The sequence below is a fragment of the Amblyomma mixtum genome, chromosome 5 (assembly GCF_055824585.1).
Source record: "Amblyomma mixtum isolate Tamu chromosome 5, ASM5582458v1, whole genome shotgun sequence".
Lineage (NCBI taxonomy): Eukaryota > Metazoa > Arthropoda > Arachnida > Ixodida > Ixodidae > Amblyomma > Amblyomma mixtum.
The window spans coordinates 23,518,320-23,590,408 of record NC_143016.1 but is presented as its reverse complement, the minus strand read 5'-3'; the positions used below and the strand labels follow the sequence as shown (position 1 = coordinate 23,590,408).

Genomic DNA, 72,089 nt, shown 5'->3' with positions numbered 1-72,089 from the left:
GGGCACTATCATAAACATGGACAATCACGAATCTATTGAACGGCTAAAAAACATATCGTGTGAACAAACGCTTTGCCACCGCATTAAGACCACACAGCGGTAAGTGACACTTTAGTCGAAGGAAACAAAGGGAAACGATATCAACGCCATGCCCGTGTAATCGACAACCAAACAGTTCAGCATGGTGAAGTGCTCAAACGTACATCAGCTCTGACTAAGAAGCTGGGTCTCACTGACATGTGCTGACGCAGACCGAATGGGCTTAAAGAGACATGAAAGGGAAATATGGAATTAGCACGACAGATGGATTATTTTTCAGGAACGCTACCAACGTTTTTTCTGCGCTTTAAGGCGGCTCAATTTCTCAGAAAACCGAAAATGAAAGTCCCGAAGCCCTTCCACATTCAAAGCGCCTGCTAAAAATTGACTGCCATGACGCCATACCTATGACGTCTTTGCAATCCGAGCAATCGGAGGCGCCACTTCCAAAGACAGGAAACGTGGCCGGAAACCGAAAACCGAGAGTCGACAGCACCGTGGTCAATAGATCAGTTGTCAATGGCGGTAAGGGGCAAGTGCAGGCCGCCTCAGCCCCCCTCTCTCCCCCCATGATTTCGATGTGAGCTCTCCACTGCATCGCGTGCATCTTCCTCTCATTGTAAAGCACGTGTACAGCATAAATAGTCTACTGGATGCTAATGAAACTATGGGAAGTTATAGTGGGCAGCCGCAGACTGCAGAACAACCTGCTGATCGCGCTCACGCATGTAGGTATCGCCGGTGATAACGCGAGCGCGGAGCTTTCAGTGTTTTGTGTGCTGCCTAAAAGTGTACACGTAAGCTTCGAGGGATCCTCAAAAGCATGGGAGCAGCAGTCGTCCTCTAACTTATTTAATTCAACACCACATTCGAGTTAAAAACTGCACGCGCGTCTCTCATCAAGCGGAGCACTGTGCAATTGATTACCGCGTGTTTGTTGATTAACTACGCAGAAACTATGGTCGAACACAACTCTTGTGCTGTTTGCTCTGCTGTGGTTGTTGCGATTTCTACGGTCCTTAATTCACTCCTGTGTAAGCAGAAACGAATCAGGGTACGCTTTGCCGAACTGTAGACTGCCGCCTATCAGCTATAGCTGTCAGCAGGGGATGCACGCATAATCTTGACGAACACGCATCAGCTGGTTTAACATTTTTCACGTCGAAAACCCGGCCTTACGTGACGGCGCCGTAAGTACTGCGTGTATGATGACTCGCGATGGGAAACTTAGGAGAAAAATAAGATGAGCTGGTTGATGCATGTTGTACTTAGATTTGTTTGCACATCTAAAAGAATATTCGCTTTTGCAGTGAGCAGAAAAGATGGGAGGCCACTCGCTCGCACTGTGCTTCACACGTCGGCGATGTACTACATGTGTGCGCGTGTTCGCATAGGCACGTTCAAAAAATAAGCGAGCACTGCAATTTCTTAACGCCCGCAGCCTGTCTAAAGTGAGAACTAAACCGCTCACCGTCCGCATAGAAAACACAAACAACGTAAATGCAGTTGAGAGCTTGCGGTTCTGAACTTGCAGCTTACAGCTGCTACACGTAGACTGAGCGACCAATTGACCTTCCTCTTCGTGGACTGTTTTGCGCGGTATTAAATAAGAAACTCTTCTCATTGTCGACTACGCTCACGGCGCTACTTACATGTATTTCGACGGTAATAGCGAATTAACGTTCCTCCAGAAAGCTCGCGAATACGTCACTCGTCGCCGCTGCACGAATCTTCAAATGGCGGCGTGATGTTCAGATCGAGTTTAGGAAATTTTCGTGCTTATAAAAGCGTTGCTTTCGGTAAAGTGACATATTTGCTATCAGGTTGTCCTAACCTATCAGGCTAGCCTGATTTAGTATTCCCCTTTAGAGACTTGTTAAAGGGACACTGAGGAGAAATTTAAGTTGGCTTTTATCGATAAATTACCCGCTCCTGATTACAAAAACGCCACTCATAGTGAGAACAAAGCTCTTGTAACGTAGAAAAGAGCAAGAACCAAAGCAATATCGCTGTGGCTTAGCTTGGTTAAACCCGGTAATTTCGAAAGCAATATCCGTACCTACGCCATGGTTCAGCTTGTAGTGTAGCTGGTGGTGGTGCTTCTGGTTAGACTTGTGGCGATGCATCTGTTATACAATCAAATCCAATCCAATCCAATGCAATCCAATCCAATGCAATCCAATCCAATGTAATCTAATGTAATCTAATCTATTCTAATCCAATCCAATCCAGTCCAGTACAATCCAGTCCAGTCAGGCCGCCGTTCATGTGCACCGCCGTCGCACACGGACGGCGCGAGATCGCGAAGCAATGTTGAGCCGCCGGTGTATAGTGAACTAGAATACTATCCTAGTGGCGCGAACGGAACGGCGCGGGCATGCTCTTTGGCGTAGAAGCCACCAGGTGGCGCCACTGCAACTTTTTCCAGCGGCGTCGTCGCGGCTATCGCGGCTCGGTTTGGGGCTTGTGTATGTTTCTCCACGTCGTTGTGTCGGTGTGGTGCTCTAATACGCCTGTAGTTAATAAACATGCATGCCATTTGCTTCAACTAGCTTCAAAGTAACCTGATAGGCGCTCTTTTTTCCCCGCCGTGCACCTTTGAGCAGTTCGGCGATGATGAAAAACCGCGTCGTTGCATGCCGTATGCTACCGAGAACGGGCAATGAGAGAGGCTCACGGTTTTGCCGGTGGGTGTTAGTTGTCTAGATGCACCTCTTACCAGGCTCATTTTATTTACCTGTGATTATAGTTTGGTACTATGGGGTTTAATGTCCCAAAGCAACTCAGGCTATTAGGGACGCCGTAGTCGAGGGCTCCGGGTAATTTCGACCACCTGGAGTTCTTTAAAGTGCGCTGACATCGCACAGCACACGGGCCTCTAGCATATCGCCTCCGAAGAAATTCGATCAGCGCGGCCGGGGTCGAACCGGTGTCTTTCGGGTCAGCAGCCGAGCACCATAACCACTGAGCCACCGCGGCGGCTTACAGTTATAGAAAACTACATTCCTCATTCATCTGTCCGCGCGCCGACGTGTCATCTAGTTTACGGAAATCAGTTTTTTTCTGAGGCGGTTAAGCGGCCTCAGAAACATATTTTGTTCACTGAATGTTACTCACGATTGAAAATATTTCCACCCCAATTTTCGGCAAGTCTTGCAATGTATGCACGGTATATGCCAAGTTGAGAAGACACGGGAGGCGAGCATTATACCTTTATTGGCAAGTGGAGACATGTGACAGAAAAATTGAAGCGAATATTGGTTTGATGGGAGGCACATTATTGGCGTAATCAGCTGAAATTAGGTTACATAGCAATGTCATCCGCGGAATCAAGGCTGGGCTTGTAGCTTTCCTAACAAGGTGCTTCGGAGATCTAAGTGCAACGACTCATTTTCAGGTACTTAAAAGCTTGGCGCTTCCGGTTGTTGCTGCTATTGACGCTTTCCATAAAAAAGTTGGTTGGTTTGTGGGGTTTAACGTCCCAAAGCGACTAAGGCTATGAGAGACGCCGTAGTGGAGGGCTCCGGAAATTGAAGGCGGATTGTTATATAAAAAGCAGTGAGCTCTGCTGCCACATTCTCACAGTGGTCAGGACAACCAAGCCGAAGCTCTGTTTTTGCCTTAACCACCTATACAATATCAACGATACTGTCTGCATGTAGCTCTAGGAGGCTAAAACATGTCGTGAAGGCATTTTCTAGGTCAGCTACAAATTTGTAGATGGGAGCAGCGGGATACAGAAGACCATCGTTGTCATTCGTGCGAGTGAACGGGGCTAGGTTTTAGTTCCCAGCCGCCTCTTTGGTCAGCAAAAGCAAATTCAGGCAGCTTTCACAGCCCGTCTTCAGCACACATTTTCTGGCAACATAACCAGCTATATAAAATATTAGCCGGCTGTCACTTGATGCCACAGTGCAAGTGACACCCTCTAAAACTCAAAACTGTTTGGGTTGGTGTGGCTAGATGTGATCCCGTACAGGGCTTGTAATGCAACATTTTTGCCATATAGAGCAATGGCTCTGCGGACAATTTTCAGTTACACCTGAAATACAGAAAATATATTACACAGATGTTCTCTTCCTGGTAAAAATACTGTGCGGCGAACAAAGACGCCTTAGGAGCTCTCCTGATAACCGCTCCGACAGCCCGGAGCAAAGCAATGGGAGTCTGTCTTCCCTTTCGGCATCGTGCCTCTCTGTAGGATATAGCACCAACTTCACACACGCAATACGATTTTCTTCGGATCACTCAGATCTCGAGGAGTCACGCCGAAACGTAGAACGCACACAAAACACTTCGGTTCAGCGCCCGGAGAGCGGTTGTGAACGTGAGAAGCAGCACGGCAGCGGCCGCGCAGGCTGGCGCAGGGCTAGTTAAAGGCGCAGTGGCGCCCTTTGCGGCGAGGAGCGGCGTTTTGCCTCAGCCGCTACGCTGCCTCGCGCCTCCGTTCGCGCCACTAGATGAGTATTCTAGTTCACTATACGCCGGTGGTTGGCACAGCTCAGTGATGCCAACTCAGGTCAACGTTTTCTCCCTAGATTGAACCCCCAAAAATCCCTAGATTGAACAAAAATCCCTAGCCTATAATGGTTTAATTTTTAATGCGACCATTTGAGCTTCAACAAAGTCTCACCGCAGTTCACTGTTTCGTCCATTAGTTATACATTTTGTCAGACATAAATAAAAGCGTGTTAGCCACAATTGTACCTTTTTTTGTTCTTTTGTAGATTTACCTTACATAGAGGGCCCACAGATGGCGCCAGCTTTTACAGAGACGTGTGGTCACTGGAGAGAAAGGCAGTGAGTAACGACGCTCACGAGCAGACGACTCCCGTTTCACCGAATCGGCTTTTGGTTTGTTTGGTTTGTTGGGGTGTAACGTCGCAAAGCAACTCAGGCTATGAGAGACGCCGTAGTGAAGGGCTCCGGAAATTTCGACCACCTGGGGTTCTTTAACGTGCACTGACATCGCACAGCACACGGGCCTCTAGAATTTCACCTTCATCGAAATTCAGCCGCCGCGGCCGGGATCGAACCCACGTCTTTCGTGTCAGCAGCCGAGCGCCGTAACCACTGAGCCACCGCGGCGGGGAATCGGCTTTTGAGCTGCTCCTTCAGCCGGCTTTACGCGCAAAGAACCTACGCAGCCCTTTGAAAAATAAATGCAGTTGATACCAAGTTGAAAGAGCTGACATTTTCTGCTAAGCCCCGTCAACACATGAAAGTATTTTATTCAGACACCATTAAGGGTTGTTTTTAGGATTGTTTTAAGAGGCACACAGAAAGACGAAAATGTTTGAATTAATGAAAGACCTCTTCTCGCCTCATAGAGAGCATTCAGAAGCGGTGAAATGACGTACCTCACCGCACAGTTATTTATTAATCATAGTCGCAATCAAAGACCGTCAAATAGTTTTGGAGCTACTAAGGATTGACGTCCCGAGAAACTGACATAACCAACAATGTAATCTTGTTATAGTTACACAGCAATGATACAGACGTAAGATTGGTAATTACAAAATCAGAAAGTGATTCCTTACAACTTTGAATGTGTTTTTTGGTTGAACAGCACGTTTAAATCAAGTGGTCTAGCATACGTGGAGAATGCGAACAATTGTGGCACTTTTTGGTAAAGGTAAGCGGTGAGCGTAAACGTATCGCGTTGATCCAGGCACAAGTCAAAATTCAACTTCGTCTTTTGTAGAGGAGCAGTCACTCGAAGCGCCAGAGATGGCACGCACGTTAAACAGTTTGAAATTCACATGGTTTCGTTGTCCTCCTTGTGCAGCAGTTGATAATTTCGCGTCGCAGAACTGCTTCCACCCTCTCTCGGCTGGGCAGAATACTAAAAATAAAGGAGTAGTAATTAGCATTTTTCATAGTTTTTTCTCTTCCAAGCGCAAAATAATCAGCTACACCTGCCATTAAGCCACTTAGAGTAGCAATTCTACGGCTTCTCAAAATCCCTAGATTTCACAAAAAGACGCTAGATCCCTGAAGAAAAGAAAAAACCCCTAGATCTAGGGATAAATCCCTAGGGTTGGCATCACTGGCACAGCTACTGCTTTCTAGCGACGTGAGTCGAGCCTAATCTCTTCAGCGTAACTAAAGTCACTGGAACTCTGAAAGTACCGCAGCTGTTTTCTCTTCGCCGCCGCGCCGCCTATTGGCCAGTTGCGATCACGTGATCAAACGCCTCCGTAGATGGTCCACTCGCTCTAGGAGCCGACTGGGCGCAGTGCTTCCGAGGTGGCTGGACGGCGTGTTTTATGAAGTAGCACGTTCAGTATAGCGTCTGTGTGCATCTGCACGCGTGTGTGTGCCTCTATATGAGCGTATGTCTGTGTGCGTGTCTCTGTGCGCGCGCCTGTCTGTGTGCGCGCATGTGTGCTGCGCGCGCGCGCGTGTCTGTGTGCGTGCGTGTGTCTGTGCATGCGTGTCTGTCAGTGTTTGCGTCTTTGTGCACCGCGTGTGTCTGTGTATGCGTGTGTCTGCGGGCGTATCTGTGTGCGCCCGTGTCTTTGTGCACCGCGTCTCTGTCAGTGCGCGTGTCTGCGTGCGTATCGGTGTGAGCGCGAGTCTTTGTGCACCGCGTGTGTCTGTGTATGTGTGTCTCTGTCGGTGCGTGTGTCTGCGTGCGTATCTGTGTGCGCGTGTGTCTTTGTGCACCGCGTGCGTCTGTGTGCGTGCGTGTGCGTCGTGTATCTGTGTTTGTGTGAATGTGACAGCAATAAATGTCTTCGAAGACGTTGCCTTACGAGATTTTTTTTCCATGCTGGTCATCGATTTTGGCTAATGAGGCTTAAATAAAAAATAATAAATTGCACAGTTTAACGTCTCGAAGTGACACGATAGCTATGAAGGGTGCCGAAGTGGCGCGCAGTGGGAGAATTTATGCCACCTGGAGTTATTTAACGCGTACTTACATCGCACTGCGCACGAGAGTGTTTGTATTTCGCCTCCATCGAAATACAGCCACAGCGCGCTCGCATGCTACTGGCTATCTGGCCGCACAGTTAGAGCGTTGGCCCCGTCGTCGACCTTGGGGTCGCCCGACTACCTCCCACAAGCCTCCGACCGGCGACTGACCACACGGAGGGAAGAATAGGCAGCAGGAAACAGCAAGCACACAGGGAACGTTTTATACGTATTAAACTTCTAAGTGAACCGATTTACTAAACGTTTTGCTATATCCCGCTCGTATGTACGCAGCCTCCGGCTTTAAAGTTTTCCGGGCCCCGAAAACAAGCATTTGCGAGCCTCTCACAGAAGCAAAATAGGACATGCCTGCTTCTTGCGTTGTTAGCTCACGCCCGTCGGCTAAAGAATACGAGAGGCTGCGCAGCTGTCGTGCGACGCTTTCAAGGTTTTCGAAACCCTCACATCATCTAAGGTCTCAATCATGAATACTTTCATTGATTAATTTTTGTGCAAAACCGATGAGCAAGGCGGCCGCAAGGGAGACTTTCTTCCCCTAGCAGACGACGCGCTCGCCGCGCTGGACCACCTCTGGCAACAACACCCCAATGTTGCCCGCGCGCCGCCCACTGGTTGCGGTACTTTCAGAGTTCCAGTGACTTTAAGCGTAACGCCACAATCGCGCTCCTAGCGGAGAGCGCAGGAGTTAGGCGCCGGTGGTGGCACCGCCGCGGCTTGCGACGGCGCGAGTCGGTCGCCCTTCTCTTCGGCGTGATGTCACACATGACGTCACACAGAGGTCAACTAAAGGTCAATGGTGGCACCGCCGCGCGGCAAAGGCTGAAAGTGCAAGTAGTAAAGCTTTCGCTTTAATACAGGTATCGCCGCCACAGGCCAAACTCGCAAGTACAAGCGTGATGACGTCATAGGACAAGACAGTGTTGTTAGAACCAATGGTTCTAGCAACACTGGGACACGAGGAGCTACGAATCACTGAGGCTGACAAACGAAGGTTGCGCGGTTCGGTTGAATACTGAAGTAAGTTTTGTTTTGAAACCAATAGTGCACTTTTATCGCACAAGGAAGACCGACTAAAGACAACCTGAATGTTTTAAGCGAAGAAAATCAATACTTAGCGGCGCCACAGGCGGCCAGATGAGTTTCGGTATATCATGCATGGAGCTTCGTGTCTATGCGCTCTGCATGTCCACGTGGTTTTGACGCGCCTCGATTTACAAGCGCGGAACAGCAGAGGAACTCCAAGTGCCGCTCCAAATGCTAGTTAACTTTTGAAGGAGCCTGTTAAGGTTGGTCAGATGATCGCCACGGTCGATGAAAACTATGATGGCACGATTTTCAGTGATCGTACAAGGCAGTTTGCAGTGTAAAGAGCACCTTGAGTCTTCGTACGCTCGCCCGGCGAAACGTTCCCGGTTGTGCCAGTCAACTTCCAACTACTTGACGCTCTGCTGGGCTGAGGTCGCTGAAGTGCAGGGCGAAGTTAGTAGACACTTTTAGCATATACCGTGTTCCCGTTACCGGTACCTGAGTTCTAGGAGCCCGCGTGCAGCCAATGCATGCGCAAATCTCCTTGACGTCGCCAGATGGCGCCACGTACCCGGCAGCTACGCGCGCGCCTTCAGCATCGGGACCAATCAGCGCCGGCTCACCGGCGGTAGGCGGGCTCCCGGTACTCCGCTAACGGTAACAAGGTACACGGTATGCTAAAGGTGTCTATTTGCGAGAACTTCGTTGACGACTTCGAGAAAGGGATACATCCTAACGCTGGCAAAACGCCGGTGCAAACGTAAACGAAGCGACGGTAGCGACGGCGGCAATTTCCTCGCTGGCGTCCCAGAACCCTCCTCGCAGCGCCGCCCCTCCTCCTCCTGTTTTTCTCCCTTCTCCTCTTTCTTTCTTTCACGGCTGTTGCGCTCTCCGGCGAGTCTGCCTCCGCGCACCGCCGCCGCGAATCTGCGCGTCTTCTGGACCGCGCCCTGGTCAGCGCGCCTCTCAATGTGCTGACGCATGAGCACGTAGGTGGTGGTGGAAACGTTTATTGCCAATGATGTAAATCGTAGGGGCGCCTGGTTTGCCGCAAAAGTTTGCATGATGACGAGAATTGGTCTGGGTATCGGGCATGCAGCAGTATTGGGTATTGAGCAGTCCGGGTTTGTAGTTGTCGCTAATGTGCAGCCTGCGCTATGGTGAGGGACGGAGCAGGGGGTGCGTATTCCCTTCGTTTGTCTCGGTAATACGAGAGAATATCACGGAAGGAGACCAGGTAGTGCGCGGGCCGCGGACGAACGGACCGTCGTGTGAATCGCCCTTTAACGCCATTTTAAGTACGTGCGCAGTCGCCTTCTTTGCGCGAGGAACGTGCCGGCCACACAAATGGCTCGAAGGGCAACGCGAAAATCGCGAGCCGGCCGTCCTAGAAGCTCGCCAGGAGCAGAACAGCTGTGAAAGAAAATACGAGCAGAATCGCTTTATTAAGGCGAAATCCTTTAATGCCTCATACTGTCGTGAGCAGGGAATGCTAGCAAGTGTGTTCGAGTTCCGGCGAAGAAAAAAAAAACTTTATTGAGACTGGGAATCGAACCAGGGCGTTTGGCACTTCAAGGGTAGTCGCTGCCATTCCGTCACGAACACGGTTTGAGCAAGAATTAAGGCAGATCTAGTGAACGCACGGGTTTCGTGAGTGACATAAAACAAATGAAAAAATGCAAATATGAAAAGAAACAAAATAATAAAGAAATTAAAATGTAAAGCATGAAAAATATTAAAAAACACAGACAGCGCGGTCCAGAAGACGCGCAGATTCGCGGTGCGCGGAGGCAGACTCGCCTCCGCGCGGTGCGCGGAGGCGAGTCTGCCTCCGCGCAGAAAGAAAAAAAGAGGACGAGGAGGATAGCGGAGGAGGAGGGTTCTGGGACGCCAGCGAGGAAATTGCCGCGACGGCCGCAATAGCCGATAGATGCCTTCAACGTGCGGCTGGCGGCAGCTTTCATTTCGGCTGCTGCTAGGGGCCAGAAATCACGTAGTCTGCGTTACGTCATGTTTCACGTCATGTTCACGTCACTTAGTCCTGTGTCGTCATAAGAGAGTCCCAAGGTTGAATCAGTGTCGGGAAAATCTTTTTCAACTTCGAATCCAAATTTCTTAGAAATAAATGCATCTTTCGCTGCCGGACAAGTGGCAACAAAGCCATGAAATGCCGAACTGTCGAATTTTGCTATAAAAAAATATTAATACAGCTCTCCTCACTGCCCCTTTAATAAACCCACATCTTCGAGGTTCCAAAAAATCCCGCGAGAAGCACAAGCGCTTGTACAGGCTTGATGTCAAGTCTTTAGGCCGCCGTGTCCTCGTCCCGATCTTTCAAATTTTAAGAAATGCCGTAAGTCTATTTCTATATGGTTAAAAATCAACGCATGCAGCGTGAAGACTTCTCGCCTAGGTTGTACATAAAACGGAAGCGGAGTAATATTTACCGAATGCATCTTCCGCAATTATGCACACACAGGCAGAAAGGCAACACCGACCTAGCGACACACACCAACATCGTCACGAAACTGAAGGACGCCCATCGGATAATTTTACTGGAATACTGTCGAAATCCTCACGGCTCGTCATATGCTATGGTCCTATGGCACTGCGTCGACCTCAGAACCCTTCCTCATGCAGATATATTATCGGGAGTGCACAGTCTGTCAGAAATGTTCCCCTAAAAGCACCACACAATCTTTCCTGTCTCTACTGACCTGTGTTCTTTCGCTTAGGCAACTGTCATATGACACGAAGATACCTACCTTTCTCTTCATGCCCCCCCCCCCCCCCCCCCTTTATCTTTTTTATAAGACCAGACCTCAGAGACAAGCGTTTCTAAATTATTTAATTAATTAATTAATTCATTCATTTTTTCACAGCCAACCGCCGAGATGGCTTATTGGCTAGGCGTCGTGTTGCTGGGCCGATAGGCGCGAATTCGACCTTGCAGCGGCAGCGGCAGCATTACGATCGAGGCGTAATACAAAAACACACATAGATTCAGACCTAGAACGGGTTAAAGACCCCCAGGTAACTGAAATTAATTGACCGTCACCTTCTTGAACGCGCACACTGTTGTCATGGCACGTAAAATTCACCGATTGATCTTTCTTCGCAGCTATTTTGGTCGTAGCAATGCAGATAGAGACTCATGGCTTCTTTTAATACCTGTCTGGGAAGAAGCTATTTGTCTCGGTATTGTGGTGCATCCTTTATTGATACGGAAATTGCGGGTAGGAGTTCACGACCCGGTGAATGGAAGGCAGCTTGCCACATCAGGTGTATTCCTAGTGCTTAACATTAAGAAAAGGAACTAAACAACAGGAAATAAAGTAGTCAAGAAAAGAAGAAAACATCCTTAAAAATAAACTAAAATTAGGAGTGCATCACTTGTGCAACGTTAAAGGAAGAAGGGAGTCACTTACGCATGCTTATAGCCAGGTCAGGCGAAACGGGTAGCACTGCTTCTAACGCAGTTCAGTGACCCTAAGGTTCTAAAAGCGGGAAGGCGGGGAAATGCGTTCCGCCTAATACTGCTATTGAAGAGGGTTTATTTAATCCCGTTCCAAAGCAATATTGAGGGCTATGGAAGACACTGAAGCTTTAGTTCGATGACCAACGTTTCGACAAAATTGATTAACTTCGTCACCAGAATATGGCGTCGCTCAATCATCTTATGCAATTTCGAGCTTAAAAATAAAACATCCGACCTCCTCTGCTCAGCTAGGGGCTATGCGGTATGGCGTAGTGAAGGGCTCCGGGTGAATTTCGATCACCTCGGAATTTTTAACGTGAACTTACATGGCAAGACACACCGGTGTATTTTGCCTTTCAGTTCCTCGAAATGCAGCCGCCGTGGCCCGGATCAACCCCACCACCCTAGAGCCAGAAGCCGAGCGGCATTGCTGCGCCGCCGCACTCGCTAGCGATGACGAAAAGACTGACAGCGCTACCAAAAAAGAACGTTCATGGCTGCCCTGTATGGTTGACGTGTGCGTCAGCTGGCTTCCGCTCCTTCACCAGGTTCCTTTGAGCCTTGCATACAAGAGCGCAACTATTCACAATTAGTGTCTTCAGACCAGGGCAGCCAGCAACCGAGCCGTCTCCGCCATCGACGCCAACATACCCGTGCCAGCCGTCATCGACCGATGTACCTGTAAGTGTAAAATCTGAGACAATCGCCCTGCAAGCCAAGTATTTTTTCCGAAGCCCGACTGGCGAATCGTACTCACAGAACCCCCTGCAGGTGACATCAAGGACTGCTTTCGCACTTTACTCTCCCTATATCTCCGCAGTATTTCGCACTGTGCACAAAAATGTTTTCTCTGGAAACAAATGCCTTTTATGATGACGACAATATAAATTTAAGTAAAGAAAATGAGAAAATAAAAGTCCAGAATCTCAGCGTCACACTCTGTACGGCGGGCATGAACAGCTATTTGTACAACTCATTGTGACAATGGAGCACCCCTGTGCGCTCAGGCCTACAACGAGGTTCAAAACCTCCGGTTCACGCGTTACGAATCGCACCGAATAGTTTGTCTAGTCAACATGGCTGAGCTAAAGAGGAACAGCTCTGACACGAAAACAGCACCAGTTGCAATGAAGGCAGGAAAGTCAGAGGTATCGCGCAGCCAGGCTACATGCAAAGCCCGGTAGAAGTGTGTAAATTTAAATGGGCCATGAAACAATACTGCCGCTTTCGGTTCGAGCACAGTGTCTGTCATTCAATTAGGCTCGAAAAGATTGTCTAGATGTGCATAGAGCCAACTTCGTGTGCATTCAATGCATGGATGGGTATGTTGATTTTGGAAGGTTTTCTCAGTTTGCCCCGAGCATTGTCTCATTTTTCCCCATAGAGTGGGACACAAAATGCGACATTTTAAATGTTTCATTAAATTTTACACTGTTGTAATATAGCTGGCTTTTTCATATTTGGTGAGTGCGATGCCAGAACAGTCGGAATAAATCAGCAACGTTTGTTTCGTGATATTTGGGAATAAAACATTATGGTGAAGGCTTGTAAATTTTTCTCGCGTTTTGCCCCACTTTCCCGTATGGCTGAAAGATAGGCACTAGCTAGGATACCAGCAAGAGCAGTGAGGGAAAATGAACATTTTGCCTGAATTCTCAAGCTGCTCTTAAGCGTTAGGGTGATGACAGTGTGAGAGAATAAATGATTAACGATTTAATTTATGCAGTATTCAGCGATACAAGTCATGTGAAGGCTTGGTAAAATTCTTGCACGACAAAGTGCAATCCAGGAAGAAAAACCAATTACTCTTCTCGGCCAAGGTGGACACAAGAGCGAAAATTAAGAACAGGCGTGCAGAGCAGGACGCAGCGATATTTGTGATTTCTTCTGATTTCCTTTTGGATCTAAAAAAAACGCAAATGAGGGAAAAACTTAAACAGATAAGATACTCTAACGCACACGTACGCTTAGATAAAAACCAAAATTTTGTAGGAGAAAAGCAGCAGAAAGTGGTAAAACTGCACAGTATGATAGAATGAGGCTAACAGCGTACTAAACAGCACTTTTAGCGTGAGACACAGAAACTGTGCTCATGGATGTGTAACACAAGAAATGTACTTGAAGAGTTTTAATACTCTCTTGAGTAAGTTATTCAGGGCTTTTTGCAATCACAGCAAAGAAACTTAACGGAGGATTGACCAACAGTCCCGAACATGTATACCAACATGACTGGAAAAAAAGGGATACTCCGCGCTGTAATAGTACTTCCAGTCGACGTTGTGGGTGGGAAAAGTACGTTTTACTAGTAGACTATTACCTAAGCTACTTACTTCAGAGCTGAAATTACAGCATCTGTAATGGAACAATTTTGCCGACTGTCTTCAGTTTTGAACTCTGCCGAGTAATAAATACTTATTATGCGAAGCATATTACTAGAGGTATACTACAGCCCTTCGCCGTGGTTACGCGCCGTGCACACCACGTGGTACAGTGACGTCACACCACGTGAAATACCACGTGACACATGACGTCACGACAGAGGAAAACCGAGGTACACTACAGCCCTTCGCCGTGGTTACACGCCGTGCACACCACGTGGTACAGTGACGTCACACCACGTGACAAACCACGTGACACACGACGTCACGACAGAGGAAAACCGAGGTACACTACAGCCCTTCGCCGTGGTTACACGCCGTGCACACCACGTGGTACAGTGACGTCACACCACGTGACAAACCACGTGACACACGACGTCACGACAGAGGAAGACCGAGGTACACTACAGCCCTTCGCCGTGGTTACACGCCGTGCACACCACGTGGTACAGTGACGTCACACCACGTGACATACCACGTGACACATGACGTAACGACAGAGGAAGACGGAGGTACACTACACACCCTTCACCGTGGTTACACGCCCTGCGCACCACGTGGTACAGTGACGTCACACCACGTGACATACCACGTGACACATGACGTCACGACAGAGGAAGATGAGGGTCCACCTCGCGCCCTCGCTGTGGTTGCACGCCGTGCAGACCACGTGGTACAGTGACGACACACCACGTGACATACCACGTGACACATGACGTCACGACAGATCGCCGTCACGCGCTGGGAGACGGAGAACGATGCCATCGCACAGACACCGGAATGTCCTCGAGCGGCATTCTCGCGCATTTGGAACAGGCGTTCACACTCGGTGTAGGTGAAACGCTCGCTCCACCGGGCAGGCGGACGCGGCTTCCGTGGCAATCCAGGCGCCCACCCAACGCGCGTCTCAGGGTTAGTCGGCGTTCCGCTGTAGCCATGCCGTTGTCTTCCCCCACGACGAAGGCTTCTAGTGGTTGTATTAAAATGACCAAGTATTCAACCAAGGAAAGCCATGTATTACCAAGCCTAGCCATCAATATGCTTCGCATCTGACCAGGGTTAACCAAGTTAAGCCTCAGCCATTTTGTATTCTTTTTAAAGTAAGTACTGCAGCTAGAGTTTTAGTATAAAAAGTAACACAAAAATGAGAAAGGGATGCGACTCGATGCTAGCACTAGCCAGAAAAAACCGGATGCTTGTGACCTGAAAAACCTGAACTGGAAGCTATGTAATGAAGAAAACGTTTGAAAGACCTTGCTAACCACCACACAAGGTTTCAGCCAGGATGAAGATCACAACTCGAACTCGCGCCTGCGTTCTCTCATCTTCCAAGTGGAAGGAACAGTACCCACGAACTCTACTTACTCTAAGCACCACCACTGCCCGAGAACTGATTTCGGATGTCCGCCCCAAACCTGCACCCCCCTTAATTTATGCCTCTTTCTGAACAATTAACGCGGTAATTCATAGACCTTGAGCGCCCTTGTTCGCAAGAAAAATGAGCACGGTGAGGCCGCGACTATCATGGAACTCTACAGGGTTCAAAACAACGCTCCACCTTCGCCCCATGTTTTTTTTTTTTCCTTCCCTGATGTCCTACGTGCTAGAAACGAGCGAGCGACTTCTCTGGCCTCGTACGTAACAATCTTGAGTACTGCCGCCCAAGTTTATAGAGTGCCATATTTTCGCGTTTAAACGCGCGTCCGCTTGCAACACTACTCCGCGAGACGACAGCCTCAGCAGAGTTTGGCGCAGTACGCTTGAGATGCGAATTAGGAAACTCCACTAGTGTGCAGTGAAACCTTAACCGGCTCGTGGACTGGTTAGGCGGGACGCTTCTTACAGTATACCTACGAGCCGACACCAAAAGAGCTAGAGGACAGGAGGAAGCAGATAGTTTGCGGGCGCTGCTGAAGCCTACCGCGACGCCGTGCAAACACAAACTAACAGCGTTTCGCCAGCGATTCGTGAATTGTGAAAGAGCCCAGTCAAACTTGGGGCCGACTAGCGTTCACTTAGTTTAGTTTCTTCCCGAGACTGGTTCACGCCACACTTGTCACCCACAGCATCCGCTACTGCGATACAAAACGCTGTTGCCTCCGCGGGTCAGCTGCAGCGGGCGGGCGGCTCGCGCGCACCCGCAAAGCAGGAGAAATGAGCGCGGTCTTAAGCTGTCGCCCGGATATTTATCTGCGTGCGGCTCGGGCGGAGAGAGCGTGTGTTCGTCGCTGAGCGGCAGAATGCAGTCCACTGCCGCCAGTGCCTCGGCGCGCCCGGCACTTATCGGAGGAGCAGAGTTCGTTGAGCTTTTTCCTCGCAAGGCGAGCAGAGTGCGCGCCAGACGCGATGCGAATGCGGCCAATTGGATTACTGCTACACCAACGCAGCTGCGGCAATACAGTGTACTCTCCGGCAGCCCTCGGTGCTGTGTTTGGTGCTCGGCGCGCTATGTGGGAGCTTGGGCGACGATATTTTTGGGCTGCGGGGATTTGGCGGCTGCCGTGCCGTCTCGAGAGCTTAGTGGGAGCAGCTGCTTGCATCCAGTGGCCCAGTGCAGAACGGCAAGGCGTTTAGAAAGCGTATTTGCGAGCTTTGTGCTAGCCATAAACATGACGAACGTGACGTTTCTCATATGGAAGGCAGACGTTTCTGTGAGCACGTTGGTTTGCACGGCGGAATCCTCATTGCTTTGCCCCGAGCCAGAACTGTTCCAGCGACTACGTGCCTTAGTTGAGCTATGTAAAATGACGCTGTTCTTACATAGCAAATAAAGATGGCCTTCTCCTCACAGGAGCTCAGTGTTAGCAAATAGGAGGAAACGATGCAAGGGAACGGCCGGTGCACTAGACAAATGCATGAAGCTGTATGCAGATATGGAACCTTTAGACACCGCACTGCTTGGCGCTTAGCAAGCGTGTGGCTGCAGTCTACACTGCTAACGGCGAGTCTTAATCTTTAAGCACAGACGAAAGGGTCAACACGGGAAAGAAGGCCATTCCTTCCAAACTCACGCGCAATCGACAGGAGCAGTAGAAGCGGTCCAACTGCGCTCACAAATCAATGCGGAGCCGTATCGCATTAAATAAGAAAAAGGATGATAATGAAACTGTCATCCTGCCGATGACTAATGGACTCTCGGAAGCAGCCGTATTTGTAACAGCCTCGGAGAAGAGCACTCTTTAAGTCTCGATCTTGGCGCACTGCGCGAGCCACTCCCTTTCTCTCTCTCTCTCTGCTTTCTCTCTCATCCTCCTCCTCGTCCCGTCTCGAAGGAGCCAAGTTGGCACCGAGTGCAGGGATACTTTATTCCTTTGTTTCCGGCGCCGTTTCTTCTTCCTGCTTTCTCCCTTTGATCACACCATCACTCGCCGTAGCACTTCCAACAAAATACGCCGTTAAAGCCGGTGCGTACCACGTATACGGCTCGACGCTGCCTCCTACAGAAACACGACGGTCGCCCCGTCCGCCGTATAGGCCGGCCATTCTTTTATCCCTTCCATCGAGCGACGGTATAATTTGACAGGCGAACTCTGCTTCTGGATATAAATCATCTTGGGGCGAAGGAAGCGGGCCAGGAGGAGGGAGCGCGGCGGCAGGAAGCAAAGCGAGCTGGATTCCTATTCTTCGACGTCGGCCTGCCTTCCTGTATAGCTTTGCGCCCGTGGGAAACACACGCTCCTTCTCCCTCTCTTCTTCGTCTCGTTTCAGCTTCCCACTTGCGTTCTTCTGTTTTTCACGAAGTGGTCTCCCTTTTGTAATCGCGGGAAGTGGTGGACCAGAGGCGAGTGGTACAACTCCGTCTTCTCCGATCTCCTCCTACCTGACGCAGCCGCCAAGAAAACTTCCGGCGATTCCAGGTTGAACGTTGGGATTTAAGTCGGCAGAGGGCGCACTCGGTCGGCGCTGGATGAAGGATGGCTCAATCGTACGCTGCTCGGCCGGTCGGCTCCACAGCGACGTACAAGAGGGCGAGGAGCCTGCATTCAGGCACCTGTTCTGAATTGAAATGTTTCTTTTCGAAAGAATGGTTCCTCTCTCGAAGCAAAATATTATAGGAGGCTGTATGTAGACTATTAACCACCTCAGATTCTGCGCTACCGAAGCTGTGCAAGACATAGACGAAGAGGATTTAATCTCGCCGTGAGGTGTGCGGTATAATAAGTGGTGTGTTGAAATTTTAGACGGCTGTTTGTCAAACTGGCTCAAGAACAGAATGGGAGAATTATGTTTTGTTATGAAACTTATCGAGAATGTCACCTTTATTCACGTTTCAGCAACCCCTAACTTAGCAAGAGTTTTCTTTTTATTTCTAGTTACCTTCCCTTCAGGAAGCACGACTATAAAAAGTGCGACGTTAGAATTGTTGTAAGCCCTTAATAAGTTCACTTCGGCAGTGATTTTTGCATCCAATTCATCTGTGTCATGACCCACTAGTGGGACACCCTCTGTTTTTATTGGGAATAGCGTGGTGGCGTGACCACGGTGGAACAATGGGCGTGGCTCACAAGTTAAGACCCTGGCGCCGCCACCTTCTTGAACAGCCAACAAATGGCACAGCATCTTGGCAGGCGTGTTTTTCTCAGGCTCCCTGAAAAATCGATGTTGTCCCACGACTTCATCAGTGACTCGTGTACTCGTGGCCGCAAAACATTAATACAGGACGTGAGCCACCGCTAACCCACCACGTATTGAACATGTTAAAAGCCAATCTAGAACACCACTGAAATCTAGAGAGAAGAAGACTCACTGAAACAAGTGACGCTGTCATGTTCTAACAATTAAAGCAAATGCCTAGGAAAGAGGTGTCGCCTCAGGAAATCGCACTGCTCGGCCCGGTAGGTTTTCATCACTCTCATGTCGGTTCCAGGATTGACGAGAATCGTTACGGGGTTCCTTGGGCTGAACTGTGGCCAGGCACCGTAGCCACGGCTGGTCGGAAGTGCCCTGTGTAGTGAAATGAACAGAATGTATGGAGAAAACAGCATCATTTTGATCAGAATCCAGATTTGAATTGCAATATAATGCGGCAATATAAATGTGCCCTAATAAGCCTAAGAGCCGTCTAAACAGATCAGTGTTGCATTATAGGAGCTAGAGGTGGCGTCAAATAATCAGGTGGTGGAAAATTTGGTACAAATAGGCCTCTAGCAGTCAACAACTAGGATGTCTTATCTTTAGGACAATCTGGCCTACTTCCTACTCCGAGGCGGTGCACGCCTGCACGCCTATTTAGATGAAATGGCGCGGTTATTTTTAGACTATTGTACAGGTTTTAAAATGGCTGATCGTAGAATAATTTTTCATAACTCAACAACGAACGTTTGAAATATCGTCTCGTATGCAAAAGAAGAAAATATAGATGCACATTCTCAAACATTTCGAACGGCACTGAATGCGTCTGCAGAGTGTATGAAACAACTCGCTTCCTAAATATAACGAAACTAATGCCAAGCAGCAAGACTTGCTTGCTTTTCGAACTTAGAGTAAGCAGTTTGTGTGAAGAGAGTAGTTATAGTAGCATTATGTATCCAGGAAATTTTTAGCTATGCTTTCAGCTACAAAATGTGACCAAAAATAAATTTAGGTGTAGTACGCATACATTTAGACTAACCACCGCATGCTTCTAGGCCATATAAAGCAAGCTGGTTTTGGCAGTTCTCTGACAAAACCATTCATGCTTGAACCTAACCCTAAGGGGATTGCACAAAAAGTATATTGAGTCTCGTCATAAATTATCAACCTAAGCTCTATGTAGACAGACCCGCTTTTGATAAATGCAGCCCAGCGGCTTATGAAGGTCATGGTGCGCTCCTTGTCCTGCTCATACTGTCCTTTGTTGAAGCGCAGGGGAGTTCCAAATAAAAAATGCAGGTCATCATAACGCTGCGCAGGACCGCCGCCACGGAAGTCGTGACGTTGCTCCAAAACAAACGTGTATACCTGGAAAAAAAATTGGCACTGGATTAGCTCTGCTGTGCCAGGATATAAGTAGCGTGAGCTGATGGCGAGGTGTCCACATCTCAGTGGCGCATAACTGCCCTCTTGGAACAGTTGGCATCTCAACTGTGCTTTAAGATAAGTGGCGGTAGTGACAGATGCGCGCTGCATGCGTTGGCATTGACAACGTTGTGCCAGAAACGCGGCGCTGAAGCCATAAGCCGTGGGCGTTCGTTGTGTTCATTGGCGTTGGCGTCGGCAACGTTTTACACTCCGGTAATTTTAAAGAAAGGAAGGCGAGCGCTCTCGGCGAGGCACGCCAGCTGTGCGTAGTGACGTCACTTGCTCCTCTCGAATGCGCAGCACGGCTCTCCAGGAGCCACGTGAAACTGCTCAACCTTGGCCAGTGTAGCTCACGCAACAAAATATTAACCAGCACGAATTATGCTTCGCCACTTTAGTTTCACTGAGCTAAAAACAAATGCCTGTTTACGACTCTCCTCATAGTGCGGCATCTTAGCCCGCATGGCAAAACTTCCAAAGTAGAAAACACATATGGCATAATTTGACAACAGCATCTAATGTGTAGATGGCTCATGTGACAAACGCTGCGGGTACGAGGCCAGCGCACATTGGATACCACCTGGCCTTACCGCTCTCTTTCGGCGTGTTTAAGTGTAGCGCAAATATTTTTAACTCTTTATGCCCCCCCCCCCCCCCCGCTCCCATTTTACGGGAAATTTCTAGCTATTCTTTTTCATACAACGAGATGGGTTGAAAACTCAAGGTAAGCGGTGCATTAAGAGCAGCATGTCGCGCATGAGATCTCCTGACGTTGCGCCAGCATTAAACTACAGATGAATACACAACGTGTAATGCGAACAAGGCACTCACCTTGCTTCCGTGAGCAGAGAGAATCTCGGCAAGGTACTGCATAGGGCAGTAAGCAAGCATATCACCCAGTACGCTTTTCCACAATATTTTTTCGTCAAAAGAATTGTTTCGGTAACTTTTCTTATATTCATCAACTATTTCCTATAAGTGAATAAGAAAACCGGAGAAAAACATACATCCCTTGAAGTAAAGCACACAGAAATCTGCCACCCCCACCTCGCTTTTTCTAAATCAAACTCAAGAAGAAAAACGTGCATTCGCGCACGTTAAAAGTGTAGTCTACTTTGTTATGGAAACGGTTTTGTTTACGAGGTTCAACCTCCCGAGGGGACTCAGGCTGTGAAGGACGCCGTCGTAAAGGACGTCAGTTGATTTCGACAACCCGGGGTTCTTCAACGTGCACTGACATCGCACATTATCAAAAAGATTTCATCATCGCTATCGCTGGTTTTCTAAAGATTGACGTAGTTTTCTAAACATTGAAGGTCATCATGGATTATTTCTTTCTTTCCCTGATCTGATAGAACTGCCAAGCGATCGAGACAGATATTGTCATCTTTGAAATGGGTTAGCGTTTTCTCAACATTTTGCGCAGGCCAAGAAGCACAGAGCGAACACTTAGGAGGGCAGACTCGCCCGTTTGGACCAGATGGAAGTTGAAGTTTCGGCAGAACTCTGGAACACACACCTTTCTTTTTATAAAGCCATTTCATAACTAACGTGGCAAAAACAATTTCCAAGTGTTAACCCGCTCTTCCTTCACTCGCTAATCTCAGCAAAGCTGTCGCCAGGCTGCTGTTTGTTGCCTATAAATAAACACCACTGCTATCACCAGCCGTCTTTCTTTTGCTAATTGCTGAGACCTACAGTAAAGAGTAAGACCTACAGTACTTGTGGCAACTTTGGCTACGGTTATCTGAACAATCGCAACGGGGGCACGGTCAGCACTAATTTTTTTAGACAATCTAAATACTGTCCATAGAATTCTGTCTAAAAAGCCTATAGACTCTCTATAGACAAACCTAAAGAATAGTCTACAGGCAATACAAATCCTATACACAGTCTATAGCCAATCTATAGATTTATGGGCATAGACTTCCAGTAGACTTTTGTTTGTAGACACTCTATAGACTATGAATAGACTCTATAAGAAGTCTATAGACTGTCTATAGACCATTTTTGTAAGTGAATTCACAGTGCTGGTCTACACTGCCACGCGATCGAGTGCTGGCGATGTACCCTCATAATCAGCCGGGGAAATTGCTGCAAAAAAGTGCACGTTACGGACAGCAAGACAAAAAAATTAAGCCGATACAGCGCAACCAACCCCGTTGAATATTTTCTGCGAGCGCAACTGTCGCTTGAAAGTGTGACATGGCTCAAGTAGCGTGATAAACACCCTTGTTAACTAGGCGTGTGATTCCGAGACATATTAGCTGCGCTACTGCATATATCTTTCGTCCCATTGAGAGGACAGAGGAGTAGGCTGTGCACATATTATTTGAAGACGGCAAGTTGTGAATACTTTAACAGTGTATCTCTAGAGCCGTTTCATAGAATTTCGGGGTCTCTTTTTTGTTTTTTAGATTTTTAAAAGTGTTTTATTTTTCAAATTTCGCTCTGCTTTCCAAGATCGGCAAAAAATTATATGGCTTAAAAATAAGAACTGCGCCCGTAACTCACTACTCTGTCGCAGTTTTTGATTGCTTGGTCAGAAGAGGACAAGGTAATTTGTCTCGCTTGCAAATTGTGATCGAAGATTTTTTACCAATTCCCAACTCTTGATGGGGTATGACGCATAAGAAAGCGCTCTTCCGACTCAGAAAGCTTATTTTAAGAAATGGCTGACAGTTTCAGGTGAAACACACTGTATGCTTTGCTACGCAGCTTTTCGCTTCAGGACCAGACCTTGTACAAATTGCTTTCACGATTTATTCATTTCTCACTTGTTGGCAGCTGGCGCCTGCGACGAAGGTCAACCAGCAACGAAGGGGAAATAAAATCAATCGGGAAAAACAACTGTCGCGATAAACCGGCCAGTCTTGAGAGTCTCCATGGTTAACGCGGACCGACACATTGCCACGAATATTAGTCATGACACGCAGCTTAAGTGCGAGAATTTAGTATTCACTGCACTTCGAGTTTGAGGAAGCTTCGTTGGGATACAGCTGCACCACGGACGCGAAGCTTCAGAGGGCTGATGACAAGAAACAGGGATGGTTCGTATTCATAGTTCAGCCAGCTTTACACACGGCCCCTTTTGGACGCATGTTTTTCGCAAACGAGTATGTTTTGCATCAGCCAGGGGTGCATGCGAAATCGCTCACTTATCTTCGCTATTTGTCTCAATATCTCAGTCTATTTGCATGGATTGCTGATGCACAGTACAGAACACGCTTGTCATTAACTAGTCTCCTAAGGCTAGTGTTAAACTGAGAGATGGTCTAAAATTATTGCAGCAGAGAGGGCAAGGAAAAAACTGCAAAAGAGAGGTGAGAAATCTCAGTACCTGAGTGAGTCCTCCCAGTGGAAGGTCGGCGAAGAAGCGGTAGATTGCGGCCGTGATATTGGGAAACGCGCCTTCAGGCAGGACGCGCTTAAGGTCGCTGAGTCTTTGCAGAAACATAGAGTACTCAAACGAGCCCTCGTCTGCTACGTTGCCGAGCAAAAATACCTTGTCCTTTAGCAGGAAATAATGGAGCTCGAGTTCTCGAGTCTTATCGATTCCAGCGGCTGCAGGAGAAATAACCAACGACTTGCTTAAAAAATAACGTTAAACTTACGAATGCTTTCTTATGCTGTAAATTGCATGAAAAAGTTTCCAACTCACTGCATCCAGCTTGGCTAGAAACAGCTTTAAACATCTGAGGTCTTGCACCACTGAGCAGTAGTTGTACCCCATAAATTTATATATATCTGCTCTTTCATGCTGACTTTTCGTTCGAGGTAATGTTGATTATAGTGTCTGAGTGCGGCGGAGGCAGATTTTGCACTACCAGAACTTTAACTACGATTTGAAAAAGCTCTTTCGAGGTAAGCAGCTTGAGCGTTGAGGGCCAAAGAGAGTGCCAGAGAGGCGACCCTCGAAGAATATTTCCAGATTTCAACTTTCCCATTTTTCTCAGAAAGATAATATTATATTGGATTTGTGGCGCAAATCGGAAAGAAAGTGAGGCGCTCAGTGGTTTCAACGAGCAGTGAAGAAGCCTGGATATATGCTATGGTATAACGGGTAGACAAAGAATAAATGAGAAGTTGGGTAGCCATCTTGACCCTAGCCCGCACCTGTACGGCACCTGCCCGAACGTATGTATACATACTTTCCCGGCGTATTTTTAATCCAAGCCTATTCATACTTTTCATGTTTCAATTTTTTATATCCCTTCCTACGATATACCCACTTGGTTCGTTAGGTTATTTAAACCACTAAAAAAAATAAGTGAAAGGAAGACACGAGATGTCCATACCGATCTTGTTTTGTCGTACGTGGGGACGAATATAGGGGCCAAGTGGTAGGCGTGCCGGGCAGCCTTCATGACGCGGCTTGCGGCCTTCCTTTGGAGGCACTCGACCACCATGTCTACTCCTTCCTCCGGGTAGCAGAGGGCGACCCAGCCCAGATGCAGAGTGTTCTGCAGCGCCCTCTGCGTGTTGTCCGCGTAAGGGCGCAGCAGCGATGTCGTGAGCAGTACCACCCGCTTCACGTCCTGCACCCAATGGCGCTCCATGCTGAACAGGTGGTGTCCCAGCGAAATGGCTCCGGCGTCGTGCCCGACCGGGATAATCTGCGACAGCGTTTTATGCTTGGCATTACAAGAACACAAGCAAAGAGAAAAAAGTGTCTTGGAAGAGCGCCATCTATTACACACCCGGTGCGAACCAATGTCGTGCCCTCTTTTTTATTTATTTTAAGTTATTTGAATGCCCCAAAGGACCAAGGGGGATAGCACAGAAATGGATATGAAAACAGTGAGATCGAAAGATATGCACGGGCGTTTTGGTGTGCGTTTTACCGCAATGAACATCTCCTTGGGAGCGATGCACTTGCTTGTGTAAGAGGCCACCTAGAGAATGAACGCAGCCTCCACGTCGCAGGCTTTTAAAAACTTACGTAATCGACCTTTGGCATTTAAATTACCACTGCTTATTTTCTGTTCGCCAAATCGTAACACTGTTCGAGATATTGCTAGAAAACTTTGAGTTCTTTGGTTATCGCCTGTGGTAAGTGACTTTGTTTGATAATTTCATTTCAGAATACTGCCGGCCGGATTGGCCCAAGTTGTACGGGCATGAAACAGAAATTAGGACGCTACGTGAAAAGTAAGGATTGCGCTGCGTGTGACATACAACAAAGCGAAATTTAACCGATCGGATAGCAAAGAAAAAAACAAGTAAATACTGATGTTCAGAGCATAGAGACGTCCCCATTTTCAATCTATCAACATTTTTTCTAGCGCCTATTCCACACCAGGAGAGAAAAAATATATTCTGGAAGCGTGTTACAATTGCATATTGTCTGAGGGAAGAAACATAAACGCTTCAATGCTTTTAAACAAACTGTTACTAAAATGAGTTTCTTCTAATAAAAAAAAAGAGGGGGGGGGGGGGGGCTGTGAAGAGTTTTCTGTATTACGACGGGTTGTTCGCGCAGTGGAGTGCCCAACCGAAGAATGAACGATCAGCCTACCACCATTCCAGCTTAACGGGGGGGGGGGGGGGGGGGGGGGCTTAGAATATCAGATTTGGTGCAGGTAGACGCGCTCTATGTAAGTAAACCACTAATGTGGAAAGGATGAGGAGGAGTTCGCAAGAATACGTCTACCAAGACCACTGCTCGAAGATTTCCACGAATCCCACACTTTGCAAGCCCTCAATTTTTTACTTGCTGCGGAATGAGAATTTCCTGCCACATATCTTTCGTTGTTACATTGCATGACGCAATAGCTGCCGACTCTTTCTCACAGCCCTTATGCTTCTCTGTAATCGATAAGCTTGGAAAACAGTATACGTGTAATTACGCGCTAAACGAAAGGCCACTCAATTTCACAGTTATTTTTAAGGTTTCTCTGCTGCCTGCCTTCACAAACGCGCTGAAATGTGGTCTTGTGGCCGTCTAAGCGGTCATTTTGAGGATTAAACAATCCTTTTTATTGTTCTATGGCATTGTAAACTGAAAAAAAAAAAAAAATCTCCACGTACTGGTTTGTCTATGCTTATTCGCATAAGAAGAACATACCATCGAAATGACTATTCAAGCACAGGGTAAGAAACTAATTCGTAGAGCTCACGTACAAAAGACGAAGAACTAGCCTGAAAAGAGAGAAATTCATAAAACGCAGGCACGCAGAAATCACGCCAATCAGTGTTCAGAAACAACACGAGGTCGTTAGTGTTATTAGATTGTGTGTGTTCGAGCCGAACTTCGAAATTATCCCAGTAGTTACACACACTCGCCTCGTCAGGGTTGCCGCCGAAAAACTTGATATTTTCTTGGACCCAGTCAAGCGCCATCTTCTGGTCGTAGAGGCCCGCGTTACCCGTGATGTCAACGATGCGACCGTTCAGGAAGCCGAAAGGGCCGAGCCGGTAGTTCGGAACGACAATGACGGCATCAGCGTACATAGCCAGTAGTTCTCCTTTGTATAGGCTGTGCGCGTTTCCGCCGTATTGAAAGTCTCGGCCGCCGAAGAACACTACCACTGTCCTGAAAATGGGATAGGCGTGCACGTGCAGACAGTTAACACTGCAGTGACAGGGGCTGTCATTGACACTTTCGACACTACTAACTGGATCATACGACGAGCTCTCTTAGTGCAAGATAGACGCTAAGGGCAGCTCTCCCCCCAGTTGCCGAAGCACTGTAGTTTCCTGTGCCGTGATAGGCAACGTATGCACTGAGCCTTGACAGGGTAAGACGCAGTCTTCGTGTTCAATCGGCGGAACAGCTGTGAACAACGTCTGGTTAATGGAATAAAGAGGAAGTCATATGATGTGTAACTTTGCACGTGATTTTACCAGGACATGCTGGCACGCTAGCGTGTATATTTGCAGTGCCAGTACCTCCGCACTTGGCCGCCTTGCTCACAACATCGTCAATCACAGCCCTCTATGAATAGGGGAGAAAATCGCGGATTGATAGAAATTGGGTCACTCGCAAGAATACGCGCAAAAAAATAAACCTCGTATAGTGGAAACACGCACTGACAGAAGCTCGGTAGCGGGTGATATCAGTGTTTAGAAGAGCGATTTGGCGATCTAGTAGGATTTTCAGTTTTCTGTTTGTTCTTACATTTTTTGTTTTTTTTTCTTTCTGTATAGCTAGGAGTTTCATGACATTTTTACATTACTGCTTCTGATCTATGCTTTGTGTTTTTACCATTTATTGTTATAATATCATTTATAGTTACTTATGGCTTATAACTAGTTGTCACAGGCTGTGCGCTTTGCCTTGTATTGGTTTCCTGGACTTCGTCAAGCTGCGTTAGCAGCTTTTATCCAGGAAACCATCCAGAGATATCTGGTGAATAAAGTGAATTGAATTGAAAAAAAAATTGAAACTTTTGACGAGACACAAGGAACGCGACATTGAAATACACACACGAGCGCCCCTGTGTGTCTTTCAATGCATCGTTCCTTGTGTCTCGTCCTTTGCGCTGTGGAGGGATAGGGGAGTATCTGTTACAGCCAGCGTCTTCGCTTGGGTGGACGCGGTGGTTGCGCCGCGCGTCTGTTTTTTGTTTTGTTTTGTTCCTTTCTCTCATATCTTTACTACTCTCCTCGATCTGCACGTGGCAGTGGTTGTGGCTCAGCTGGAGCCAGTCGGCAGGCCCATGCAATTTCCTTTTCATCCTTTTTCCAGTCGCAACAAGAACCTTGCGCTGTTCTTTCATCATCATATCACTGTCTTGCATTTATGTTAAACAGAACAGATAAAAAAATGCTAAAGAAAGATATTCTCGAGCACCGCAGAAATTGACAACGCGTGCGCGCAATGCCATGGAATGCGCCAACCTTAACGAGAGCTGTGGTGAATTTATGCGTTGTGTAGCATATTGCTGTTTCGCGTGGAATCTGTGAATGCAACCTCTGCTGGAATCAAAGGTGCACAATCTTGCCCGCCCTTTCCAATTTCCAGCGTTCTTTGCCTCATCTGCTCTACGCTAGAAGAGCCACGAGCGCTGGTGGCTGGCGCTGCAAGTTCTCCTTCCCTACCAGATTCCACCATCACGCGCTTTCTCTCGTCGGACAATGCACTGGCAGTCGCGGAAGTTGTCCATAAATAGCACGAGCTGGAAAATAAATATCGGTAAGCTGAGGGCTCCGCTACCTAGGCTCGCAGTTGGACCGACAGTTGCCTGGCAGCACTGGCGTCCAGATGTTGAGGTGGAGGCAGTCCTCGCCTACGTCGTAGTCGCTGTCCTCCAAGCCGTGATCTCTGTCCTGGACGCAGCGCTTCTTCATCTCGAGTGCCGGCTGCAGCAGCCAGCTCTTGTCCACTGGCAGAGGCTTATGGAAGCGAAGGTTGTGTCTAGGTTCGCGGGCGAAGGCGACGCCCAGAAACTCGTGCACGTGTCCCGCGCCCACCGCCAGGGTGCGGCCCGAGTAGCGACCTCGACGGGCGCGCACCTCCACTTCGTGGTCCACCTCCCAGACGAAGTACAGCAGCAGTCCGATGCCCACGAGGAGGACCAGGATGCCGAGGAGTAAGCACGCAAGTTCCCTGGCACCCAGGGAAAACATTAAGAGTGAGGTGAAAAGGTTTTTTTTTTTTCACTTAGAGTCGGTGCGCAATTTTCAAGTGGACTTTGGGTGGTTATTCCGGTTGGCCTGTTTTCAGGCGCTATGCAATCACAATACGCTATTACTAAACACCAGCGCTACAAATATGAAATAGAGGTTGAGAGACGGGAATAGAGTGTGGATGAGAGAACAAACGCGAGTTAATGATTGCCTACCTGAAATACACAAAGTATAACGGGCGTGAGAAGGACATGCATTGCGGGGAGAAAATAATGGATGATGTCTTATGGTAACGCACTGGATTCCAATGGAAGGCTAATAAGCCTTGATATCACGGTGAATAAATGCAGCTGGAAGCAAAGAAATACACCAAAGACAAAAGTGCATTAATGTAGCTGGAGGCGGCTGAGAGTTCGGTGGATGGATGAGATTGGGAGCTTTGCAAGAAAAAGGTGGCCGCACCTGGCACCGCACAGAGTTAATTGGAGGTCATGAGAGAGACCCTTGTCGTGCAGTGGATGTTGGTTAGGCTGACGAAGGTGATAATGGATATGAAAAAAGATCATAGAAGTCCACACTCAATACATCTGTATTCACGACCGTTGCTACGAGCCATAGATGGAAGGCAGTACATGCAATATATTGTACGCCCTACGTAGCCGGAGAGAAAGGGTCTTCCAGAGCAACCTGGGCAATATTCTATGCAGTGACAAATTGATTGGACCACTGGGCACGCACAACAGAGCACCATATGTTAATTTAAACAACTACAATAAAAACATAAATGGTGCGCTTTTTATGAATGGGCATCAATTGGAAACTTTTTTCTCGTCCTAAATCAAACGCGTGGAACCTCGGAGTAGAAAAATACTGCTACCGCCAGAGCAAGTTGAGAGCGGCAGCGGTTGTTTGAACATGGAAGCACCATATTGGATGCTAGTATGGGAGAGCCACTGGGTGCGGCATATTGAAAACACGCACTTTTGTCCGGGACGAATAATGCGCGCATGCGTGATTGCGTGCGTGTGCGTGCGCGTTTGTGTGTGAGTGCGCGTGCGTGCGTGCCGACTAAACATACAAATTACTAGTACGTATGTGTAATTTCGAAGCTTTCTGAAGTTTCCATGAATTAAGAACATCATTCCATGCGACCGCCGACAATCCTGAATGAACCTCATCTGCGCACCATGTACCACTTTTTGGGACATTTGGTCCCATTTTAAACACTGTTGCATACATTAAATGGCACGCGGAGCCTGCTGTAGAACTCGCTGGAGACCAACGGCTATTCAGTTCACCGTGGGCGATATAAGGGGCCGCTGTTCGAGTATTTAGAAGATAAAAAGCTTAAAAAGTTTGTTCAATATCTGCATAGAGGCCGTTCGCAGTGCGACCTATTGCTCGAAGGAAGAGAGATATGGAGACAGATTTACATTTTCGATGGAAGGACGTCGCCCCTGTATCTGACGCTTTCATCGCTGTGAAATCGCTTCAGAATGTGTCTCAGTTTTCTCGACGCGGCGCTGCCGGTCTCGCTCCAGGTGCCCTTCGGCAGTCCTTCGATAGAGGTGCAGCTGTCGCCGAGGCCGGCACCTGCGTATGGGAAGACGCATCATATATGTGGCCGGGAACAATACGAAGCCTTTAAGAGATTTAGTTTCTCCTTTAAGGACCCCAAGATCAGCGATGCCAAAACGTGTCCTGCGATATTTCCTTCTGCAAATAATGGCATAGTTTAAGTAATGCATACTTGCAATTAGGTTTATATGCTCCCAATAGATATACTTTTCAGGTAAAGTAACTAAATGTCACAAGAAAGAAATACTTGAACCAAAGTACTAGATGAAGAAGAAAATGAAACAAAGAAAATGGTAGAGTTTTAACGAAGTCAAACCGAGCAGACTTGCGAAATCATGCGTTTAGCCTGGTTGGCTCACGCTTTTGCTTTGCTGGGTCGCTGCACGTCTGGTGACGTTATTAGTTATACAGTAGTATTGGTTGATGAAGACGGCCACGTGCAATGCACAGCGCGAGAGTGTGTTACAGTTTAACGCGACGCGTGATCGGCTGCGGCGGCTGCATAGTGCTCTCGTGCAGTGGCCAGCGAAGCTTATGTGTTCGCACCGCCACGTTCTTGAAACCCAGTCGCAGAAATATTAATTTCTGCATGGACTGTTGCTAAGTTAAGCTTGGCCAAGGTCACCGTCAAGGTCAAACTTCACATACTCGATGAGCCGGTTAGGCATCATGAAATGGTAAATTCGCATTAAAACTGGGCGGCTCTAAGCTGAGTGAAGAGATGTCACAGAGAGTGGCAGAGAAGGAAGCAGCCTAGTTTGAGGAACACCTTATTAAGCTTACTGATTGTGCTGTGGGGGCACTGTGAGCGCTTACAGCAACCACAGTGCCCATTTCTCTTTTATGTTAGAATAAGATAGTTTCTGCGCACCTCTGCTGTCTTCGGAGTCCGTTTTCTTATCCGTCTGCCTTCCGAGGAAGAGGTCCAGCCACGTGGGCCTTTGCCTGCACGTGCATGCTGGGAATCCGCTGGCGGCGCGTTGGAACCCGACCGCCGGTGTGTTGTGGACAGCTGTGCACAAAGCAGTCAATCCCTCCTGTCACGTAGGAGAACTCTGTGCGCCATATTGAGAACTTACATTGCTCAAGCATTTCTTTTAATATTACTGGATGCCCCTAGAAAATGGAAAATGCATTCAAACCTAATTTTTTCTAAAGTGTCGTAAGAAAATGAGCTGGTAGCTGAGATACGAGCGTCAGAATGGTCACAACTAAGGCTAGCCAACTAAATTATGAATAGCTTAATTAGGAATCACATTGGTAGTGGGGACGAACCTGGAAGAATTGGAAGAACTGTAGCAGCGTTAAGCTGCCTCTTCAGTTAGTGTCTTTGTTGCCCATTGCTGAGGCAGTCTTGCGTCGAGACGAGCAGGCAGCAGTGCTCTGAATTGCAGGTTTATGATTTGGGTCCTCTCTAAAAGGCCACAACTAACTAAGCCTACAATCTAGTTGCTGTTTATTTTCAACACTTCTACTTGTGTTTTTATTTTCTCGACTATATGGCTGGCCGGAGTTCTGACCGTGAGGTGCGACGCGTCTCTTTCCACAGGTGCATGCCTGACAGACTGTAAGAAGCTTAGTATACCGGGTGTTTCAGCGAACACTTACAGAAATTTTTTTAAATAGGTTTATTTTGGCGAAAAAAAATGTGACTTTTGTGGCGCAGTGTTACGAGTGTTGGAGGACACCAGAAAAGCGGTGTATTTTCTTAAGTAGTGAGCTGGTTAGCTAATTTTTAATAATTAACATTTTAACTAGTAGAGCTAGGCGCCCAGTTGCAATTAGAGATCTGTAGTCGGTCATCAGTAATAGCCATATCAGTCTTTAGAATTTCAATAACGCAGTGACTCGACAAAATCAGGCTACATCGCGCGAAAATACATGGGCTTTGGAAAGCATGCAGGCAAAGCATCCCTTGCAGTGCACGTAACTAGCCGAAGAAGCCGAATTTTATCGAGCCAGAGCGCCAGGGGTAATGGCGTTTTCTTATTTCTAAAAACTTATATGTCAAGTACTAACGACCGGCTACAAATCCCTAATTGCAACAAGGCACCTAACTCTAAAGCGCTAACCGCATAAGGCGATAATTCCCACACGGCGCGCGATGAGCTGAGGGCCCCCGAACCACTGTCGCTCATCGCGTCGCCCAGTTTCTGGGTTTGCAGAAAATTTCACCCATCGCCCGGAAGTGCCGTGCGAGACTAGTTAATGACGGTAGGTCCTGCGAGTGCGCAACTTCCGATCCGTTTCGCGGGCGAAAGTCGTTTTTTTATTTTCAGCGGAGCCGCAGCCGACGTACCTCTCACCATGGCAGGTATGCAAGAATTGAATGAAAGGCTCATTAATGAGGTTGAAGAGGAAAGAGTGCTGTGGGATATGTCTACACGCACCATAAGTCGCAACAGCGCAGGAATGTCACCTGGCGCCGCATCACAGCGTCCCTCGAGTTTTTATTGTGTTTTATCTTGTGTAGAGACTTTGGAACGTTGTTCTACGCGTTAATTAACGCAAAATGACTGAACGCTGAAGTGGCAGCTGTCGAGCAACAGTGAAAACGCGCCGCTCCGACGCTGAGTCCCGTCGCTTCGTGCGGTTTGCGCCAGCGACAGCGGTGGTCGACGGCGTCGTCATCGCGCGTCGTATCGCGAAGGAATATCGCCTCATGCGGTTACCACTCAACAGTTAAAAAGCTAATTATTAAAAATTGGTTATTCAGCTTACTACTTAAGACGATTCGCGAATTTTCTGGTGTGCGCCAACACTGGTAATACAGTGCCGCAAAAGCCATGTTTTTTCCCTAAAAAGCCTATCAAATGAAAATTTTTCAAAGTTTTGACAGAGACAGGCGGTATACTACCTCGAATACAACGACCTTTCGTGCACTAACTCGGATATAACGAACTTTCGTGTATGGACCTCGGATATAACGAACTTTCGTGTCTAGCCCTCCGATGTAACGAACTTAGTATGTTGGCCTCGGATGTAGCGAAGCTAAGTGTACCACCTCGGATATAACGAATGTTTGGCTGCAAACGCATTTGAACCATCCGGCGAGAGTTGCCCGAGATTTTTGTTTCTTTCTTTTTAATCTATGTGCCCTTTGAGCACTATGTGGAAGTGCAAAGGAGTAAGGGGTACAATTAAATGCCGGGAATATTTGCAGACTGCGCAAAAAAATTGTGAAAGAAAACAAAATAAAACATACAAAGATAACGGTCACATACAGAGGTAAAATGATTATTACAAGTAAATGCCAAGATTTAACAGACTCATGGGAGAGAATATAACATCGCAAAAAGGGGCTGCAAACAGTAACAGTGTTTTGCTGCAAGCATAGTTAAGGTCACGAAATGTTCACGCAGAACGAGAGAAATCTCAGGCGGTCGCCTGCGTAGAAACGCTTTAAGCTGCGAGTTAAAGGCATTGGTACTGACCGCACACGATCTCTGTTGGAGTCGGCCTACGTCCTTTCTTGCTAAGTTGCGTCAGAGACGTTCGGTGGATGGGCGCACTCGGTGCAGCGTCCGGCGCCAAGGCTGCACCGTCCTGCACAAACCAACCACGCGACTTCATCAACATTTCAGTCGCTTGCAATATCGAGGCGACCCCACCAGGGTGTTAATGCACCCGCCACTAAACCCACTAGTGAAATAATTCTGTCGAGCCTCAGCAGCCGTACAACGTTGCGAGATTTCGCTGCACTAATTGATAATGTAAGAGCTAAAGCTGTTGGAACTAAATCAAGTGTTTGAAAAACAGATAGCAAGGGTTTCGATGTCATCTTGCTTTGCTGAAAAACTACATCAGGGAGGAGTTTCACTAGGTCGAATTCAGAGAGTTGGCAGTATGCGCTTGCACGTAGAACGGTTGTTGTATGGCCTTAACTGTGCTCTGTCTACGGTGATCGCAGCTGGCACAGGACTGGGTTAATAGAAGAGATATTGAAAAGGCATTTGCCTTGTAGCGAGCGTAGTCAGGCTGGTGATAGTTGTGATGATGACTGATTTATTTCGAACGGCTGTCGCGCAGCCTCACTAGAAGCGATCATTAGCAATGTTAAATTTCGCTCGAAGACATGCGATGGACGTCAGGGAGATCTGGCTGCAGCGTGTTTATTTTGTTGAGATGAGACGAATTTAAAGTTTACCCTATATTTAAAGCATATCTCGGATATTAAAGAAAAGACAATTTTTTCCGCGTGCACAACTCTTCAGTGTGGTATTTTTCATTACTGCACGAAAATAAGAGTAAGAGCAACACAAGGATACATTGCAATTTTTCTATTTAGCTGCAGCGCTACTTTTGTAAGGTGGATGAAAACAGGCGGTGCGTGCTATAGACTCTCAGGCATATTGAAAATGCACGCCTATAATAGCTCCAGCTTCTTTCCGTCGCCACTCTTGCTCAGAACCTTACGCAACGTTGAAAAACACATATTACGAAAATGAAAAGTCATTACTCCCAAGGCAGCACCCTAGGCGGGCTTTTACCGCAGACTGAACGATACGAAGTAACCCCATATTTCGAGGTCGGCACTACCTCGTACCACATTTAATGTCAGCACTCACAGCGCTGGACCGAAATATCCTTTATACTTCATTCAGTGCCACGTGGTGAAATCACCATAGAGGATCGAGGCACGGTGTCATGAACCTCTTTATTGGCTCGTCTTATTCTCTCACCTCAAGCCATATTGAACACTTGCAATGCTCATGCTTTGTTAGATTAAAGTAGCGAAGTAACAGAGGTTAAGAAGATTGAAAGGGGGGGGGGGGGGGGGCGTACCTACCACCTTGCGCAATCTCTACGCGACACCTGAGCGGCAAAAAATGTAAGTGGAATAATATTCTAACCACGTCTCCAGCAAGTATACGAGACCTACATTCAGTGCAACTTTTTATTGTTCGATTCAGTGCCAGGTTTCAATTGAAGGGCTAGTGATGCAAGCATTTGCGACACGTACTGCTCCAAACCTTCTCTCCACATGTCATGAAATTAATTTGTTATCTCCCGGACCCCTCCATCAATATAGTGAAGTACCTGGGGTGGTATTCTGCCGGTGTCGCCTTTTGCGACATGTCGCATATGGGCGGGGCCTAAAAAAGTGCTTACAGATGCTCGAAGAAACGGAAAAAGCCGCCGGCACTTTCGTCCGCAGTGCATTCATTCACTCCGAGAAGCGACAATTTACCACTGCTGATTCACTAGCAGCAGTAGTTTCGTATCTTTTATAGCAAGAATATTTGCCATCACATGACGTCTAATGTTCAAAAAAACATTTGCAAATTTAATATAAACTCACTTTACTTCATTTAAGTCTATAAAACACCGCGAAAAAGCTCCAAATCTATTTTTCTTTCGTTCCGGACGGTTGTGCTAGGTTTCGGCTGCGTTTCGGGCAGTTGCAGACGGTAGCAGTGTAGCTGGAGGTCCCATTAGGCTCGCGCGCTCCAGAATCGAGAGCGTATCTAAAAAACTAGGCTGAATTGCAGCTTAAACTTTATCGTCGAAGCAAGGTAAGTCATAGCGAAAAGTAACAACACCAGTAGTTGCCGGTAAACATGCCGACCGGAATCGCAAGGACTGCTGAATTGGCTGAAGCGGGCGGCTATCGCTTGAAAGGACGTCGCCATGTTTTCACGCCAAGGGCGCAAAAGCCGCAACTGCCGATTGCGTTCGTACGCTAACGGTAGCCCGTCGCCCGCGCGAATCGCTTCAGCGCATTCCGTTGTTCGACTAAGCGTAGTAAATTGGGGCGACGTCACGACGACGTAGCAGGAAGGCGGATCCGTGTTGTCACGCCGCCGTCACTGTGGCTCGAGCCAATCAGCGAAGTGCGACTGCGACATGTCGCAAAAGGCGACACCGGGAGAATACCACCCCTGGCCTTCCTTTCAAAACGGCGGTTGTCTCTGGAATTTTGATGTCGTCAGGGCACTAACCCTGTTCCCTTTATGTGCTTCAGTTTTCCGGTCTACCTGCTATTAGGGCTGCGTGTTAGCCTTTTTTTCGCGCTTTGAGACGAGAACAATTTGAAGATTGCGTAGTCGCAAACTTTATCCAATATTTAGCATTGATGAATTTGCGAAATATATCCAAGACACCTTGTGTTGTTGTTTAACGCGTTAAAGGAAAGCGTGGGTATTTGTGTGGCGAAATTAAAACTCCGCATGCCTGCAAAAAAATTTATGGATAAGTAGTCTTAAATATTCATATTTAATAAAATTTAGCTTTAGGTTTAGGTTTATTGGGGTTTAACGTCCCAAAGCGACTGAGGCTATGAGAGACGCCGTAGTGAAGGGCTCCCGAAATTTCGACCACCTGGGGTTCTTTATATTTATACCGTAGATATCCGAACTACGTGATTTATTTGGTTACATATAAGCTGTGGCTACAGGTGGGCACGTTGTTCGTAAGTGACTGCACTCGTTAGTTTATGACATATACTTCATTCCAAACAACTGTGTCCAGGTTGGAAGCTTAAAGGCAGCCGTATGTTAACAAAATTCTAGTTTGTTGAATTTTGCCCAGAAACACCGTGGTCCGAAATACTAATTTCCATGTTTGCCAAGACTCAACGGCTTACGGCTAACAGATAAAAAAAAAAACGGATCAAATCCACAAATTTCCTGCAGCACTGGGCTGGAACTGCGTAAGTAACACTTCCCGCTAAAGCTCTTGTGTCGCTGCTCAATTAAGGCCCAAGGGCATATTGCCTACCTAATTTTGTGTAACTAAAGTGTATAAAAAAAGTACAGATTTTTTTTTTACTTACCCTTCTACTAAGCTTATGTGAGCAACGAGCTTCAAACTTGAAAGAAGCGTACATTTGTAAGCGGTCAGCACTTTACATTATTTTTTGTCACTGCAAATGAAATGTCGTCGGGAATGGAGAAAAAAAAAAAAGGGCGGTTGCCTTTACTGGCGAGAGCCCTGTCTTCTCGTCTGGCTGTTCAGTGGGGCTGACGACGACGGAAAACGATGGCTGCCTGAACTCGGATGCCAGCAGCGTCTTTTCGGATGTCGAACGCTTGAGGCAGCTACGAGGCTGCGGCGGCTGCGGTGACTGCGGGTTTGCCGCCGGGCGTGGCTGATTCTCCCCGCTAGATGGCGTCACCGTGTTGTCCTTCTTACTGAAGGACATGACTCAGCGCTCCGCGTGCCTGTATGAGCGAAAAAAAAAATGTTCCCAGCACAGAAATACGCCATTTCGCTCGGGTAAGACTAACTAATAGGAACATATCAACTCCACGAAGCATAGGACAGCTGCTGACGGAATATTTTGAGCAGCACTGAAGGAATAAGCTCACAAAACTTGAACCAAATAAAGAATGCATCAATAAATGGTATGGGCGTTGACGTAGAAGAGCGTATTGCAGTAATGTACAGAAAAACAGCTCAGCTAAAATTAAACAACAAGTGAGCCTTGAGATGAGTTGCTGTTCTTAACGCATAGAAGATCAAGAATGGCATCTTTCGCCAAAACGCTCGTCCAGACACCTATTGCAGCAGTTAGTTTCTTTGCGTCTTAAAGAGAAGTTCCGGTCGGCATGGTCGCCCGTTAACCTTTTTCGTTTATCTTTTTCATTATCGCTAATTCGTTTTTCGTTTTGCAAGAGGCACAGTAAAAAAGCCAGTCCTCTATCTTTATGAACTAGAACCACGTGTGCGCGTGCGCGCTTGCATATTGACTATCATTTCGGTCTGTCTGTTCGAGGCTAGCAAATTCCAAGCCCATGGTAAGAGTTTTCAGAGGATTACTGATTCGTGGAATTAATACAGCCGTTCACTTTGCCGGTTTGCTAGCCCCAAAGCCTCAAACACAGCAAAGGAAAGCCGCCGCGGTGGCCCAGTGGTTATGGTGCTCGGCTGCTGACCCAAAAGACGCGGGTTCGATCCCCGGCCGCGGCGGCTGGAATTTCTTTGGAGGAGAAATTCTAGAGGCTCGTGTACTGTGCGATGTCAGTGCACGTTAAAGAACCCCAGGTGGTCGAAGAGCCCTTCACTACGGCGTCTCTCATAGCAAGAGTTGTTTCGGGGCGTTAAACCGCATACATCCCCACCACCAGCGAAGCGCTTGAAAAAAGGGCTTGATCTATCTGATGGTACGAAAGCGCTGAAAAGGGCATCAACCTCACCGATTCGTTAACCGTCAGGTCAGTAAAAAAGGTTAATGTTGTACGACCAACTGGTCTGACCTAGTACAGGGGCGCTTACATGCTCTCCAGCAGTACGCCATAGAACTGTGTTACTGCCGCCTGGCAAGTTATGGCAGCTCTAGGAATAGCTGTGAGAAAGCAAAGAAGCGTAAAGAGCTCACATACGGGTTAGCAGCAGGCAGAAGAATCGAAGTGGCGGCAGAGACGGCTAGAGCACGCCGCGCACAATGATCCCAATGAAGACTTCGCACGCAAGCTTTTTCTACCACGGTCGATTCCAGTGATATGTGGGTACAACCACTGCAACGTGGGTGGAGATCGGCTAAGGCTTAGGAGCTAGAGAACCGGCCAAGAACACCGTTCTTCTTCTTCTCCACAGTAAGCATGGCAACGTGCGTGCTCAGAAGCTTCTTTTTCTTTCCTGACTCAGGGAGATACTGGTCCGAAGATGATGATGATGTCCTCAGGCTTAATCCCACAGGTCGGAAGCTTCTACCACTCATCTTCATCAAGCGCATATATAAACCTGATAACGTCTGCAGTCACAGCATCCTCATAAAATAGAAGACTCAAACGTTGTAATTTAAACTTGTAGCACCTAACTTATTAGATGTTTAAGAATAACGGCTCAGCGTATGCTTCTTCTAAGGTAATTTTCATCTTTGCACTTTTTGCTTCTTTTCTCTGAACGGCAGTTATCTTAATCACGAATTTACGAACGCATGCGGAGTTGGCAAAAAATTTAAAATGTAAGCCTAAGAATGCTGAGAGCAATCACTTGACTAAATTGCAGCTAGATGATTGAGTGTTCAGTCTTCGAACACTCATGCACATGCAGACCTCGACACACCCTCTAGAGCACTCGAACAGTGCACAGGGGGGTATACCTGCGTCATTTACGAGTGTCACAGTTCTCCAAACAAGATCATATCGAGTAAGGACATTCTGATGAATGGAGTTTAACTCCTGACGTATTTAAAAGCTCCGGATTTCAGATGGCCGTTTTTGGCATATCATTTACATATATGGGAGAAGGGACACATGAAAAAATGCTGTCAGCCGCAGCATGATAAACCCTTTGTGCCCTTTGGTCACATGGCAGCCGTGGTTAAACGCTTGCACGCATATACAAGGGATTTTTACACAAAAAGCTAGTTGCCTGCAGAAAATATTTACACGCAGCAAAGCAGCATATAGCAACTGCGTTTACAAAAAAAAAAAAAACCTTGCGCGCAGCATGCAACTTGGAAAACAAGACCATCTAAGTGTGAGAAAAAAAAAAGGAAATCACAGACTTCCGTTTCGTCACAGCGGTAAAGTACGGTAGCTTGATATTTTTTTTCTGTGGCCATGGCATGTGTTGAAAATATGTTTAGCTGTTTCGGCAAGTTGTAGCACAATACCTGGGTAGAATAACTGGCGCGTAGTCAGCCTCTGCCGGCGTGCGGAAACGTTTAGGATTTAAAAAAAAAATAGAATGCAGGCGCTAGAGCCACTTCATGTGGTGGTATGTTGCGCTACTCGAATACTCGCCGTGCGCATCGGTCGTGAGACATCAGGTACAGGCGGCTGCAGCTGACCAGTTTACTGTATGCATCCGTCGCTTCGAAACGAAGACCAACCAACCCCGCCTTGGATTGCATCCATCGCAGCCATGCCATGGCAGCCGATGGGTGTGCGACGGACTTCAAGCTGGAACCTTTCCAGTCATTCCCATGTGCCCGCTTGGAGGCAGACTACTGTGTTGCGAAGGTCAGGCTCAGAACGTGTACTCACATTTAAAAATTCGGAAACACTGCAAGCCATTTGTCCTATTAGGCATCACTTCCATAGAACAAACTGGGTGCGAAGGGTCGATTTACATAAAACGATGACATGTTATTCGTATATGTCGGCATCGTCGTGCAGCGTCGCACGTAGAGGCATGCTCACCCTCGTATAAGGAGCTGATGGTCATCGTGTGCTCATAAAGCTGCAGTACCATCTTGTCGGGTTTAGTGCCCGCAATTTGTACTGCAATGGTTTTCCGGGTGTTGAAGCGGTGGTCCCACCTGGCTGATCTTCATAGAGCAGATGTCTAGCAGCGCTTGCAAGTCCCCTGTCCGTATTGCTGTGAGCAGCAGGTCGCTTGCAAAAAGCCATACTCGGCAGTTAGCGGCTCTCGTCTACTCTGGTGCAGCACCTCAGATCGAATCCAAGGTTAGACTCGATCAGCCTCTTCTCTTCGTTGGCCACTTATAAGAGGTACAGCAGTTGTGAGAGTGGTCAGCCCTGGAGAACTCTATTGCAAACCTTGGTCAACCTTGTCTCGACGTCTCGAAACCACGCTGTAACTGTGCTGTCCTCATATTGGCGCTGTGTAGTCAACAGATGAGGTTCGAAAAGCGTGGTGTGGAGGACTTTATGTCGCAAGCATTTTTCACGCCTAAAAAGCAATACAGAAGCGTCCGACCTTACCTTGGTGCAATTTTGGCGCATTGGGACTAAACGCCTCCTCGAGGTACCTATCCAGACGGAACTCTTTGGAGGTATTCCACTTCTCCCAAGCACTGATTCAGTTTTTGTTTATCCTCTGCGTTAAAGGCGGCACAAGACGCTAGTTACAGTAATGTGCTGGTAGTCTTGGACTTTAACTGCTTGACCACTGGGCTTGGGGATAGGAGTCACCCTGCCGTCGCCAATCCTTCGGAATTCGCCCGATTCGATAATGTCAGTGGGCAGGCTTGCGAATTGTTCTTTCGAGTAAGGACTTAGTCACTTTAGTAGATGGGCAGTTAGGTCACCTAGTCTGGCAGCAGTGCGCTGCTGGGGCGGTCGAGAGCACAGTTGATAGCGAGGAGCATGAACTGCCAGTATGGGCCTGAGAGAACTGGATGAGTGGGTCTGCGCGAGATAGTCATGAGTAGGCAAGGCCGCCTCCTCGCACAAGCCGTACAGGGAAGTCAGATGCCTTATAACATGTTTCTTGAGCTCTGTAACTGGCTTCCCTGACGCTGCTTCTGCATAGGCTCGCCTTGTCGTCTTGCCTGTCCTTAGACCGGGCACTACGCCAGAATGTCTGCTGCGCGGACTTGCCGTCTACCCGGAGGCTTTGCCTTAGCCGCATGTTTTCAACAGCCAACTTACTCTGCAGGAGAGCCTGCATTTTGTGCTCACATACTTCACCACACTCGTAGCGACAACAAACGCAACAGTCATCATCACCCCTACCCGCCGTTACTAAACACTCAGCCTCAGGTCAGCATTCCCCCCCCCCCAACTATAGACTAAACTCGCATTACCAGAGTGGTAAACATTCGGTCACTATTTTTCTTTTTGTACTAAAAAACAGCCCTTTTGGCCTCCTCCGTTCGTCAGTTGAACAGAACGCGATGCGGGTGCTTGATACTGGCACCTTTTACTAGAGTCAATCCGTGCCGGTTGGCTGCGATATGTACTATCGGGGACAAAAGTGATATACTCCACGCGACCGAAGCCGGAGCAACGGAAAACTGCGTTTCAACGCCATCTGCAGGCGGCATCTCGGACCCAGACAGCCAATCTGTGACCTTTATTATCAGCAGGCATGCCGTTTGACTCATTTCAACGTTTCGTGCTTTTGCTTGCCAAAATGCCGAGCGGCGCCGCAGCAGTGGCAATCTGGTGGCCCTCTTTTCATTTTGTGTCTTCTTTTTTTCAACGCGCGTTCGAGATATGGCTTCAGAGCCGGCGATCGCACCGTCATGATGCGATCAAATGCCCGCGCGCGCGTGGCTAACTGGTAGTGGAAGCAGCGCATTTTTGAAACATTGAAACGAGCCAAGCGACATGCCTTCTGATTATAAAAGTCACAGATTGGCTATCTGGGTCCGACATGGCACCTGTAGATGGCATTGCAACGCAGGTTTCCGTTGCTCCCGCTCCCGCCGCGTGGAGTATACCACTTTTGTCCCCGATAGTACGTATACGAGTACAGTTGAGATTAAAAGCTTGGCCTTTACATGGAAATAAAAGCTGCTGAAAACCCGCAGTCGTTTCCTTTGAGGACTGTGGCGGACAAGTTTCTGGCAGTCATTAAAAAAGAGCGCCGGTTCTCTTATGTACCTCCCGAAGATAGAGGCTTTTTTACGGTGCCTTGTCTTGTCCAAGATGTTACTCAAACTTGTGGCAATCTGAGGAGCACCCCTGAACAACATAGCTGTAGCGTGAGATACCTTTATTTCCAAAAACATTTCAGATTTTTACAATAAAAGATATTTTAGATCACACCGTTGCTCGCATATTTATAACTCGTGTCACGACTATTCTAGTCACTTAGCAAACCTAACCAAGTATTGCAACCAAACAGCTAATTAACGACCTTGTTAGTGATGTTCCACGTTCTGAAACTGCATGCAACTAGCAACAAAGGTAACATTCGAAAAGAAAAAAATAAATGCTCCGATGGTTCCTCCTATTTGAATAGGATTGAAACGCTAACCAATCGCGGCTTAAGATAGTTTCAAACCTGACATCCCGAGGGGGTTTCAAAAGCCCCTTTTGGTATACGGTCAAGTAATATGGATGTCGACATCGTTCGATCATCGATCACATGTGGGCACATATGAACGAAAAAGGTGCAAGCTCTGGTTCTCTTTCAGTATTCGGTTCCGATATCCGTGGAGCAATTGCAACAATTCACAAACACGTTGTGCGTGGTGGGACCTTGTCCGTCGTCTTAAAAGCCATTTCGATTGACCATTTCTCCATCGGATTCTCCAAGCAAGCACGCGTTTTTCTTGATTTATCTCGGCTCTTTGAAGTTTGGCCTTACGTAAGCCCCCTGTTTCTTCCTTCTCGCTTCTATTTAGGGTGCAAAAGTGCACTTCGGACTGGAGAGGCTTTCTTCGCAACATACGCTTTCATTTTGCTTTCAGAACATAACATGAACCGTTCAGACTCGCGACAGAATGCAGAAAATCGAAGGAGCATTGCGATGTAGTTTTCAAGCTTGCATTATATTCAGTTCGTTTCTAGTTTTAGCCCGTATGACAAAATTCCTCCATTGTTTATTTTCATACACCTTATGTATGTATCGGCGTTTCACAACTGGCTTTCACATGGGTTTTTCTGCCTTCGTCTTCCTTACAAATTGTATGTAACGGTTTTGCAGCTTTTTTTTTCTGTTCGCAGGAAATTGTCTTGTTCAATTACTGGCACTGCAGGCAGTACTCACTATAGTTCGCGTTATTTATTGACATGTAAACCGGTGCATTCTAGTTTGGCTCACAGAACAAGCAGCACGTAAGCAACGTTTCGAAGCTCTCAGATCTATCAATCATACCGGAAATATCAGCATAGTTGACTTGATGATAATGATGATGAGCCGCCGTGGTGGCTCAGTGGTTATGGTGCTCGGCTGCTGACCCAACAGACGCGGGTTCGATCCCGGTCGCGGCGGCAAGAATTTCTTTGGAGGAGAAATTCTCAGAGGCCCGTGTACTGTGCGATGTCAGTGCACGTTAAAGAACCCCAGGTGGTCAAAATTTCCGGAGCCCTTCACTACGGCGTCTCTCATAGCTAGGGCCCGGAAATTTAGGCATTTGCCTAAACATGCCTATAAATGCCTAAACGAGGTATTTTTGCACTTGCCTGCCTTTCTGTAAATTTTTTAGGAACTTCTGCCTATTTAACGGCACTTTTTGCCTATAAATGCCTAAATCCGGCACTTCGGTCCTCGGTGCCGTTTTTCAATTTTGAGACATCTGTCTATGTATGCTGAAAGGCGCGCGCCGATGCACGCACAAAAGGCGAGGGTCTCGCCGAATGTTTTTAAGGAAGTGTAACTTGAACGTAGTGTAATGAAGTGTTTATCTCGAAGTGTAGGAAGAGGCGAATTTCGAAAGAGACCTGACATAAATTAGTGCAATCTTCTCAACTTTGACGTAAAAAATGACAAAGTTGGAAAAGGCTGGACTCTCAATAGACGAATCGTTGAAGGTAGTGGCAGAAGTACCGCAGCACTTCGGGGACTGGAAGGAAAGGGCGCTACTGCTTCTACGAAGATGCAGCAATTGGTAGAAAAAAATAGATGCCTAGAAGCAATTTCCCCAAACAGAGTCTTTCTACGCGGAGACGATGCGGCCACATCACCTGACGGCCTAAGCCTTTATCAACTCACATGTTTTAGGTTCGCGCCACTAAGTTCATGTGATGTCAAAAGAAGTCTTTTAAAGTACAAAGCTATGCTTAGCGAAAACTGAAGGAGCTTGAAGTTGGAAAACCTGAGAATACGCTTTATTGCTTCAGTTGAGGACTCCGTACGCTCCGTGCTTGACTTACAAATCTTAAACTCTTGAACAAAGCTTTATTCAAAGCGCCTATTTTTGTTTTTGTTGTGTCCCCGTATTGCTTTTGTGTGTGTGCGCCCCCTCCTAACGACCACTCGCATTCCCCTCCTAACGACCACTCAATCCTCCTCCTAACGACCACGACAGTTGCCCCTCGTCGCACGCTGTCACCAGATGCCCCCCCACGGTGCGCCCCCGCACCCTCCTCCTGTTCTGGGAAGCCACTCCCTCCCGTGGACGCTTCTCAGCTCCCTCCTTTCTTCGGGCGGCCAGTTCGGCTCCTGCCTCGGTCGACGCTGGTCGCACCCTCATCGGCTTTAAATAAACGAAGTCTAAAAGTACCGTGTGCGTCTTTCGCTGCATTCAACACAGCGACCGGACACGACAGTGGCGACGAGAAAGTGGATTCGACCCGCGCTACGCAACGCTATTGACAAGCCATGGCTACGCGAGGGTTTCCCAATCAGATACCAGAGTTCAACGGCTCATCGTGGTCATCGTGGGTTGGACGCCTTCAGTTCTACTTTGAAGCTAACAACATCACAGACCCAGCCTTGAAGAGGGCCAACCAGCTGACGCTGTGCGGGGAGCAGACCTACGATACTGTCTGCGCCCTTATTCAGCCAAGCACACCAGCGGCAGTGTCTTACGACGACATCGTAAAAGCGCTGCAAAAGCACTACGACCCAAGGCCATCCGAGGTCTACAGCCGGGCTCGCTTCCAACGACGAGATCAACTGGGAGGAGAAACTGTGAGCGCCTACGTAGCCGCGCTCAAGAAGCTCGCTGCCGACTGCAATTTTGGAACGCTGTCGACAACAGCTACCGGGCAGGAGGGAGGCGCAGCTTCTTCTGCTAACACCACCATGCTTCCCTTGGACGTGATGTTACGCGACAGATTTGTGTGCGGACTGAGTGACGAGTCACTGCAGCAGCGCCTGTTCGCTGAGAAGGACCTCACATTCAGCAAAGCTTACGACATCGCCGTTCGAGCGGAGAGCGCCGGTCACCAGCAGAGAGGGATTCGCCGGAACACCGAGCCGGTACACCAGACAAGCAACCAGGTGCGCAAGCCTTCTGTTGTTGTAAAATCGGTCAAAAAGGCACAACGCTGCTGGCGGTGTGACGACCAACACAACCCCCAGGGATGTCGATTCCAGTCAGCCACGTGTAATTTTTGCCACAAGCGAGGGCATATCGAAAGAGCATGCATTACGAAACGGAGACTTGCCAAGATAAAGTCACCTTCCCAGCCTAATCACAGCGTCAACGCCTCAGAGAATACGCCGCTATCTGATCTCCATGGAACAACATCAGCAACACCATCTGTGTTGTACGACCTGAACACCATGAATCTCGGCACGCGACCGAAGATTTTTACAGAAGTAAGCGTACATCACCAGCTGATTAAGTTCGAGGTGGACTCCGGCGCGGCCTGTACTCTGATCAGTGAGGACACGTTCCGAGCTTCATGGCCATCTGACGCACCCGCCCTGCAACAAGACGACACGCACCTGCGAACGTGGTCAGGACAGAATCTGCCACTATTGGGCTCTGCCAACGTGCAGGTTAACTACAACGGCCAGACCCATACGCTACCTCTGCTTGTTGTGAAGGGCACAGGATCAAGCCTTCTAGGGAGAAACTGGTTTTCTCCACTAGGCGTGATGATATGCGGTAAACATCAAAACGCCGATGCGCTAAGCCGTCTGCCACTAGACGCAACTGTTGACGAACCATTTCCACCAGGAGACGTTCTGATGTTCGAAGCACTGCCAGAACCTCCGCTTACAGCAGGCACAGTTGCAGCATCTACGCAGAAGTGCGCAGCTCTCCGGCTAGTTTACACAGCTGTTCAACAAGGCAACGTGCATAAACTCAAAGGGGACAACTTCGACGCTTACCGCAGGCGAGCTACAGAGTTGAGCACCCATCGCGGCTGCATCATATTTGGGTCCCGAGTTGTGATGCCGAGAGAACTACGCGCACAAGCTATGTCTCTCATCCACGCCGGACATCGGGGCATCGTTGCAATGAAAAAGTGTGCCAGAAGCTACATGTGGTGGCCTGGCATTGACAACGACATCGAAACAGTGGTGCGAGAATGCAAGCCTTGCCAGAGCAGCCGGAGCGCCCCGCCGAAAGCTCCTGTCCCAGAATGGGAAAAGCCAGACACACCATGGCACACACTGCACATTGATTTTGCAGGACCAATTGAGGGCTGCACTTTCCTTGTGGTCGTAGATGCCTACACAAAGTGGCTTGAGATAAGGCAAATGGGACAGACGACTTCGGCAGCAGTCATTGACAACCTCCGATCACTATTTGCAACGTTCGGCCTGCCGCGCAAGGTAGTGTCGGACAACGGAACACCGTTTGTGTCTGCGGAGATCCTCAAGTTTTATCGCGACAACGGGATCTCATCAGTTACATCGGCCCCCTACCACCCAGCGACAAACGGACAAGCCGAGCGCTACGTAGCCGAGCTAAAACGCGCCCTTGAAAGAGATGAGACAGGCTCGCTGCAGCGCCGCCTTGCGCGCTTTCTCTTCAAGCAGCACACGACGGTTCAGAGCACAACAGGCGAGACCCCCTCGAAAATGATGTTCGAGCGTGAAATGCGAACCCAGCTCACAGCCATCCTCCCCGAGCCAAAGGCAGAGACGTTCCGGGAAGAAAAAGCAATTCCGCGCTGCGGCACGCTTAATGAGGGGCAGCGCGTCCTCGCCCGACAGTTTCTGAAAAAGCCACGCTGGGAGGAAGCTACAATTGTCAGACGCATAGGCCTGCGCTCTTGGCTCGTCAACATACATGGCACAGTAGCACGCCGACATCTCAACCAGCTGCGTAGATTTACGACGCCGTCTGAGAGCTGTCCGCCAGCGGAGAGAACACGTGCACCATCTTCCCACATAGCCTGGCACCTCTTCCAGGAAGAAGAGACTTCGCCCAGGACAGACCTAGGAGACACAGCGAACAACAGCCAGCCTACAAGTGTTTCTCCCCCGAGCGCACAAAGCCAGCGCGCCTCCACGCGTGAGCGCCGACCCCCTGCACGATACCAGGCAACTTTCTAAGGGGGAAGGAAGTGTTGTGTCCCCGTATTGCTTTTGTGTGTGTGCGCCCCCTCCTAACGACCACTCGCATTCCCCTCCTAACGACCACTCAATCCTCCTCCTAACGACCACGACAGTTGCCCCTCGTCGCACGCTGTCACCAGATGCCCCCCCACGGTGCGCCCCCGCACCCTCCTCCTGTTCTGGGAAGCCACTCCCTCCCGTGGACGCTTCTCAGCTCCCTCCTTTCTTCGGGCGGCCAGTTCGGCTCCTGCCTCGGTCGACGCTGGTCGCACCCTCATCGGCTTTAAATAAACGAAGTCTAAAAGTACCGTGTGCGTCTTTCGCTGCATTCAACACAGCGACCGGACACGACAGTTTTATAGCGCCTATTTCAATATTTTTTAGAGCCTAGATGCCTGCCTATTTCGGGGTTCATTAGTGCCTAAATTTCCGGGCCCTACTCATAGCCTAAGTCGCTTTGGGACGTTAAACCGCATAAACCAACCAACCGATAATGATGATGATGATGGGCCGTAATGAAGCAGTTGCAGCTGTAGCCTAAGATCGCATGACACAAAGTGCTTTTCATCGAGATAAGGTGGGGTCTTAGGCCCATTTGTCATGCATTTCACCTCTGAGAAGCCGAGCACCAGGTCAAGGAAAAGCCTGTACCAATTGTAGCACCGGTGACTATCCAGTACTGAACACCACACCTTCTGCACATGAGCATAGCTGACTTCTTTGAACGATTTTAAGACACACATTTAATGACTTTCTAAGAGTTAATACATGTCGCCTCTAAGAGATTACTTGTTTTTCTTTATCCTGATTGCAGAATTCATGTTATAATCTGTAGATCACGACTGAACTCATACAGGCGCAAAGAATTTTGATCCTTAAGTTATTTTGCTTTTTCGAACGTTATATCAATGCTTCTCACTAGTAGCCACTCTCTTCGAATTCGAAGGCCTGCCGTATGCTGCATGCTGGCACAGCCTGTATACCTAGATAGACGAGCAGGATATTTTCAAGAAGGCAGTTGAGCAGGCTCTGGCTCCTACTGTTCGTCGTAAGCCTCAATAGGTCTTCTTTACTAGTGGCCGAAAATCCTACTTCTTTTAGCATTCTAGTCCTTGACATCTTTGTCCCTTCGCACGTCCAATGCAAACGGCGGAAATTGACTCATTTCCCAAAGCAGAAAAACAGAATAGGAAAGTGTCGATCACATTTTGTCTATATGTGCATTATTGTACAGTGCATTAAAGGGCAAGTGAACAGGTTTTGTAACTGGGCGAGTTTAAAGTGGGCGAATGTGTGCAACGTGCAGGTAAAGCATGCGAAATATGTTTGTGCTAGCGTTTCAAATGGAGGAGTAATCACCAAATAAAGCCACGACGGCGTTTAGGCTTCTCTGCAGTACACAGCGATGGCCAGATGCAGCATTTATGACGTCACGAATGGTGGCGCTACTTTTCCAGCGAAGAAACGGTTGTTTCAAGGAAGAAAACCAACGTCACCGAAAATGAAGCCCACGAAGCATTGTTTGGCTGCATCGGACGACGCACGGCAGCATGTAGGAGAAGGCAGCCGTCATCTAAAGTTTCGAAAACCATGACGTCATCATGAGTTCCCCGCATTTCTCCAGCAAAGTGAGCAGAAGCCTAAACAACGTCGCAGTTTTAATCAGCGATTACGCCACCATTATAAATGGTAGCGCGGAACGACTTGGTATGATTTATCTAGGTGCTACATTCATTCGAATTCTTGTATAACCTCGAACTCGCAAAAAACCATTTCGCCTTTCCTTTAAAGAATGCGTATGGGCATTCCATTTTACACGCATGTACCCACATGTAAGTACACAAACAAAACAGCTCCTAATAGCATAGTTTAGCCGCACAAACATTCAGGTAGATCTGAGTGTCATATAGTATGAGTTAGTAGTTCATGATCAGAGCTTTTTGAGCAGCTGCTCCCCCTCTTCCCCCCCCCCCCCCCCCCCTCAGCCCGCAACCTATAAGTTTTAACGCCGCACAGTTTTTTTACCTCTTAATTTAGCTTTTTGTACATTATACTAAGGTTAATTTTTATTCGCATATATACACTTTAGAAAAAAAGATTAAGGGTGACATTAAAGGGGCAGCAACGGCTCTATGGTCACTTTCGGGAAAATCAGAAATAATAGCTCATCAGATTCATGCCAGGATTCCATTCCTTTGTTTCCGTTAAATACAGCTCAAGACAGGGTGAATTTTCGCGTTCCAGCTCATATTCGCTTCTTTCTGTTTGCATACAAAGCGTTTATGTTTTGTATCTTTCATGATATTGCGGCTGGGCTTTACCTAACAGCTGCTACTTTGTCGGATTTCGGACCGTTCTAAGGACCTTAGGCTGCTCTGTGCACAAAAGAAGCCGCTCCTTTTGTTGGATGAAAGGGGCAGTGTCTCGAACATAATACAAGTACAACGGACGAGCGAACTGCGCCACGTGAGGCCGCCAAATTAATAAAGGAAATACTTGCTAAAGAAAGAAGATCTTTCATGAGCAGCTTCTTTCGCCTTTAAGAAGCTTCGCTCCTGGCTAATGATAATAGAAGTCGTTAGGAAGTAATGACACGTATCCGCGGCGTAATAACCATTTTGTCTTTTGTTTTCTGCTTAAGGAAATAGGGGTTCGCTTGCGGGAGAAAGTGTTCACTTTATGGGCCGAAATCATATACTCACATTCAGGGGTGAAGAAAAAATGGAGAGCTGCGAGCGTTATGAGCACAAAGTGGAAATAGCGCCGCACAGCGGTTAGCTTCTTCCATTCCGTCATGCTCTTGGATTACACTCTCTCCCCCTCTCTTTTCCCGAGTGTCATATTATGCTTTTGTTCATGCGATCTCCAGCTGCCTTTATGACCCCTCATTTATTCTTTGCCGCGCAGGTGCACGTTTTTCTGATACCTCTCCAGTGTGTAAGCGAAATCGCTATCCAAAGAAACAGCCAATGATAGTTTAATGCTGATTACGTACACCGCAAGGGAGAAGTGCCAAATGCTGAGATGGTGAAAATACCAACACTGAGTGTCTTTATTTTGGTTTCTGTATCGATTGTTACCATCTGCGCGTTCGCGACCTCCGTAAAGAATACTTGTTATGGGTATTTAACTTGTTTGCTGCTAAGACGCTTGTATGGTGATAGGAATTATAGGCGCTTGTTTCTATCCGTTTTACGTGTTTTTCGAGGTCATTCCTTCAACGTTACTTTTTGAAAGATTAGCACGATTAACAGCCGCTCATTGCATTCGCTCTGGCGCCTAGTTTTTGTCGCCTTTAGAGTGACTGCTATCAAGAGCTTGAGACCCGAGAGGCTCCAGTGTGTGATTGACTGGTCCGTTAAATAAACTTCTTGGGTGGGTTGGGGGAGGTGATTCAGTTAGGGCACTACATAGAGAGTACCAACAAGGGGCAGACACTTTCTTATACGTGTATTGTAAGAACAGTAAATATGCTACGGTTCTTGACCATTATTTTTTTCACCGCCGTCGGTTCTTTGGAGAACAGGTTAAGGACAGCACAGCGAATGAACTCCACCTTAATGATGCATATTTGTTAGTAAGATAATGGCCGAAACTAAGTCTAAAAAAACAACCTAAAGTTGCCGGGCAGGTAGTATACATTGAGTGCTTGTTTTTTTTTGTTCTTGTTTTTAGTAAGCTACGCTTAGAGGAGACTGTTCAATCGCGGCATTAGAGTTCGCTGACGAACGTTGATAGTCAAAGATCTAGCAAAGAGAATGCTATTTACAAATATTTTATTTATTATTTTTGTGGCAGTATTTGGAAAATTTATACGTTGTTGCAGTAGCGATTAATGTAATCATTATCCACAGAAGCTGCTATTAATCTAGGCTTCTAAAAAAAGCCTGCAGAAGAAAATATTCTTCGTGGAGGCACCGTTCAAGGCACCTAATTAGGCAGCTGTGTTCCTTGATTCCCTAGTGTACATATGGCGCAGGCGACCTACATGCTAATGAGCCGTGTGTGAAATCATATGCCGTCATGAAAGATATAATAGCTGCTGGATCGTGGGGACAAAATTTACCTACAGAAGAGTCGCGGAAATTTCTTTGCCTAATTAGGTGGATTATTAAGGATATCTTTCGCGGTCGTTGCTTCGAGAGCGTCTTTGCAGGTTTTAGTTTTCATTTCCAAATATACAAGAATCGGGCAGGCATTGGCTTAGCTCTACGGCATAAGACTATGATGCGAAGCCCTGGACTAAACTTCTACTGCATCGTGCTACGTTTGTTTTGTTTACTAGTAAACTCGCGTATACTTTGCCGAGGGGAAAAAGAACGAGTTTACATGAAATCTATGCAGACAGCATATTGTTATTGTTTTAGAAAAAAAAAATTGTACCCATAATATCAATGAACAAGCCTACCCAAGCAACGCAAAATCAGCCGCTGAATGGCCTCAGAATGCCTCAGTCAGGATGTTCTGACTACTTAACAGCAGCATTCAAGTGGTCTTCTAGCAGTCCAACTGGAATTCATTTGTCCGTCTAAAGCGTGCACTCAGAATGTCCTGACGAACAAGTTTCAGAATCTTATCCGTGCCTTTCCGAGACTCACTCTGGCAGGTTTGCTTTCAGGCTGTGATTGTATTCCAAAGAAAATTTTGAGCAGGCCGGGCTTGGCCCATTTAAGCGCTATGACCAAAAATGCATGCTTGGCTGCCGTTATTTGTTGCCATCATAAGCCAGACTACACCGACTGCAGGGCGAAAGCTTCTCCCAAGTCTCTCCAATTAACTGCGTCATTTGCCAGCTGTTGTCACCCTATCCCCGCAAACTTCTTAATCTCATCCGGCCATCTAACTTTCTACCGCCCCCTGCTCCGTCTGCCTTCTCTGAAATCCACTCCGTTACCCTTAAGGACCAGCGGTTACCTTGCCTTCGGATTACAAGCCCTGCCCAAGCCCAATCCTTACTCTTGATTTCGACTAGGATGTCATTAGCCCGCGTTTGTTGTCTCATCCTTAACGTTACACCTATCATTTTTCTTTCCATAGTTCGCTGCGTTATCCTTAACTTAACCTGAACCCTTTCTTTTCGTTAGCCTCCATGTTTCTGCCCCATAGGTGAGTACCGGTAAGATACAGCTGTTGTATACTGTCTCTTGAGGGATATTCGAAAACTGCCGTTCATGATCTCAGAGAACCTGCCGTATGCGCTCCACCCCATTCTCATTCTTCTAGTTATTTCCCTCTCATGATCCGGATACACAGGTACTGTTCACCGTAATTAGACGCACTTTCTTACCACCTTTAGCACCTCGCTACCAATTCTGAGCTGCTGTTCCCTTGAGAGACTTTTGAACATTACTCTGGTTTTCTGCACGTTAATTTTTAGACCAACCGTTCTGCTCAGCTTGTCTAACTAACAGATCATGCTTTGCAGCTCATCTCCTGAGTGACTTAGCAAGGCAATGCCATCAGCGAATCGCAAATTACTCAGGTATTCTCCATTAACTCTTATCCCCAACTGTTCCCATTCCAGACCCCGGAATACCTCCTGTAAGCAGGCAGTGAAGAGCATTGGCGAGGTCGAGTCTCCCGATCTGACATCCTTCCTAATTGGAAATTTATTGATGACTTTATGGATGACTATGGTACATGTGCAGTCGTTATAGATGTCCTCCAGTATTTCTTTGTTGCCATTCTTGTGCAATTATGTCAAGTTCGGCACCCAAATTTTTTGAACGCTTTAACACAAACGCAATGATATACATCACTCTTAGTAAATATTCTTTGACCGTATCATTGCTTCCACAAACCTTCAACTCTGAGGAAGTAAATGCAAATACAAGTTTATGGCAGCGCTGCCCATATGTGTATAAAATACTCAGAAGAACTTGAATAGAAAACATGTATAGTTGTTTATATATACACGCCACAGCTCATGGTTAGATTAAAGGTGGCAATATTACATAACAAGGCAATCTGACTGTATCTATTGTAAAGACAAACGGAAATAAACGTTTTACCAGCAGGAATGCTAAGGTGCATGGAATTTCCGCGATGAACGTTTGAACGCGGATGCATGTTATTTAGCTAGGCTGTTCTTTCATCTGCAGAGGTGACAGTGTTTTGTTAACTGGTTGTCGCATCATGAAGGCCACCAATTCGACTCTAAATACATTCCACCTGCAGGCAAATCCAAGTGTGCTAATAAACACCATTTTACTTGGCGAAGATAGAAAGTATCAGTGGTGAAGCTCTGCAGAGCTCTTTTTTTGTACATGGTAACTTTATGCTGCGATGAGCTGCAATTGAATTTCGCAGTGGTGCGATAACACGAGCCAATGAAGTAAAAATTTATACTGCTGGTAGCACAGGAACTATATGGCCATTTTATTAGTAATTATTTCACGTTTAAGTTAGCCGGGCATAGTTCTGCCAGCGCACAATGCCAGCCCTATTTTTGCTGTGATGGTACATGACCATATTTAACTTTCTGGCCGCAATTCGTGGAGCCCATGAACAACTGGTCGCAGAAATTCGACAACTACATCACTCTGCCATCAACAAAGGACATGACATTATCTACCAATGGCTACCGGGGCACAGCGGCATAGCAGTCAATCACCACGCGGATGAGGTCGCGCGAATTGTTCACCACGATGGCGAGTTTGTGTCGATCCCTATTTCGAGATCAGACGCAGCAGGCAGGCTTCGCGCACTTGCGCGGGACATCACGCTTGGCGCGTGAAATTCCGGCCAATTTTCCAATTCAAGTTTAAAATCCTTGGACCCAGATCTCAAGCTCCGGCTTCCATCAGGCGTACCACGGCGTGAAGAAACTTTCCTGTGTCGCCTCTGGCTTGGTGCATCTTTCACCAACCATTACTCTTTCTTAATCGGTATGGATGATAGCCCTGCATGTGCCATCTGCGGGTATGACGAGACTATAACCCACATTCTTTGTGACTACCCTGCCTACAGCGCCGTAAGGCAGCCTCTCAGCCGTGCGGTGGAGCGCCTAGATCCACGCCCACTGACGGAAATGAAGATTCTCGGCAACTGGCCGCGGTGATCGTCGGCGTTGAAGGCCTCTAAGGCACTGCTCCGCTTCTTGCGAACTTCTGGCCTGCACGATAGACCGTGACTTCAACGAACACTGACTTTTTAGAGTGACTTCAATTTTCTGCTACCCTCTTTTCTCTTTCATTTTTCTATCCCCTCACCCCCTTCCCTCCGTGTAGGGTAGCAAACCGATTATTCTTCCGGTTAACCTCCCTGCCTTTCCACTTCTACCTCCTCCTCCTCCTCCTGACCGCAGTTCATCTTATTTTTGCAAACGCAGAGTGCTAGGCTTAATATAACTCAGCAGTGCGAACCAGATTTATGGTTTTCATTTCATTTAATTTTGTACATGCTCCGCCACCATGATTATGGTGCACCACTACCTAGAAGGCAGCTCAAAATTACGAAATCATGAGAGATTTCTTGCGGCATTAGCCTACACCACTTTTCATATTAAGCATTTCGCTTACAAGGTGTAGCGGTATTCTGATAATGCTGTTCACAGCAATCATGTCGGCCAACACTGATGATCGTTTAAACCTCTCCCTTTTATTTATTTATTTATCTGTTTGTTTGTTTGGTTATTTATGTATTTATGCATCTAATTAATTAATTATTGCAATCACCCACAGCGTCCATTGGGCATTATGGTAAGGGGGTTAAGTGCAAACATAAAGACTGCAAAACAAAAATTGCAAACGGAAAAGTGGAAGCGAAAGCATACAATCAGTTCTAAAGCAAAAAAAAAGAAAGTAATAGTTCAAAGAATCTGTAAAACTTCATTGCAAATTGAAACAGGTCACGATAGGTACCCACGGACGTTCTCAGCACAATTCAATAAACAAGCACCGCACAAGAAAAAAAATGTAATCAGTAACAATCCTCATATAACTTTTCGAGAGCCTGTGCAAGATGTTCAGGTTTATGGTATGAGTACACCTTGCAACAGCCTTCTTTCACATGTAGCTCTAGTAATGTACAAAAAGTTCCTAATCTTCTGATACGTTTTGTACACAACTGTGTACACAGTGAACTTTTTTGGAAATTCTGAAACTGAGGTGGACGGTACTTGTGGACATTAACTGACGTGGACATTAACAGACCTCAGCACTTGCTCACCGCACCTCAAGATGCTTCAAACAATTTTTTATTTGAAAAACCACAAAACGTCTAAAATTTAGTTTTCTACTCATAAGAGGGATACCTCTGGGGCTGACACGGGGAGAATTACCGTATTCACTTATCATCCAAGTTTTCTGGATGTGCTTCATTTTCAGCATTCAATCTGAGGCTGTCCAATACCGCATCTTGTAAAAAAAAAATGGCAGAGGCTTAGCTTGGTTAAGCCCGGAAATTGCGAAAGCAATGTGAGTTGCTTTCTCCTTCTGTTTCGCTGTAGACGGCATGGCTGCATACAGTAGGAAACCTCCGCCGTGACTACCGCCGCTCTACACGGACGGCACCCAAATCAAGAGATGTTGAGCGCATTCGCCTGGCTGCATAATATGCACGCCGTTTAGCTAAACGTTGTTCCCGCTCTTCATTTGTTTCTTCCGCACGCCGCCGCTTCTTAGCTGCAGCACATCGTTGCAGCTTCACCTTATACACATCATCCGACATATCGTGGAGGATTCGCTGGGACGACTGCGACGAGCCAAGTTGGGGGGCCGCTTTTCAACAGCTGGCATGACGTCACGCAGAGCGAGCGCCTCCCCCACGGCAGCGGCGCGTGGAGGATTTTCTGGGACGATCGCGACCAGCTGAGTTGTGGGGGCTGCTTTTCCACAGCTGGCATGGCGTCACGTACAGCGAGCGCTCCTCGCGGCAGCGGCGTGCAGCTGCGGCATGGAGGATTCGCTGGGACGATCGCGACGAGCCGAGTTGGGGCCCCGCTTTTCCACAGCTGGTATGACGTTACACATAGGTCACGCTAAAGGTCAATGGTGGATTCTCCGGGACGATGGCCAAGAGCGGAAACGTCGAGCAGTATTGCTTTCGCAATAAAAAAAAGCACAAGAAAAAATAAGCATTGCACATTTACCTTCCTATGTTGTGAATAGGGTCTAAAACAAAGAGTAACAGACCAGATAAGCGAAAAAAAAAATGTTTTCACAATGATTTAAATTGTCGTTAGGAACTAGCTGAAACCACACAATATTCAAAACTAGAAACACTGATTTCATCAGAAACGATTCCAGTTTCATTAAGGCGAAAGATATGCATAACTTGCACTCATATCCAGTTCACCGCTTCCTGGAATGAGCTTCATTCAACCCACCAAACTTTTGTCACCTGTGGAACAACAAATCATTGTCCTATGGCTCTTCAGTCCGCCATATACTGCAGTCCTTTCTGAAGTTGGCGCCATTAAATGGAATGCTTCAGCTGCGCTACAACCATCACTGAATGCGTTGTCAACTGTGCCGCGCAGCTGCGTGTTTCGTGAAGCAGGAGCGAGGAATGTTCAAAGTGAAGAAGTCGATGGTGCGTTCGAGGCGGTTTCTTCAATGGAGTCAGAGGAAAACGTGGCTCACAAATAAGCTCTGTATACATACCTTTGTGCGCGACTTTCAGGAGCGCGGAAACTTCCGCTCTGTTTACCTGCAATAGCTTAACCGCAGAATGGCGAGATGCCTGTGAACATGGATCCAGCCGCTCACCCTATTCTGCACTGGCTTCTGGAGTCTCAGTGCCTACGCAGCAGGGTGTGACTCGTGTAAATGTGTTGCGGTCTATGTAATAAAAGCAATTACCTGCAGTGTAATTGACAAAACTGGGTAATTTGGTATAAACGAATAATAATGAACCGCGTAAGTAAATTATATTGTCTTGTCTTAGCTCGCTTCCTGTGGTTTGCCCTGCCATCCCATCAAACACTCGTTCAGACTATCAGCGTTCTGCTAAAAACTGCGCACAAATAGTAGCTATAGGACATCGAGTTTCACATCAGAACTTTAGCAGTTAGATGTTGTGAAAGTTTTAAAAAGCTTCGCCGTAGGCATACGTTCAGTTTTTTGTTGTCCTGAGACATTGTCTATTCGCGCGTTTTTTGCGGCCTGCATCATACCACACAAACGCACACAAATGTAGGGCGCAAAGGAGGTTTTGATGAGCTTTTTTGTGCGTTATGTACAGTCGGGGACAAAAGTCTCCGGACCACGTGTTGTTCTAACGAAGCCGATAGCTCTGCTATTAGTCGGCGGCTGGAGACCACACTTGTGGGGATAAAAGTTAATTTTTTGTTCTTTCATCTCCACAAGTGCGGCTTCTAGCCGTTGTCTGATAGTAAGGATATAAGCTTCGTTTGAGGAACACGTGGTCCGGAGACTTTTGTCCCCGACTGTACGTCCTTTCTCAAAATTTTAGAGCGCAGGGTGATTCCCCGATGTGCCAGGCTGTGTAGGTTGTGCAACCCTATAGCTTTCAATCTCCTAGGGGTCAGAGGAACTCTAGACCACCCCCTGCGAAAGATAGGACTCACACAGTTGCTACAGGAGCCTTACCAGGCAGCTTAGAAGGATATATTTCATTGCTCAAAACCTTTGCCGACGGCTGTATACCTATTCAAATGATACTCAAAACGAGACAATAAAAGTGCTTCGAGATCCGCAATAGATCCTGGTGAGATATTTTTGGGTTGACTCTTTGGCGTTATCCTGTGGAGCTCTGGATTCAGGACACTTGGAGCATTTGAAAATATCCTGAAGATATTTTATGTTTACTGGGTGAAGTGCTGGTCGTTGTACACCATTGATGCCTGGTGACACAAGAAATGCATGACTCCCGTTAACAGCTACTACGTTCGTCTGAGGAATATTTTTTAATAGCTTTTTCAGAAGCAAGCGTCGTATCCATTTTGGAGTGATATGAATATTTCTGTGATTGTCACAAGTATGGTCATGAGTTACCTCTTTTTGCGCCTTTAAGACACCAACGTTGACGGAGCATGTTGAGGTCATCTTTAGCTTCTCCAAACTAAAAACACTCCCCTCCATTCCCCCACCCTTTTCATCCGCTTCCCAAATAGCTGTGTTCAATAAACTCTTTTTCCATCAAGACCTAAACTGTAACCGATTACTAAATACCGGCATCATTACAATTCGTCTGTGTTCGCTTGTTTCATGGTGTGTTATTTCTCTCTCGAAATCAGCGCCAGCGGGGTTCGCTGTCCTTTATTTGAGTTTCTTTCTTTTTTTTTTTAGTAAGGAATCCATAACATCAGAACCCAAAACATGGAGAAGGGGGCTTAAGCAGTGGGCTCTCGGCTTGATTCTGCTGCCGCCCTCGGGCTGAGAGAGAATGCAAAGGAACCCTCCTCTGGTGCAGAAAACGTGGTCATGAATTTAGCGCTTTGTAAAGAAGACCTCCATTTTGGCGTTTTTGTTCTGAGTGTCCGCTCGGACGATTTGTTTTCCGTCCAACGCAGTCTTTCTGCTACACGAGAGTTTGTACCCTTCTCCACGACGCTCGTTATTTATGACACCGAGGCACATATACTGTTATTTGCATTCGGAACTCGCTACATGATGCCAGGTCCGCGGCGTTGTGACAGATACAAACGATGTTTCTTGTCCGCGGTGGTGCCCCTTCCTCCCCCCACCCCCACTACATCCTCCTGTCTTAAACCTGTGCCATGTCGAGGACGAACGTGCCTTTGTCTCGGAAAATTTTCGTTGCTGTTTCTGTCATTTGATCTTTTTACTACTTCTCTATTTCAGAAGGACAATTCTACATCACCTTGGACAAGAGTGGTTTGTTGAATACAGGTATGCAAGGAAGTTCATTGTTTGCTTATGCACCTATATCACGCATTCAACAAAACTTCAATAATTACAGTGTTCAGAGCAAAGCTTCGCAATCTGCATGGTACGAAAAAAAAACAGACAAAAACATTGCAGGTATTGGGAGATAAACATTCTTCGCTTCCCGTAATAGCTCTTGAAAGCTAGGAGTGGACATGAAATTGAATCCTGCGCAATAAAAACCTCATTTCGCGAACAAAGTTACTGGCATATGAGGAGGATCCTAAAACAAACAAAATAGGCATCAGCTCCTGAAGTCCCTGAAACCTTAGTAGGTCGGAATTTACTGAATTTCGTATTGTTAAGGGGTCATATATGTATAGGTATTGTTAGGGGGTCATATATGAAGCGAAAGCATCTGTAACTCATCAGATTTGCATGATTCAGTGATACTGAGCACCATTTAGGGCCTACAATGTTCGGGAATATGCATTAAGGCAATCAGACTGTTCATGTTTTCACGCAATGTCATTTAAAAAACACAGATAACACGAAAACAGCCCTCGTTCGAAAGGCACGATATGTCGGTACCTCTCTCAAAACATGCGGCCACCTTTGCCGCCGTTGGAAAGAACTATTACCGGGGTTTTCAGGGCAACGAAGACACACCCACACACAAAAAAAGAGGACAACGCAGGCGCTTGCGCCCTTATTGTCCTCTTTCCTGTATGTGTCTTCGTTGCGCTGAAAATCCCGGCAATATGTCTGAAAACCAACTAGCCCAACAGTTAACTCTTTTAAAGGAAACGAGGTATATGCCCCCTTCTGCTGCCCTTCTTTTGCTTGTGTTCATCAAGCAAACTTCGTTGTTGTTGCAAGAGCGAAGCCTTAGGTCTCGACGTAGATACCGATTCCGATCGGTCCTTCGAGCCCTTATTCTCTGTGGCGAGGGAAACTTCTTCAATCGCCTGAGTCTTTGCAAGCCATGTTTCCGCAGCGCTGGATGATAGATTCATGCTCGTCACGCCCTTTGTCTTCGCCCTCTTGGCAAACCACCGTCTCGTCCCTGCGATTTCCGTCTTGGTAACTAAAATTGATATTTCGTTAAGACATCTTATTCTACCTCATCTCACTGCGCAGCTCTCCAGTATGCAAAACTTGTGCATGCAATGCCGCTGCCAGGTACTTCTCTTCGTCTTTCACTCTCATTCGAAAATAAGAGCTGAGGGTGAGTCTGGTCACCCCTGTCACCTACTTTATTGAGCTAGGAAGTCGGAGTAGCTCTCGGAAACATCGACGTGCAGTTTTCGGTCAGCAGAGTCAGGATGGAGTCTTGTGCCTCTTTTCGCTGTCTACTCGAAGACTTTGATGACTTCCCGTCCACGATGCCACGTTCGTCACGGTCTTTGTTGCTGCTGTAATAATGTGATCGAAGCCGTTGCTTTCTGAGGTGGCAGTTTTCTTGTGCTTTTTTTTTTCCCCGTGTCAGCGGTGTCTTCTCGTTCACTTAGTCACGTCTTCACGACTCCTGTTTTATGACAATCTAGGGCCATGTTTCATTCTTTGGTAACCGTGTTTTGGTAAACTGTTGTAACAAACATGTTTGAGAGCATCAGTTGCTAGAGTCGATGTTAGTCTCACCTTTACATCGCGAATTCACCGCTTAAAAAGTGTTCTTCGTTATTCGCATTTTGCAATGGCTAAGGACTTCTGCGGCTTGCGCTGTGTGTCAGATCAAATTGTTCCCATGGCATCTATTTCCTGAATCGCTATGATTGACTGTGCTCGTAATTGTGTCAACAAGGACTACCATCCCTTCCTGGCTCCTTGTCATCTTCGCTCGTTTTTTATTAGTAGCTTCTTGAAAGATGCACGCTATCATTTTGTCCAAAGCCGCTATTTTTGCTCCAGAGCGCTCTGCCTTGCAAGTGAAAAATTCCCAACAGAAATATAATTTTATGTGCTGTCCTCACAATTTTACAGTCACTGGCCGGCATAGCTGATCGGCGATTTTAATTTATTTCCTCCGTAGCTCCTTTGTAAGCCTTGGGGCAGCAGCTGGCAGTGAGCTGCGAGATATGACTTGAAGCTGCATTGCTTGAGCCATTATAGCACTCTTCATTAGCTCTGCGGCAAGAGTAACTTGCACCACGTCTAAGATTTTGGCCTCTTTCTTGCCTCCAAAAGAAGTGTTCGTTAATCGTTTTTGACCTAGAGCTTGGCACAAATCTTCTGGGCCAGATGCTTTGAAGTGAACTACCGTTAGCTTTCACTGCCAAATAGCAACCTGGCGCACTCCCTACATTCTTGTTTGCATCCATGCAATAACAGTCTGTAACAGCATAGGATGCGAAATTTTGGTTTCTTCCGCTGCGTGCAGTATGCATTAGGACTGCATCTCACTCTGGCTTCAGCTTGGAATGATTTTTCTTTTAATTTGGCAACCTTCATCTACACTTTAAATCGCATGACACCCTCAGCAGCGTTTACAATAGATTTTTTGGCTTAACAATACCACGCCACCTGATTTCGTCGCATCAATTTCTGAAGCACTCAAAAAAAGTTCTTTTCGTCCTATGTTAAGCTGCGACGGCAGCATCAGTTTCGTGATTTAATAGCATGCAAAAAAAAGCGCATTCTGCAGGATACACTCTAAAAGTTGAACCTTTTTCCCGTCTCTGTTAAGGTTGCACTGGAAATAAATATGTGCGTTGTAACTTAAAAGTTTCTTCGCGGCAATTGATTTGCTGTCTAAGAAATGATAGAAACCGCTTCCGCGCTTCTGCTGTTTCTTGCTTATTGGTTCGCCGTGTGTATCATGGCGTGAAAATCTTGGTCGATCAGTCTGTTTTACCCTGAATTCCATCGACAATTCTGAAGGCATAACTCTCCTAATCACAGGCATAAGTATCGTTGCATAGCAGGCCGATAAGTATTGCAGTAACTCAAGCGCTAGCGTGTGAACTTCAATATTCTGCGCGATCTTCCTATCTCTCTCCGTCCCTATAGATAAGTTAATTTCCTCCAGCCAAAGCAGTTCGGTAGTGTGAGTGTGGACTGACTGGTCCTTGCTTCCAAATGTTTCTTTCAAAATCTTTACGGTGGGTGCGTTGTTGTTAGCGGAAAACTGAAAGACTGAAAGGCTGCCTTTCTCACGAGTGATGCCATCAGATAATTGAACTTTTGCTTGTTATTCATATGTTCTCTGAAATGAATAGCTGGCCCTTCCTGGATCCAAATCCTCTGGCATTGCAGTTTGTATCTATCAAAGTTCATCAATTTCAGTTTCGGTGGATTAACCAATTCGGTGTCACAAGTGGCTCCGTTTGTGCTTTCATTTCATTGAGGTTAGCAGCTACAGAGTTTATCTGTGTTTTTTCGCCTTAGGTATCGATGCGAGTTAATCTTTCTTGGTTGCTTGCGATTTGCTCAACCGCTGTTTTAACTAGCTGCGTGACCTGTCTTCTTAACGCATTCATCGTCTGTATTAACCATCCTTTACGCGCTGGAAAAAGAAGGTTCGGATTATCTTAGAGCCCGGCTCGCTCTCCTCTGCCACGTAACTCAGCTGCTCCGCCGCCTCACTCTTCTGTCTCCAAAGTAGGGAATACAAAAAGTTTCAGTTTATGATAAGAACACAAGGTACATCTGCGGATGTTGGAAACGAAGGCAGTCACACCGTTGCCCATGCGCCATTACCCAGGGTCTCTCAAGATTCGAGGGAACATCCTTATTCGCAGCCATTATTAAGATACAGGGAATTACTACAACATCTCAGATTAACAAGGACAGTATACGCCGAAGTGGACAAAATCTAAACAAGGAGCAAGCGTCATCCTAGGAAACTACAATCAAATACTTATATCAACCCAGTCCAATTCAGCTATATGTTTCCAAATTCATACGATCCGCATTGCGCCTTCTGCTGCGAAGTGGCTGACTTACATCACATTTATTTATTTATTTATTTATTTATTCAAAATACCCCCAAAGGCCCTCAGGGGGGGGGGGGGGGGGGGAGTAAGTACAAAGCCTTGTTATAAGGTTAAAAATATTGCACTAAAATAAAATAGAAATCACAAAATATTAATCATAAATAGGCATTCACAGAAAGGGTCGCAACAATGCACATAAAAGCAAAATTTGAGAATAAAATAACAGCACCGCTGGAAAAAGAAAAAGACGACACTGGAAAAAGTGCGCTTAAGTACAAAACAAAAAATATAAAATAAAAAGAAGACAAGGCGGAAGAAAGAACGCTGAAAAAATACCTTTTTAGTTGTTGAAACATGAGTGCATAAGATGTTGGAATTTATTTAGATCAGATTCTGTGGCAATTTCTGATGGCAAAGCGTTCCATTCGGTTATTGTGCGTGGTAAAAAAGAATGGGCATAATGGAATGACTGGCAGTTAATGCGTTTAACTTTGTAAGGATGATCGCGACGTGGAAAGATAACTGGCGGTGGCTGAAAGAATTCATCATGAAGGGAAGGATGGTGATAAAGCTTGTGGAAGAGTGATAGACGGGAAATTTTTCGGCGCAGTGCTAAGTTATCTAACTCGGCTTTAGTCTTCAATGAGGTGACGCTGGTGTAACATGAATAATCAGAAAAGATGAATCGCGCAGCACGGTTTTGCAGGGCTTCGATGTTACTGATGATATAATTCTGATGAGGATCCCAAATGGCAGACGCGTATTCGAGTTTCGGACGGATTAATGTGGTGTACGCTAGTTTTTTTACATGTGTCGCGGCCTCTTTTAAATTATGTTTGAGAAGTCCGAAAGTACGGTTAGCGGAGGCAAGAGTGAGATTAATACGATGATTCCATGATAAGTCGGATTGAAGGTTAATGCCAAGATACTTGTAACTTGTGGTGAATTCTACACCATTTTTATCAAGAAAGTAGGCGGTAGGAATACGTGGCTTGTTGGTGAAAGACATGAGCTTAGTTTTGGAAAGATTTAAAGGCATTAACCAATTAGAACACCATGTGCTTATCGCTTCAAGATCAGACTGCAGTGGCTGTCTGTCAGTGTTACAGGTTATACATCGATAAAGCACACAATCGTCAGCAAATAGTCTGATTCTGGACGTCACGCAATTGGGTAAGTCATTAATATAGATGAGGAAAAGTAAAGGTCCCAGTACACTGCCTTGTGGAACTCCAGACGTAACATTAGCGTAACATGAGTTAGAGTTGTTAACTGATGTGAACTGGACTCTAGATGAGAGAAAATCTGCTATCCATGCAATAATATTAGGGTGAATGTTCAGTTGGGAAAGTTTAAGCAACAACCTTTGGTGTGGAACGCGATCAAATGCTTTAGAAAAATCTAAAAATATTGCGTCAACTTGAAAACCAGCGTCAATCAGTGCATGAATATTGTTAATAAAACCGGCAAGTTGGGTGTCGCATGAGTAGCCCTTGCGAAAACCGTGCTGATGATCGAAGATAATGTTATGATATTCAAGGTAGTTGATGACCTGAGTATGTATAATATGCTCGAGTAATTTACAAACTGTACTTGTTAAGGAGATGGGACGATAGTTAAGCGGAGAAGCACGATCACCTGATTTGAAAATGGGTATTATCTTAGCTATGCGCCAGTCGTTAGGAATGGTGCCAGTTGATAGCGATTGGGAAAATAATTCGGTTAACATGGAACAAATGCTATGTGATGTATTCCTTAAAATTTCATTATTGAAGCCCATATGATCAGCGCTAGAAGATGTTTTTAGATTGTTTAATAGAAATAAAACACCAGGCTCACTGATGACTATCTCGTCCATAGTTAGTCCCACTAGTGCGCTTAATGTAGGCAAGGAAGTAATATCTTCATCTGTGAACACAGTTACAAACGCGTCGTTAAGAAGTTGAGCGCACTCTGAATCAGGGATGGGAACACGAACAGAATCTGTAAGAGTGATGTCAGGTCGAATTACAGGGTTTACCACACGCCAAAAACGGCGAATATTATTTTTCAGCATGGAAGACAAGTCATGAGAAAAAAAGTTGCGCCGAGTAGATTTTAATAGTGCCTTATAATCCTTTTCACATGCTCTGTATTTGTCATGTGAACTCACAAGACCAATCAGTTTACCCTGTCTATACAGTTTTTTCTTTTTGTTGTTCAGCCGCCGAAGACGGTTGGCAAACCAAGGAGAACTGCTATCACAGGTAATGGTTAACATGGGAATGAACTGGTCGATGAGATCATTGAAGGCAGTTTTAAAAAGGATCCAGTTCTGCTCTATAGAGCGAGAGCAGAAATCATGCAAAAGTTTATCTGAAAACATTAATAATTCTGCATTAATTGCATCAAAATTTGCTTTGCCGTAACATCTTATTTTCTTTTTAGTAGTTATCTTTTTACTAGCGCGAAATTTAATGTACCCAGTGATAACATCGTGGTCAGAGATGCTTTCCTCATGAGTTATGCCTGAAAATATCTCAGGTTTGTTTGTGAGAACTAAATCAAGTACATTGGGAGAGGCTTTAGTTGATCGTGTTGGTTGGTTAATGAGTTGTGTTAATGAAAAATCAAGGAAAGTGCTGAGAAAAGAATGTGCTTCTGCATCTGTGTCCACTACGGAAAGTGTTGACCAATTAATTCTTGGAAAATTAAAATCTCAAATATAATAACAGCGGAATTGGGAAAACGCGCATACATTTCACTGAGCACCCGATGATATTCATTTGAAAACCCACCAGACATGTCGGGAGGACGGTAGAAAACGCCGATGAGGACACGAAATGCACCATCATTCAAAGAAACCCAAACACATTCGAGGAAAGAATCGATAACAATAGGTGTGGCAATGAATTCTTCCTTTATCGCGATGAGAACACCGCCCCCCTTCGCAATTGTCTATCGCAGCGAAAAAATTTGAAATTGCATGCACTGGCAAAGATGTTATGGGCATGCCAGAAAAATCTAAATATTGCGAGAAACAGTGATCCAACAACTGAGGACTGGGTGGCGGCGCTATCCAGCTCACACCCGGAAGACCACCTTTGGAGGGAGAACCGGGCAAGAGCGGCAGTAAAAGCAAATGGGCTCCTGGAATGAGGACCCACCCAACTAACCACTGTTTATTCTAACAAGGGGAGGGGAATGAGGGGCTCGTTATAAATATGAAAGAAGCAAACAGCCACAGAAACCAAGGGACACAGGGGTATTTTTTTTAGTTTATTTATTTATTTTGTGGTGTTGATCAATTTAGAATATTACTGAATATGTTATCGCTTAAAGCTAATTGATTAGAAAAGCAGAAGAAAAAACAACCACATGCCGCCGGTGGGATCCAAACCCACGACCTCCGAATTACGCGTCCGGTGCTCTACCTCTGAGCTACGGCGACGGCTGTCAAATCTTCTGTTTTCGGGGGTATTTATGTTTACAAGTAACCTAACCTTGAGAGTGTTCACCAGCGCCACCCACGTTCATAAGCGGCGGACGTAGAACGTCCTGAGTTACCGCAGGTGTGACGTAGCACGTCATCGAACGGAGAGGGTGGAAGCTGCGTGAGAACCCTCTTATGCTTCCTATGGCATCAAGGCTGCCAGAACCGAGGCCCTCGCTAAGCAATTAAGCAAACAAGGGGAGGGGAATGAGGGGCTCGTTATAAATATGAAAGAAGCAAACAGCCACAGAAACCAAGGGACACAGGGTGTTTTTTTTTAGTTTATTTATTTATTTTGTGGTGTTGTTCAATTTAGAATATTACTGAATATGTTATCGCTTAAAGCTAATTGATTAGAAAAGCAGAAGAAAAAACAACCACATGCCGCCGGTGAGATCCGAACCCACGACCTACTTTTCTTCTGCTTTTCTAATCAATTAGCTTTAAGCGATAACATATTCAGTAATATTCTAAATTGATCAACACCACAAAATAAATAAATAAACTAAAAAAACACCCTGTGTCCCTTGGTTTCTGTGGCTGTTTGCTTCTTTCATATTTATAACGAGCCCCTCATTCCCCTCCCCTTGTTTGCTTAATTGCTTAGCGAGGGCCTCGGTTCTGGCAGCCTTGATGCCATAGGAAGCATAAGAGGGTTCTCACGCAGCTTCCACGCTCTCCGTTCGATGACGTGCTACGTCACACCTGCGGTAACTCGGGACGTTCTACGTCCGCCGCTTATGAACGTGGGTGGCGCTGGTGAACACTCTCAAGGTTAGGTTACTTGTAAACATAAATACCCCCGAAAACAGAAGATTTGACAGCCGTCGCCGTAGCTCAGAGGTAGAGCACCGGACGCGTAATTCGGAGGTCGTGGGTTTGGATCCCACCGGCGGCATGTGGTTGTTTTTTCTTCTGCTTTTCTAATCAATTAGCTTTAAGCGATAACATATTCAGTAATATTCTAAATTGATCAACACCACAAAATAAATAAATAAACTAAAAAAAAAACCCCTGTGTCCCTTGGTTTCTGTGGCTGTTTGCTTCTTTCATATTTATAACGAGCCCCTCATTCCCCTTCCCTTGTTTGCTTAATTGCTTAGCGAGGGCCTCGGTTCTGGCAGCTTTGATGCCATAGGAAGCATAAGAGGGTTCTCACGCAGCTTCCACCCTCTCCGTTCGATGACGTGCTACGTCACACCTGCGGTAACTCAGGACGTTCTACGTCCGCCGCTTATGAACGTGGGTGGCGCTGGTGAACACTCTCAAGGTTAGGTTACTTGTAAACATAAATACCCCCGAAAACAGAAGATTTGACAGCCATCGCCGTAGCTCAGAGGTAGAGCACCGGACGCGTAATTCGGAGGTCGTGGGTTCGAATCCCACCGGCGGCATGTGGTTGTTTTTTCTTTTGCTTTTCTAATCAAATAGCTTAAAGCGATAACATATTCCGTAATATTCTAAATTGATCAACACCACAAAATAAATAAATAAACTAAAAAAAAAACCCCTGTGTCCCTTGGTTTCTGTGGCTGTTTGCTTCTTTCACTGTTTATTCTGTTCATTAAATGTTTTTCACACACACACACACACACATGACTCAGATTCACTACATTCATGACACCATTACCTTTCTTCACTTCGGGGCTAAAATTTACTTTCTGCTTGTAACAACAGAGAACAATACTTGGCAAGTTATTAATCACTAGAGGATGTCATTAAATTTCGGGCCAATATTTTTTTCACTCGCACAATTTTTTATCCTTAAATTTCTTCTTCAGATTTCACCCTGCGGTAATAACCGACGTGTTTCCATAGTTATCAAAACCTTTAAAAGAAAGAGGGGGTCCTGACGCTGACGGCGAACCAGTTGCCTGTTAAAAGCGCGGCGTCCCTGAAAGCACTCTTTCCTTCGCATCTTGTTCTCGTCCAACGAAAAGAGCGATGCCGGCTACGACGAGACGCCAATGCGCGGACAGCTCTAAAGCACACAAAATAGTGATCATGAACAAAAACCTATACTTCAACGACAACTCTTTTGATTCGTTTTCTTTTCGTGTTTTCTTTCTAAACGATCCGGCACCGCTGTCCCCAACCGGTGTCCTGAGGCGTCGCCCGTCTTCTCTCGGTGCGTGGCAGGGCCTCCCAGGGAGGGAGCGTCCTTTAAGGCTCGGGTAGGCGTGACGCCTTCCATCACCGTCGATACGGCGCTGACGAAAGATGTGCTCCTGTATACCGTGCTAGCAGGGGGTCAGCGCCGTGCGCGGGCTGGGCTTTTCTAGACGGCGTCACGACGGAGGCAGTTGTCGAGGCAGCTGAGATTGCAGAGCCGAGTGATGAATAAGCGGCACTGCATCCCCTCTCCGCTCCAGTCTCCCCTCTCGCCCCGTTGGTCTCCGAACGTCCCATGCTTGTGTGGGCGGTGGTCACCGACAAATGCCCAAGAAGCGCTTCGTGGCAGCACGAGTAACAGCCGCTGCGCTGCCGGCGTGTCTCGGTTTTGGCGGCGCTCGTGGTTTGACGAGGGATGACGGTGATGGATGAGATCCGGCGGAGAGGGTCAGGTCAGTATAAGCGGCGATAAGAGCAGCACGCTGCTCGAGCTTCCCCGCCTAGCAGCAGCAAGATTGATACCTTGGGGACGGAACACGTACTGCACGCCTGTTTTGTGTTTTCCTTGCTGTAATTTTAAAATGGTGCGCACGATGTGAGGACGAAACTTCTTGCAAATATCAGCCACGTGCGGGATTTAAGGAAGAGTAAACTTGGCGACTTATAACGAAGAGGTGAAAGATGCGTAAAGGGAGAAAATTCGTCTCACCAGCCCGAAACACGAAGTATCTCATGCCGTATAAAAACAAAAGACGCATACTAAGCAGCGTATCACCTTAAACCATAGCCAAAGTTCAAAGATCAAACTAGCAGTACCGCAGCTTTTATCTGCTCTGTCCTATCCGGCCACAAAGCGAAATTGATGCATAAAGTTCTTTTCCCGGCCACAAACCAAAATATTTCAGAGGTGTGTGGCAGGCCTGATGCTCATTTAAGAGTGCAGACACCACCGAAATTAAACCGCAACTGCAGAAGAAATGTGTTCACCCAATACTGCGAAGGATATCCACAGTACAGTCATCTATAAGACTTGGAGTTATGTGCTTTCATAAAGGGCGAAAAACAAATAAATATATCATAAAGAAACTGCGTCTGAAAAGTCGTTACATCAGTGTACCAATTGGCTGCCGTTCGATTTATATTTTGTTTGACATTTTTCACCTGCTTTTCGTAGAAGACTTTCAGAAAAGTTTGACTGCTAAAATGTACGTATTCCCAAGTATCACAATAGTTCTTTTTTTTAGAATTCCCCTGCACATCTTGCACACCTTTGTTGCCCTATATTGGGCGCGCAAAAGTGGGGACTTCTGTCCCTCATAAGCAAGCACACCAGCAGAGGTTTTGGCCAGTTTTGAAGTATGCACGAGCGAGAGGCATGAATAATTTCTGAACAAAATTCATATTCGTGGCGCCCCCATACAGCTCAAAAGGTTACAATAGGCAGAACAATAACTGCCGAGCGAAGGTTTTTCTCAGCAAAATGACGCTATTGAAGTGATCTTCTGGTTAAACGGTATTCGCTATTACTCCAGTAATTCACTTGCGCAGACAGGGGAAACATGACCATAGATCACCGTGGCTAGCGCTCAGAGACTCAATTCCGCTCACGTAGACCGGAGAGCTGAAAACAGCCCAAGTTCGCAAGACAGGAAGGAACAAAGGAAACAAGACTGAAGGGGGCGCTAGCAGGTGTCCGACGCTTAGCCGTCGTGTTTGCCGAGCTCTCATAATCCTCCTGTCGCCTTAACTCCGTCGCCATAAACGCTGCACGGTTATTCCATGGAGTATAAGAAGCTGGTGGTCAGTACTCAGGAAGAAAGTAACTGCTTGAAACACACGCACAAATAAAAACAAGTGCTTCAAGTGAGATATAAACCAAGGAGAACAACTAAAAAGGAAAAAAAAAGAGCGGATGCCAGGAAGTAAATGCTGCAAGACGCCCGTAATAAGGAAAAAATGAGCTCACTCGGACAAATTACGAGACAGCTAGGAAATACGACCAGCGGCGTTAACTCGATTACTGAGATCGAAGGAGCTCGGAAGTTGTAGCTTGATAGCCAAGATTTGTGTTCCTTTCCGCTCACGAGGGGCGGAGTAAGAAATATTCACCGTACAATGCGAAAGCAAACTCTAAAACTGCACGCGAACCGGAACACTCGCCGATGCTCGCATGATTACATCAACAGAGCAGATACTACGCCGGACCGTGAGCTCGATTGTAAACACCAGCGCTACGATAACCTAAAAAAAATTTCAGCCTGTCAGCCAGGGTGGGCCATCAATCTCACTGGTCCTTCTGGCCAAGGAATCACTTTCTTGGGAATTTCATGAACTTCGACTGGTTGGGGTTGATGCAACGCTATTTTGTTACTGCGCGTGCTAGCCTCCTCTCCTTCCTATTATGGTGAAAACTGTTTTCAACACACAGTGCGCTGAACTCTGGATAAATCTAATACTGTGTGACCGTGGAGGCAGGAGCATCAAGTGGTATCACTAGCTGACGGTTCGCAGAGAGACAGAGAGATAGTAGATAAAATAATGGCCGGATAGCTGACCGTTTTGTGCTCATCGATGGGATCATTCTAATTTCATTCACACGTGCTCTTTAATGCTACATAATTTGTTCAAATAGTCTGCTGAACTCGCTGGCCCCGAATCCAGCTTATTTATTCTAAGAGACGATCGTCTATAAGACCGAAAGGTAAACTACGAAAAACTGGCTTTACAGGTCCATCACATCGATCAAAGGAAACTTCCTCAAGAGTCACCGCGACTTGCAAAAATGGAATGAAGCGTATTCTAATGTGCTCCAAAATAAAAGCAGCAATACTAGCTCGTTGGATACAAGTGTCACTTTCGTGTTTTTTTTTTTTCGATTTCGCGGCTTTTGGGGAGTTGACAATTCTCTATTGCGTAAGCCTGTCGGCACCGCAGCAGCGCAGTGTCGGTTAGGTATACATGGTAATATCGGCCAATTTCTTTTCTTTTTGCTTTTTTTCCTGTGTGCCTTCCTTTATTCGCCTGTCTCTTTTTCCTTCTGAATTCCTTCCCTTCCGCCCCACGATCAAAGCATCAAGTGTTTTAAACAAATCCTCTGATTGAGAGCTTAGCGCCGTCTCCACATCACAGCCTCCATCTCGTTTCGTCACGCTGTATTCATTATTGCAGCGAATCAATACCAAATACATGGGCCTTGTTATTTTGCTCACATACGACGATTTT

General features: G+C 46.8%; 1 protein-coding gene across 1 annotated transcript; it reads right to left on the bottom strand.

Moving 5' to 3' along the window:
- Positions 1-18,638: 18,638 nt before the first annotated feature.
- Positions 18,639-37,153, bottom strand: LOC149341537 (acetylcholinesterase-like). Its single transcript, XM_089546676.1, has 10 exons — positions 36,932-37,153; positions 33,444-33,555; positions 30,881-31,021; positions 29,865-30,024; positions 28,019-28,411; positions 26,146-26,395; positions 24,159-24,476; positions 20,692-20,727; positions 19,622-19,800; positions 18,639-18,804 (listed from the first exon to the last, which is right to left on the bottom strand). Exons 1-10 carry the CDS (start codon positions 37,151-37,153, stop codon positions 18,639-18,641), a joined length of 1,977 nt encoding a protein of 658 aa, XP_089402802.1.
- Between the last annotated feature and the right edge of the window lie 34,936 nt (positions 37,154-72,089).

Coding starts and splice junctions, on each gene's coding strand:
- LOC149341537 (XM_089546676.1), bottom strand. CDS start 37,153: ATGTCCTTCAGTAAGAAGGACAACACGGTGACGCCATCTAGCGGGGAG. Junction 24,477..26,145: donor TCGGCGGCAACCCTGACGAG/GCGAGTGTGTGT, acceptor ACGCTGTCGCAG/ATTATCCCGGTCGGGCACGA. Junction 20,728..24,158: donor CGTACGACAAAACAAGATCG/GTATGGACATCT, acceptor TGCCCTATGCAG/TACCTTGCCGAGATTCTCTC.